We start from the raw sequence: 70,646 nt of genomic DNA on the forward strand, positions 1-70,646 counted from the left end.
TGCAATCATAAGTACGTAGTTGTCTTTCTTTCTTCTTTTTATTTTTTTAATTTTTTTAATTTGATATTCTTTCTTCTTTTTTATTTTTTTTTAATTTGATATTCAAATGTATAACGGATCTCGAATAATTCACTTCGAATCGGATCGATTCACTAAAACCTAAATATCTTTTAATTATATTTTTTTTCATTTATTAAACTCGAATTCAAAAAACACCAAATCATTTAAGTCAACCCCTATTCCTAGTCGGTAGTGGTCTTTCAATCAGGCAATCCCCTGCCTGTCCAATTGATGCATTGCGGGTTGATGTCATTGGGGAAAGTGACCTTTGCCTGAGCAACATATGTACGCAACAAGATAGACCCATGGAATCAAGTGGGCTCCACGAATAATTTTATAATTTCTTGTCCATTTATTGATTTGTAAATGATTGCACGTTTTTACATTCTAATATATAGTAGCTGGAATATCATCGATTTATTAGTCAAATTGTGGGTTATAACCGTCATGGATTATTTCACGTGGTTTGGAATCTTTTTCCTTAAATAAAATTTTAAATTTGAGTATTGTAAATCCATAAAATTAATGATGAAGAATTTTAATACTTTAGCTTGAATCTGAATTAATTAATACCCATTAGATGGAACACATCGAAAAATTAACTAAACAATGATTTCTAATTTCTATTAGCTATCCTATGGCAAGTGGGTTGAATTTTCCCACCTGCGAGAAGCTTCCCTCTTTATTTATTTTTTAATCTTATATAATTTTAACATTCTTTTTTTACTTTTTCATTTTGTACGCCTAACCGATGTCCCGACTAAATCAGGCTAGAGTCGAGTCTGTTAGCTAAAGGTTAAGAGTGTGTTTGGATTCGCAACAATTTTCAACTCAACTCAACTTAACTCCACTTATCTTCAATTCAACATCACAATCATTACTTTTTTTATTTTTTAAATATTTTTAACCATTCAATTCATTTTTTAATATTAAATTCTCTTAACTATTCATTACTTTTTCACAATTCAACAACACAATCATTACTTAATCATTATTTTCTCTCAATTATTTATTACTTTTTTACACTTTTTCTCATAATTCAACAATACAATCATTACAAACCAATTAAAATCAAAACTCAACTCAACTCAACTCTCAATCCAAACACACCCTAAATCCTTCCGAATCGTGCATTTTATTATACGTTCACAAGACCCTCCAAGTCGAGAACTTATTTAAGTGAAATATGTGTTGAACTACCTGAACTAACTCATGGTAGTAACTATTTTTATCTAAGCATAAAAAGTGTATTTCAATTGATCGCCAATTTAACTAGTCTTTTTTTATTTGTGATGCTGGATATGTACAATTTTTTCGGGTGGAAATCAAAGTCAGGCTAATATGTTGACTGAGACTAATTATCACTTGGGTATTGACTTGACTGTGATTAAGAAATACCTTTAATAAATTTTTAACACATACACTGCGATAAAAAAATTATGATTAGAAATAATTACCGGTCCCTTTAAAGTCTATTTTATTGTGATAACGGTTTTCCAATTAGAAATATTGAAAATTCAAAATAATCAATAGAAACGTTAATTTTTATTGTGGGCTTTGTCTAGTTTTAAAGTAAAAAATTTTACTCTACCCCAATTCAACTATATTTTTTTCTAAATTCAACATTGGAATCATTACTGTTTTGTCTTTTTTTTTCATTTAATAACAATTTTCACTTATACTTTTTTCTAACTGTATTTATAATTACTTTTTTAATAATAAATTCTTCACCTGCTTTCACATCTATATATACATACATATATATATATATTATTATACAATAATATATTTGTCAACACTTGCAATCATTACACAAAATCAAGTTAAATTGGATCATGATCCAACTCGAAAACCATACACAAGCTTAATTAGTATAGTTACTTAAAAATTTTGAATAATTTATTAACAATGAAGAGTACATAATTTTAACACAAATAATTTTATCATTGACTTTAACTATCCTCGAGGTTGATTTTATTAAAAGATTGAATAAAAAAAATCCAATTCGCACTTGATTTCATCCTAGCTATGGATTATAACCAGATGGGAATATATGACTCCCTCCATATATATGAGAAACGTTCAACACCAGAGGCTATAGTGATGAAAATCTCGATTAGAGTTTTGCTAAATCTATCTAAAACCTTTTTTTTTTCGGTTACTATCTAATGACCTTTCTAATAGTCCTCCTAATTATTCATAATGATTTGAATGGTAAGTTTATCAAACATTCAAGGGAATTTTCCTAAATCCGAGTATTCGAGGACCTGAAAGGCTCCTTTGTTTATTTTTAGTCACACCAGGGATCCATAATTACAGTCGAACATGTGGCAGATTTTGTTCATCAACGATGGTCGCAAATATTGAAGTCCAATTTATACGTACGTACTGCCCTCGGTTGATTTTTCTAAATGTGGGGGAATATACTGATCGATCAAATTGGAAAGAAAGATTGCACCATGTTTTTACTATAAGAAACTAAGGTGGTGTTTGATAAATTAAGTCCTTAAGAATTAAACACTTAATTAGTTAATGGATGAAATGTATAGGAGGTGGCGAGGAAGAATAATGATGATAAAAGTTTTATGATGAGAAAAGAGTACTAATAAGTGAAAAATAACTTATTTTATTAAATTAAAATTTTCTACTTATTTCATTAAGTAGTTTAGATCATCATATCTCATCTTTCTCTATTTTTACCATTCATTTTCCCATATAATTAACTTATAACTAACTTTTTAAATACTTATTTAATTAAATTGAAATAAACACACCCTACAAATTAAAGAGACCGTTAATACAGTGGCAAGCAAAGACCATTCATGTACATTCTTTCATGGGGCATCGGAGGAGAGGCTGCGTGTTGAATATGAATTTGGTCTCGTCTCCGTCACCCATTTGACCATAAAGTGTGTGAAAAATGTGAGAGCATCATTCTCTTCCTGAATGAGAAGTTTCCTGGAATTAAAAAAGAAAAAAAAAATCCTAAAAAAACAGGAAAAAAAATAAGAGGGATAAAAGTAAAAGGGTAAATTACAAAAAAAAACTCAAATTTTATAAAATGTCTCAGTTTTATCCTAAATTTTATTTTGTAACAGAAAAAATCATAAGTTTTCTAAAATGTCTAAAAACTTACCTCCGTTATAACTTCCGTCAATTTTTGCCTACGTGTGACCTACGTGGACTGTTAAAGGGACCCACCATCAGGAGCAAAAATTAACGAAAGTTATAACGAAAGTCATTTTTGAGATATTTTAAAAAACTTATGGGTTTTTTTGTTACAAAACAAAATTTAAGATAAAACTGAGACTTTTTACAAAATTTGAATTTTTTTTTGTAATTTGCCCAAATTAAAAAAGACAATTTTTTTGGGGGTTAGTTTCATTAAAAAAAACTCAAAATTTTCATATTTGATCAATTCCAATATAAACATTTTTCTTGGCCAGAAAATACATAAATTATTAATTTAATATCGATTTCAGCACGCGTCAACTTTTCTTTGATTTAAACGGGAATTACTAGTGATCGGCATCGTAATTAGTGGTAGCCAGTGACCCTACAAAGTCAATTTTTTTGTTTGTTTGAGATTGAATAGGAGTGTTATTCCACTAAATCCTTTTATCTCAAAGACCTAGTCCTAGAATTCTGGATGGATTTGCGAGTTTTGAGTCAGTACTTTTATGTTGTCAGGGATGTCATGTGTAATGTATGATTTGGGAAGACAATATTCCCTTTATTTGGACAGAGCCAAATAGAGTAAAATTGAAGGGTTAGGGAGAAGCTCATATTGATTTTCAAATATCTCTATACAAGTTTTTCTGCTTTCCATGTCTCCCATTCACACAAAGCCGAAAGAGACAATATATAGAATTAGATCGAACGACGTTGAATAATGCGGAAATGTGACAACATGCACAGTGCTTTAAAAGAAACCTCCGATGATCGATAGCATTTTTTTTTTTATTGGAAGTCACACCAAATAAGTATTATTTCTGCCAGCACACCCGTTGGCATCATAAATTCAGAAAACTTTTGCGTGCTTGATCACTTTTCTCGTATGGGCTTTCAATTCAATAGAGACGTCTGCATAATGTGACCCCGTCTCCAATCGAGACCTGAGATATGTCGATGCGAGGATCGGACGCGAGGAACCTGTTGAGATTCATTATGGCGGCCCTGCTGTCGACAAAGTACTTGGGAACTTCTTTCTTCGTCCTGGAACGTAAAAAGTCATGCACTGATTCTTCTTCAACCACGACAGTAGCGTACCACAGTGTGTTATCATATGCTACGACCCCTCCAACTCGCAGTAGCTTCAGGATTAGCTCGTGGTAGATGCGATACTTAGTCTTGTCCGCATCCACGAACACAAAGTCGAACGCTCCTATGTTATTTTCCTGCACACGAGGTAGTGATTTCAGTTTTATGCAAGTGTTTTTGGTTGTGTTGAAGTTTCTAAGGTAGAGAAGAGGGATCTTACGTCTTGTAATAGATTTTCTAGACCTGAGATGGCATCTGATTGAATGAAGCTGACCTTTTCTGCGACGCCTGCCTTCTGGATGAATGGCAATCCAATTTCATATGCTTGTAGATCCACATCGATCGCTGTTATCTGTTATAGAGAAGGCAGTCAAAGATCGATATATAATCTAATCTCGATATATGGTACATAAACTATAGACAAAAATAGAGGAGGGGAGATTCGTATATATACCTGAGCATCATCGGGCAAAGCAAGGGCGGTGGCGAGGAGTGAGTAGCCAGTGAATACGCCGATCTCAAGAGTCCTCTTAGCATTCATCAACTTCAAAAGCATTGCCAAGAACATTCCTTCATCAACCGGAATGCTGAATTCCCGTCTATATAATGCATATGCGCAATTACTTACAATAACGAATGCATAAATTGCATGAAGAAGAAAATCTAATATGGATCAGCATGTAGAAAGTAGTACTAACAAGTCCCCACACTGTTCGAAGGTGGCCTCCCTCAGTTCCTTCAGCTGTTTGTGTTCTCTGGGATACGCACTCGTCTCGAATATGTACTGTTTGCAACAAAAGATCTCAAAGGTTGAAAAACTTCAAGAATAACCGCCGTTTAAGTATCAAAGACTGTCAATTGGGAGATAGATCCATCTAATTCAAATTAAACTAATACCAGGGCCAACCCGGTCATGGTGTCATGGTTTAAAAGTCCTTCCAAACAGCGAGACAGTGTAGTCAAAGACGGACCATTAAGTAGACAACAGAATACACAATTCTACAAGTAGTACATAGGCATGGGATCGATTTACCGAAATGGCATAGAGAAGGATGCTGACAGATCACGATACAACATCTAATGAAAGGTTTTGGTGATATTGATCCATCTAACCTGCTGAAGATCAATGTTGCATAGGAGCGTTTTCGATACTGTATCCGCCATGCCCCGTATTCCTTTGGTGGCAAATGTCCCACAGACGGACTGTGGACAGCTGAAACTACCTGCAATTTAAGAGGATTTTGCCAGATATTTTTGGGGGCAATTAAAGGTTTTTATTACGTTTTGTGCAATTTAAGGTGCTGATTAATGATAAAAGCTTAGCGAGCACGACAATAACTTCAAATTTCTGAAACTGTTCCCGTTTCTTTTTATTTATGAATTTCGTATTTTGTCATCCGTTTGAATTGAGAAAAACGGGAGAAACAGAAAGGGAAGGGGATACGATACAACTTTCCCTTCCCTCCCGTCCTCGTCTCTACCCTTTTCCTCCATTTAGCTCATACCTGACCAAGCTATAAAGACTAATATTGATGCACTTGCTTTTCTATCTTTAGTGCAAAACGGAGCCGAAGTCCACATTAATGAACTTGCTTAATATATATGCTAAGGAATCACAACGTACGAATGCAAATAGATTAGCTATTTACTGATCAAATTGAAGCCAATCAATGTTGTGCAGAGGACAAAAGCCTATGAATTTCTTTTTCTTAATTAATAAATGTGACTGGCTCCTGTGGATTGCATGGATGAAAGCTTATGTTATCAAGGAAAGTCCCTAGTAATTGTTCTTACGGGTTGAGGAAAGATTTAAGAAGAGCCCGGCTCGAGCTTTTGAGTTGGAGATGAACCCAATTGCTTATAGGCCAAGTAGAATTTTACATGATATCAGAGCCTAGGTTACGCGTAGCGCGCCCACGCGCGTGTGCGCACCCACACCGTGCCAAGCCCAATATGTCCGAGTGCAGCCAAGAGTGTACCTTGTGTTAGTCCCCCCTCATCCGAGCAAGGAAGATGAGTTTGGCTCGAGGTCAATTGTTAAGGGCGGGTGTTTAAGGGCACGTGACAACGTGTAGGCAGAAATAGACTACATATTGCACGTGAGGGCGGGTGTTGAGGAGTAAAATGGGATAAATCCCACATCGGAAAAGAAAAAGAATATCCATGGGTTTATATAAGACTTGGGTACCACCACTTATTAGCTAGAGCTTTTGGGTTGGAGATGGGCTCAATCGCTTATAGGCCCAATTGATATTTTTACACGCAACCGCGGGTATCCTCTTATCAAGTATGAGATTGGGAATGGTTACAAGACATGGTTTTGGTTTGACAATCGTCATCCATTAAGCCCCCTCTAGGACTATGTGCAGGGAAGAGGAATATGGAGTAGAGGGCTGACTATCCAGTCAAGGGTTGGAGAGGTTATTGGTTAAGAGGGATGGAAGTGGAAGCAAAGGACTGCAGTGCTCTCCATCATTCAGGAGAAAGCAACCCATATTATTCCTTGTGCCAGAGGATAGGATTTTATGAGTGCACATCCAAAAGGCAATTTTACTGTTGCTTGCACTTGGAACTACATTCGAAAGAAGATGGCTCAAGTAGATTGGCATAAGCTACTATGGGCTACTCCTCTCATTCCAAGGCACTGCTTTTATCTCATGGCTTGCTATAAGAGATAGGCTATCTACTTTTGACAGAGTATCAAGGTGGAAGAGGGATATTAGCACCACTTGTGTTTTGTGTGAAGCAGCTGTAGAGAAAAGAGACCACATCTTCTTCTGTTGCCATTTTCCTGCAGATGTATGGACAAGAATTCTGTAGATGAATGGTGAAAACAGAAACTGCAGGGATTGGAGGAGTGATTTAAGCTGGGCTGCCCAGAAGTATAAAGGGAAGTCAGTCGAGAATTATAGCTAGACTTACTTTCATGGCATGCTTACATTTACAATGTTTGGAAAGCCAGGAATGACAAAATTTTCCTTGATATTGCCCCATCGAAGGAGAAGGTCCCTAGCATGTGTGAAGCAGGCAGTGAAATGCAGAATTTTTTGGGAGTTCCTGATATGCAGAATACAATCAGGACTGAGGAGCAGAGACTTTTGCTTGCTGCGTGGAGTATTGAGTTCTGAGTCTCCTCCTTTGTATTGAACGTTCATGATGATCCTGTATGCTCTGTGGATGGGTCACAGGAGAGGTTGGCATTTCATCTTTCGACTTGTGTCAGTTAGATTTGTGAGATTTCTTAGTCTAGTTTTGTTTGGGCCTGTGTGTTCTTGAGTGTTAGTGACCCATCCATGATGGACTTCCAGTATATTTGAGTTAATGAAAGGAGCAACACTCTAATGAAAAAAAAAAAAATCGTGACTGGCTTTATTAAGCAACAAAAAAAAAATACAGTACGAGGTGAGAGGAATAAAATTACATATCAAAGTGAGAAAGCTGAGTTTAGTGTAATGGTATCACTCCTGAAATCAAGAAAGCACCGGTTCAAATTTCAAATTTATCTACGGGACTTATGTGCTTTTTATTATTTTTCTTCAATGTACACCTTAATAATTCAGAAGTCCAATTAATTCGATTTGAACTGGGTTAGTTGTAAAGAAATAAAGCTCTCCTAGTCACGTCTGTACTCTTTATTTATTGTTGCCCTATCTTCAATTAGATTGTTAAACCTCTTTTATAACAAAAAGGATTACACATGAAAGCAAGTTCTAACTTCCCAGTGGCGGAAGATGTCCAGAAATTTCATACTCTCTCATAATCATGGATAATCTGTAAATGATAACAAAGTTCACCGAACTTCAGTTATTGTTTCGCAATAATAGCTTCTCACAGCAGGATTAACTGCATTTTATATATTTCGGGTCTATTTACTTACTTTTGAGAAACACTTGAACGTTCAGTTTCAAAATTATAGCGGTAAAAAAAGTAGTTCTTTCTATTCAATATCTCTATGGGGGAAAAGGAATACCAAAAAAGATTTTGAAAATTTTCGTTTATTAACTTTATTGGCAATGGATAATAATGAAAGTGCCTTTTTTTTGGAATAAGACATATCAAATTGATGGTAATGTAAAAACGATTATAAGCCCTGTTTTTACTATTATTCATTTTCGCACTAGAAACACTTTCTCTTATCCCCATGAATTGGATAATACTATGATATTTTCCATCTTTCCATTAGTCCTATTTACTTTGTTTATCGGAGCCATAAGAATTCCGTTTAATCAAGATGAAAGTGATTTAGATATATTATCTAAATTGTTAAATCCGTCTATAAATATTTTACATTAAAATTCAAATAATTCCGCGAATTGGGAGGAATTTGTGACAAATGCAAAATTTTTCCTCAATATAGCTTTTGTAGGAATTTTTTTAGCGAATTTTTTTTTATATAAGCCTATCTGTTCATCTTTACAAAATTTAAACTTACTCAGTTTCTTTTTGTGTCATCGCAATTAATGAATTTGGTTTCTCTGCTCATACCTTGCTCTACAGGCACATCCGCTAAATCGTTGGCCTCTCCAAGTGCTTGCATGGATAAACTTTTCAAGCTTGATCTGCTAAATTTGTTTTGCACATATCGAAACCCATGCATGTAGTTGGCAATGAATTTTTTCTTGAGCTAATCTAGATTATGTAGGTTTTCGATTCAAATTGGATGATCATAAAGCCCATTTTGATACATCCCAAGAAGGAACTACAATCTCAGCAGCTATTTCCAGTTTAGGCTTTAGCAGCTCTTTGATCAGCAATGCTAGGAAGATATTATCATGCCAACCGGCCGAGTACTAAAAATGGTGGACATATGCGACTATTGGTTCACACAACTTCGAGCATCTTATTGGGACCAATCCACATAATACGCTGGGAGATTGCTTCGGAGTTCTACAACATTAAAGGGAGTGAAACTATTAGCGGTGGCGGCACAAATTCACAAAACCATGAGGATTAAATTCTACTAACATGGCATAGCTTGAACGAGCGTTGAGAGTTGAGATTGGTGCATGTCATAAATTTATTGATACAAGATCGGTATAAAAAAAACAAAGCTTCTTCAATGGATTTTCGCTCATTGATCTACTTGTAGGCTTACTGAAATTTTCCGTACTTGTATGTACAAAAAATATTCTTCAAGGGCTCCTTATTTGATTCACTATTGTACGTGATTATATCAATATAACAATATGACTTTTTTTCCCCCTCAAAACTTGACATGGAGGCCCATGAGCTTGATGGGATATGAGGGTTACAAAGCATATTGAACCTCTGTTGATTGGGTGCCTCGTATTCAACCTCGAGAGACTCGAAGATAAAGGAACAGGGTTGGAATGTAGCAGAAGCTCAGGGAGTTATGAGTAGCGAGATCTCGTGACATTGAGGAACCGATGTCATGACATGAGGACGCTCCTGAAACTACAGAGAAGTGGCAATTCGTGGAGTCACTGATCTGCGAGATGTCATGACAACAAGGAACACGTCACAACCATTACCCCTTTGTTCCTAGGCGAGTTGCAGTTTGTTGGAGCAACATAAAACAGATTTCCTTACTTATTCTCAGTCTGATTTGATTTGTACCACTTTCTTTGACCGGGTTTGAGGCCCCATAAATATTTTCTTGTAAACACAACTCATTTTGAACCTCTTAAAAAGCATCGTGAGAGAGTGTAGAGAGAAAAGAGAGGAGAGCTAGTGTTATGAAATTTGGGGCTTAGGGTTCTTCGGGTCTTGATCGATCTTGTAAGCTGTAATCTTTGGTCTTCTAGTGGATTTTCTCTGTGCTCTGATGTCGTAGATGTTTCCTGCTTCGGATTTGACCACGTAAACTTGGTATGTCTTGCTTCTCCTTCCATCTCCTACTCTACTTTGCTGTTTGCTTGTGTTGAGTTTCCTCGATCTCTGTGATTGCTTCCGCAAAACAATTGGTATCAGAGCTTGAGGTTGAGGATGTTGACGAGACTTGACGTAGAGAATTTTGATGGGTCGAACGATTTCGTGTTGTGGAGGATTAAGATGAAAGCTTTGCTTGTTCGACAAGGGCTTGAGGGAGCACTTGAGGGAGAGACAAAGTAGTTGGCCACTATGGAGGAAGAGGAGAAGAAAAAGGTCACGGCGAATACCTTACGGACCATCCAATTGAGTTTGTCGAACAAGGTGCTTCTGGAGGGGTATGATATTAAATCGACTCTGGAGTTGTCGAAAAAGCTTGGATCATTGTATTTGAAGAAGAAATTGCCAAATCGACTATACTTAAAGCAACATTTGTATAGATTCCGGATGACTCTGGGCACCTCGGTTGCCGATCGCATTGACTTGTTCAACCAAATGGTCATGGACTCCGAATGTTGAAGTTGTGGTTGACGATGAAGACTAAGCTCTACTCTTGTTATGTTTTCTATTGGAGTTGTATGAGAATCTTATTGATACGATGTTATATAGTAGGACGAAGCTTACTCTTGAAGATGCGAAGTCGTCTCTACTCTCTAAGGAGTTCATGAGGAAAGTGGTTGAGAATCAATCGGGCGATAGCAATGGTCTTTTTGTATGAGGTCGGGGGATTGAGAAGAATTCTCAAGACCAACAGAAGTTGAGGAGTAAGTCAAGAGGGAATAAAGTAATGCGTTGAAATTGCAAGGAGTAAGGACACCTCAAGAAGAATTGTATGAAGATGAATGGGAAAGGTAAGAATCCTTCGGCCACCACTGAAGTAGTCGAGAGGGATTCGAATGAGGAAGAGCTTGTTCTTGCAGCAACTGAAGCCAGTAAAGCCCACGAGGAAGTGAATGGTGATATACCAGCTACTACATCGGATAGTTCGGAGACTAGTTGGATCTTGGACTCGGGATGCTCCTATCATATGTGTCCCAACCGCAAGCTTTTCACCACGTATGAGAAGATTGAAGGTGGCAAATTCTCATGGGCAATAAGAATACCTACAAGGTAGTTGGTATCGGTCAGGTGCAGATTAAGATGTTTGATGGGATTATTAGAACTTTGTATAATGTCAGACATGTCCCCGAGTTGAAAAAGAATATGATTAGTTTGGGTACTCCTGATCATTGTTATCAGAACCGGACCGGACCGGCCGGTTCGACCGGTCGGACCGGGAACCGGCACCATGTCCGGTCCGGTTCGCCTAAAAAACTGAAATGGCAGCTTTGAACCGCCAGACCCATTGAACCGGCCGGTTTTAAGCAAAATTTCATTAAACCGGCCGGTTCTATGGGTTTTTATGGGTTTCCTATTTAATGTAAAAATTGGTTGGTTGTGTAAAGATTTGAACTCATGACCTCTTGCTTCTCATATTAGCATACTACCAACCAAGCCACCACCACTTTTTTGTTTTTTTAACTCTACTTTTAAGTACTTATTAAAATAAAATATTTATTTTGAAGTAAAAAATATTAAATATAGATAGTTTCTTATACTATTATTATATTTCTTTAAAATCATCATACTTTTATCTTAATTATAATAATTTTTTTAATAATATGAATATTTATTTTATTTTAAATAAACGAGCGGTCCGACCCATCGAACCCCCGGTTGAACCCATAAACCCATGACCTCGTACCCCTTTCGGTTCATCATCCGGTCCGGTTCTGATAACACTGCTCCTGATGGCCTCAGATATGAGTACAAGGGTAAATGTGGAGTCTTGAAAGTGTCGAGGGGAGTCCTTATGGTCATGAAGAGTGTGAAGCACAATGGCTTATACATTTTACAAGGAAGCACCATTATGGGAGCTTCAGCCATAGGTTCAGTAGATCATGATACTATCACAACAAAGCTTTGGCACATGAGGCTCGGATACATGAGTGAGGGGGGCTAATGGAGCTAAGTAAATAGGGATTACTTTGTGGTCAATAGATGGGGACATTGGATCTCTCTAAGCATTGTATATTCAAGAAACAACATAGGGTAAAGTTCAGCACTAGAGTTCATCAAACCAAGGGTATTATACGTTCACTCAAACTTATGGGGTCCTTCTTATGTATCGTCTAAGAGCCGGTACAGCTATATACTAACATTTATTGATAACTATTCAAGAAATATTTGGGTATACTTTATTAAGCATAAGAGTGATGTATTTATGAAGTTTAAGTGCTGGAAGGCACTTGTTGAGCAGCAGATCGGGAAACTGGTCAAGTTGTTGAGGACTGATAATGGTTTGGAGTTTTGTAGTGATGAGTTCAACATATTCTACAGTAAGGGATCGTAAGACACTAGACAATTTCGGAAACGCCACAATAAAATGGAGTCGCGGAGTAGATGAACAGGACAATCCTTGAGGGAGCCCGAAGTATGCTCTCATGTGCAGGTCCCGGGAAGGAGTTTTGGCCGAAGCTTGCAACACAGTCGCCAACCTGATTAACAGATCTCCATCGACTGCCATTGAGTGCATGACCCCAAATGAAAAGTGGAAAAGGTTGCTTGCCAACTATCTTGACTTGAAGGTTTTAGGGTGTATGGCTTATGCTCATGTTAGAGAAAGGAAGCTTGACCCGAGAACCAAGAAGTGCATCTTCCTCAGCTATGCAATGGGGTGAAGGGTTACAGGTTATGATCCAGATGGATTCATCATTAAGCACGATGTGACCTTTGATGAATCGGCTATGTTTAAGTTGAGTTAAAGGGGCTAAAAAAGGGGAGGTGGAGCATGGAGTGTAGGTGGAGCCTAGTGGGAAGCAAGTGGAGCTTGATCTTGAACCATCGGAAAATCCACGAGAAGTTGAGGAAGTCCATCCCGAGCTTCCTTAAGAGCAGCTGCAACAATGTCTTCTCCAAGACTATATTCTCGTTAGAGATAGGGAGAATAGGTAGGTAAAACTTCCTCAGAGGTACGGTCAAGCAAATCTGGTAGCTTATGCATTGGGTGTAGCAAAAGAGATTGAGGATAACGACTTGCCGAGCTACATGGAACTATACAAAGCAAGGACTCGGTGTAGTAGGGAGCAGTCATGACCAAGAAAATGGAGTCGCTTTGGAAGAATCAAACACGGGAGCTTGTGAAGCCTCCCAAGAATCAAAAGATTGTGAGGGTGCAACTAGGTCTACAAGAAGGAGGAAATCTTGGGAGGAAGGAGTTCAAGGTATAAGGCAAGATTGATGACGAAGGGCTTTACACAGGATAAAGGGATGGACTTCATGAAGTATTTTCTCTAGTTGTGAAGCACACTTCTATTAGGGTGCTACTTGCGTTGGTGGTCTTATACGACCTCAAGCTTGAGTAACTCGATGTCAAAACCACGTTTCTTCATGGAGAGCTTGAGGAGCGGATCTACATTAAGCAACCGCAGGGATTCATTGTTCCTTGAAAGGAGGACCATGTTTGCTTGTTGAAGAAGTCCCTCTATGAGCTTAAGCAATCACCCCGACAATGGTATAAGAAGTTTGATTCGTTTATGCGCAACAATGGTTTCACTCAAGACAAGTATGATTGTTGTGTGTATGTGAAGAAGCTCTATGATGGCTCCTATATTTATCTAATGTTATGCGTTGATGATCTTGTTGATTGCTGCAAAGAGTAGGAAGGAGATAGACATGATGAAGTCTCAGTTGAATGGTGAGTTTGAGATGAAGGACTTGGGAGCTGCGATGAAGATACTTGGCATGGAGATTTGCAAGGATCGAGTTGCAAGGACATTATTCCTATCTCAAAAGGGCTACATCGAGAAGGTTCTGCAACAGTTTAATTACGCTAGTTCAAGTCGATTGGTACGCCTCCTGCTTCGCACTTTGGTCTATCTGCTACTATGTCACCATCCATTGATGAGGAGGCTCAGTGCATGTCGAGGGTTTCCTATGCTAGTGTGGTAGGAAGCTTGATGAGTGCTATGATTTGTACTAGACCTGACATAGCTCAACTGTAAGTGTGAAAAGCTGATACATAGTTAATCCCGGGAAGGATCACTGGATAGCGGTGCAGTGGATTCTTCGTTATCTTAGAGGTTCTACAGATGTGGGCTTGATGTTCAGTAAAGGCAAAAATGTCTCGTGCAGGATTTTTGAATATACAGACTCTAGGACTATGGAACGGATAGAGAAAATAGGAAGTCAATGACCGAATATGCCTTCGCTTTGTCCGATTGTACTGTGAGTTGGAAGGCGGTCTTGTAGTCCACAGTTGCTCGTCGACAACAAAGGTAGAGTACATGGCCCTAGTAGAAGCAATGAAATAGAGTATCTAGTTACAAGGACTTATTGGGGACTTTGGCGTTGATCTTGAGAAGTCGGTGGTGTACTTTGACAGTCAGAGTGCCATTTGCTTCACAAAGAACTAGGTCTACCATGGGAGGACCAAGCATATTGATGTCCGCTATCACTTTATTCGGGAGGTTACTAGTCAGGGAGTAGTGGAGATCGAGAAGGTCGGGACAACCAACAATCCAGCGGACATTTTAACAAAACTCGTGACCATGAATAAGTTCAGGCACTGCTTGGACTTGTTGAACAATTACAGAACTTGAGGTAGAGCCCCTGTGGGGGCAAGCATGGAGCCAGAGACTTGCGAATATGTTGAAGATTGGAGAGATGAGGTCGAATACGATGCAAGGTGGAGATTTATTGATTGGGTGCCTCGTATCCAACCTCGAGAGACTCGAAGATGAAGGAAGAGGGCTGGAATGCAGCAGCAGTTTGGGGAGCTCTGAGCAGTGAGATGTCATGACCGTGAGGAACATATGTCATGACATGAGGACACTCTTGAAACTACCAAGAAGTAGAAATTTGTGGAGTCACCGATGTGCGAGATGTCATGACAATTAGGAACAGATGTCATGACAATAGGGAATAGATGTCGCAATCATTACCCCTCTGATCCTGGGTGAGTTGCAACTTGTTGGAGCAACCCAAAACAGATTGTCTCACTTGTTCTCAACCCGATTTGATTTGTATCACTTTTTTTTACCTAGTTTAACGCCCTATATATATTCTCTTGTATTCTCCTGTAAACACAACTCATTTTGAACCACTTGAAAAACATCATGAGAGAGTGTAGAGAGAAAAGAGAGGAAAGCTAGGGTTTTTCAGGTCTTGATTGATCTTGTAAGTTGTAATCTCTGGTCTTCTCGTGGATTTTCTCTACACTCTGGCGTTGTGGATGTTTCCCGCTTCGGATTTTACCACGTAAATTCGGTGTGTCTTACTTCTCCTTCCATATTATAATTGATTGGGTAGAGTCAAATTACCATAGATTAGTGGAAATAGGTGCAGTGCAGCAGTGCAATTTCCTACCCAAAATTATAAGGTTTTGTGTTTGACTATCGTTAGTGCAATTTTATCTCGCCTTCTCTCTCTTTTCATCTTTCTCTTGGCTAAATCTATTGACTGATTTGACTCTTGTATTCTTATGAAATTATTGCGCCAGAGCCGTCTAAAAAGTTATTCCAGTAGAGTTCTTAATTTAAGTAGATGTTAAATATATAGAGCATAATGTTTATTATATTCCATTAGACTAATATTGATGCACTTGCTTTTTCATCTTCAGTGCAAAATGGAGCCCAAGCACGTATTAGTGCACTTGATTAATCTATATGCTAAGGAATCATAACGTCCAACTGCTAATAGATTAGCTATTTACTGATTATATTGAAGCCAATTAATGTTGCCCATTAATATTTTTCTTACCTAGTACACGTGACTGGCTTTATTAAGAAAAACACTACACTGCAAGGTGGGAGGAGTAAAATTACACATGAAAGTTCACCCAGAAAAAAAAAATATATATATATATATATATATATATATATATAATTCAGTTTGAACATGATCAACCATTAAAAAATAAAGCTCTTTCAATCTTGTTTGCACTCTATCTATTATTCTCCTAACTTCGATTAGATCCATAAAACTTTTTTATAGCAAAAAGGATTACACATGAAAGCAACTTCTAACTTCCAATCAGCGGAAAATTTCCAGAAAACTCCTACTACTATAATTATAATAGAGAATCTCAAAATGATAACAAAGTTCACCGAACTTCATATATGGGTTACCAATTAAGAATCTAAAACAATTGTAGAGAACATAAGCATGTCAAGGGAACTAAAAGAACCTGTCACCGCAATGAATTCGGTTTCTCTACTCGTACCTTTGCCCTGCAAACACATACGCTATATCGTTGGCCTCTCCAATCACGTGGATGGATAAACTCTTCAAGCCTCATATATTTAATTTGTTTTGCACATATAGAAGCCCATGTATGTAGTTGGTAATTAATTATGTGTTGAGCTAATCTAGGTAGCGTAAGTTTCGATTCGGATTGGATGATCATGAAGCCCATTAAGGTACAACACAAGAAGGAATGATAGCAGCAGGTTTTTCCAGTTTAGGCTTTAGGGGCTCTTTGGTTGGCATTGTGAGCAAGCTATTATCGAGCGAAACGGTCGAGTACCGAAAATTGTGGACATGTGCGACAATCGGTTCACAAAACATTGAAGCGATCCACAGTTTAAGCTAGAGATTGCTTCGGAGTTCTACAACATCGAAGTTTGGGCAAGTATTAAGGGCGCAAATTTATAAAACCATGAGGATTAAATTCTGCTAATATGAGGTCACTTCAACACGTTGAGAATTGAGATGGCGCATACTGTCAAATCATTAAGAGAAAACGTGGATTTATAAATTAGAGATACAATCGGATATCAAAAGACCTTCTTCAATGGGTTTTCACGCATCAATCTACTTGAAGCCCATTGAGGCCCATAAGCCCTTAGGGACATAAGAGGGGAAACCATGCATATGAAACCTCACTAACAAGAATTGAATACACAGCCTCTTAGTTCGAGATCGAGACTCAATATCAGTGTACAAAATATTATATTTGGTGAGTAGAATCAAATTACCTTATTTGAGAAAATGATAATATGCCAACATGTGAAGTACTCTGAAAACAGGTGGTGAAGTAATACAATTTCCTATTTGAAATTAAAAGATTTTGAGCTTGATTCTTGTCATTGCAACTTTGTATCTCCATTTTATCTCTTTTAATCTCTCTCTTTGCTAAACTCATTGATTAATTAACTCATGGATTCTTAAGAAATCATTGCGCCAGAATAGTCTAATAAATTATTCCATTAGAGTTCATCGTTTAGGTAGATCTTAAATTGCGCATAATATTTATTAGATCTCAATGTATTCACTGAGATTAACTCCACGGGTTATAGACTTGGCCATTATAACTATGAGTTTTTTTTAGGGATAATTGCGTCATATAACCTAACGTTTGAATGAATTTTTAGTTCTAATCCAAATTTGATTTTTTACCTGAGATATCCTAACATTGACGTGTTGATTTCACATCTATCCCTACCGTATTTTTTGGTCCAAAATTGACAGAATTGCATACGTGACACGTTAATTTTGTAACAAGTGTCGGAACATATGTGAAATTAACGTGTCACGTATGCAATTCCGTCAATTTTGGACAGAAAATTAGCGTCGGGATAAATGTGAAATCAACACGTCAACGTTGGGATATCTCATGCAAAAAAACAAGTTTGGACTAGAATTAAAAATTTCTTTAAATGTTAGGTTATATGATGCAATTAACCATAGGACGTCTATAGACCCATTATAACGAAATAGAATACCTAACAAAGTGACACAAATTGCTTTACTACAAACATTGAATCTAAGACCTTTGAATTACCGGCCAAAATGTGTTTCACCATATTACATACTCCGTTTCTCTGCTTTCTGTGGGTTTTTAACCTTGATATGCTGGAATAGTATTTATTTTTGTTTAACACGCAAGGAGGACACAAGACGGTAAAAACCCCAAAAAAAAAAACACGGTGAACGAAAAAGGGGAAAAAAGAAGAAGAAGAAGATATAAAAAAAGAGGAAAATATGAAAAGTAAAAATGTCAAATTATTCATCTCCGTCAAATGAGAGCTACCTAGGCTTTGACGACTTTAGCAATAGAGAAAGCAGCGGCGGAGGCAACGGCTCCGATAAGGACAGTTTGGAGGGCACTCTTGAAGGGCTGGTTGCCGGTGAAGTGTCCCTTCACGAACCCAAATATCAAAAGCGCCACCAGCGTTAAGACAACGGAAGCCCCCAGGGCCCGGGTTGCAATGGGTATGACCATGTAGGGCACTAGGGGCACTATCCCTCCGACAATGTAAGAGAACGCGATGGTCAGGGCGCTCCAAAGAGCCCTCCTCGGGTCGGGCTTCTCCAGGCCTAGCTCGAACCTGCACTCACGAACCATGTGTGACTTATGTAGCGGGACGTATATTTTTGATCAATGTAAGAGGAGAACATACGATAAATTGAATGAACAAATCTCGAATGTGATGGAGAACCACTATCACTAAGTAACCTATAACCAAATCTATAATCATTTGATTCTAAATGGAGAATAATATTATTGCATCAAATCCCTTTTCTCGGGAAATAAAAGTTAAAAATGCGGGTGGGGTTGCTTACTTCATCATAAAGTCGACCCAAGCGTCGGGATTCCTCTGTAAAGCGCTGACCACGGGACCATACTCATGTGGTTCGACTCCATACTGTGCTAGTATTTCTGCCACTTCCGCTGCCTCTGCAATCATATAATTTTTCACTTTCCATAGTTATGAAGACGATAATCATGAATCGGTATATAATTGAATTCCGTACATCTTTCTCGGTTACACGATGGACCTTTTTCAATTGGCACACATGGTATGAAATGCGATTCGCGGGGTCAAATATTGATAAAGTGAAGTATCAATGTGAAAGTCGTGTCCCATAATTACTCGGGCCGATGTCCTAAATTTCATCATGACACTCATTATGAGGCCCCCGTATGTCTCCGGTAATTATTCATGCCGAGCATATTCAAAATCGATCGAACACAGACGGTTATATATCTCTTTACCTATATCAGGAACGCTAACGATCTCCTCTTGCTCCCTCTTCAGCTCCCTTGCGTAATGGTCAGCTTCACTTTTAGCTGCGAGATACCTGCATCGATTACGATTACAGTTTACTTAATTAGCATGCATCGAAGAAAATTGTCTATTGAGAAATGCCCCTAATTGCTTTATGATATTCTAAATATATAGGATTTTCGGTCCATTCTGTTCCATTTTGTCAAACTACACGACATTTAACTGTCAAACATCTATTATGAATGCCTTGAATTAATTCTCAGTGTCCCGAAATGTATCTAGCTAGAGAGAGATGAATTTGATACTGTTAGAGTCGTAACATTTCAGCAACCACATTAACTATCAAGTTCCAGTGCATTTCCGGAACATGCATACCCGCCAAGCCCCATGGAGATGGCACCGGCTGCAACTTCAGCTACGCCGGCGACTAGAATGATGGACGAGGGTACATTTGCCCCCGACAAGCCTGCAGCAAGCGCGAAAGGGACCGTGAGGCCATCCGAAACACCGAGGATGATGTCCCGGACGACCTCGCTCGACATGAAATGTTTCTCCTCGTGCTCGTTGAGCAGCAGCCTCTGCTTCTCCAAGTCCGTGTAGCCATTGATCTCTCCCATTATCTCAACTACTGGAAAGAAAAACTCTTCAAGTTCAAGGAGAAGTCTAGTAATTCTTTGATCAGTTCAAAGTTGACACACGCAAAGATGTGTCGAAGGTTGGGTTTTATAGAGGGAGAGAAGATGAAAAATTTGGGGTTTTTAAATTTTCTTTTTACTATCTCGTACAAGTGGGAAAATGGATATATCAATAGTAATATTGGGAATCATTAATTGTTTTGTCTGTTTGCATATCAATTACCATGAAGATGCCTTAGGCACTTATTTTCTTAAAAAGGCACGAGCTGACCACATGGGCTATTAGGTAATATTGATTTTCCTCTTAATGGTGACTTAATTTGATCATGAAATACTTTCAATAATTTTTATATCTTTATAATATATGTAATTAAATTGGTATACTAAACACTCAATTTACCATCGAACAACGCTGCAATCACCTTCTAATAGGGCCTTTTCACCTTTGACATCTATCTATGTTGGGGATTCCACAGGGATGAAGGGTGAAAAGGTCCCCTTGTGAATTGAAAAGATAAGGACTTCGCTAAAGCTGCATTTGCTTTTCTCACCCCCCAAAAAAGCTGCATTTGCTTTAGGCTCTCTTATCGTTTTCTGTTGATTCCTACCACCTTCTTGTGATCCCCATCCACACCGAAAAGAAAATCAACACTTTTTTTTGTCAATAGTAAACTTTTGTTGAAGAGCAAACATAATCACAGGAAAGCATCCATAAATTTCTTCACCATATATTCTTTTTTTTTTTCTTATAGGCATCTTTACTATATTCTTAAATTTTGAGTTGAGACTTATCAATTAATTTGATTTTCCTAGTCTTGAATATGAGAAGATTCCTGTATATTTTTTTTAATAACAACCGGTCTAAAAATTATTCTAATTCAGAAATCCCTTTCATAATGACATGATCGTAATTATTACAATATTCATGGGTCAAATTATATGTAAGAATACAATTAGGACTATTTTTTTATAGAGAATATAACATTTTACTATTATAAAGGAAATTCAAAAGCAAGGAAACATAAAGTTAAATAAAGACGTGTAGGCCTATAAGGAAGAATTCGATATATATGATATGAAAGACACGTTATCTTGTTTTTTTTTTCCCTGAAAATAAGATATGTATGTTAGTTCTGTAAGGTTCATTGAGTCTACATTATAAATTTAATTTACCCTTAAAAGGCAGTACACTGATATTTAGTTTATAGTTTCATGAAGGAAAAAAGGACAAAAAAGGAAGAGGAAGAAAACAAAAGGTTTGGTTTGGTTTGGTTTTGAATATTCAGTGTGGATATGATCTTGAGTGGATATATGGGGCGTGTGCCAGACATAAGCCTGCCCGTTGCCTTTACAAAATACAAACTTTTTCCAAAGCCAATTTTTGTGGGTGAGATTTGAATAGGAGAGGGGAATCCATGGCAAGTGGGAACTCGGCACATAAAGGAATCACTTTTAATTATTCTAGGAAGGATTTGTGACAGGACAAATTTATACATGGGGCTCTTACAACGTGCTACAATTGGGCGCTTTGAATTCCACTTCCCGTTGAATGGTCTTATAATTCTGCCCGGGACCATGAGATACTTCCAAAGATCGTGGGTAATGCGATCGGATCGAAATCGTTCTTTTTGCACATGCAATAATCTCTCTTAATGGTGATCGGTTCATCCACCAACCGATTGCCATTGTCTCCCTTCTCAGTTTATTATTTCCTAAACTTCTCTGTTAGGGATTATGCTCTCATTAGCGGTTAATTTCGAATATATAGCTAGAGATAGATAGTAAGTATGCTGCACCGTTTATATATCAGAAGGAAAACCTTGTTCTAAGCTACTGGTTAATAATCATACCTTCGTTGCCAACGTACTCTTGTTGGAATTACATATAGCAACAACCAATAGGCATAGCAATTTGAAGCTAGATGTGCCTTAGATTGATTCGATCAATTTAGTCTTGATACTATGGTACAGTATGGTACGTTTGTGGACACTAATATATTTAAATTACAAGTAGAAAACTCATTACATATATATTTTTTGGAAATTGATAGGTTTAGAACAAGAAAAATAAAACCTAGTAAAGAAATACATTTATCTCATGATTACGAGAATCAAACTTAAAAATCTCTTATCAGTGTGTTTAATTGTACTTCACCCTCCTTAACATATTTTGTTTTGTTCTTATCATATGGAGTGCATGAAAATTATTTAGCTCTCCCTTTTTTTTTGTGTGAATTATAATATCGGAAGTCCAATTGAATTTCGACTAATCTAATCGAGTCGGATCGATTCATAAAAGGATAAAATTCTCACTGCGTGAATTTTTTTACATTAATAAGAATTCGAATTCAAAATTTTATTTAAGCGAAACATATATAACTCTTCTTTGTTCTCCCTGGTGGGATTCAATATTCCACATGCCATATTGGAAAACTAAATTAAAGTGTATACGTTTAATTAGCACATATGACATATATATCCAGCTTTTGGGAGAACATAATAATTACAATGCACAGCTTTTCTCCACACTTGCAGTTTCTGATATATAATTATTTAATCAATCTCGATGATGTTTATCATATAAATTAACACAGCACTCACATAGAGCCATACGGATTCCTTTAGTTTGCTGAAAAACTATCCTCTCCTTCTGGCAATTCCATTATGGCGCCAGCTCCATTAAGGGTGGTAAATGATTAAAGATAGCCACGTGGGTTGTCTAGGAGAACTACCAAGGTTCATACTTGTTCAAATTTGAAGGGGATTTATAATTAATTGCGCTAACCACGGATTGATTACCTTAAATAATAATAGGCATGACAAGTCCCACTGATAAAAATTATACGTGTAATTTTTTTTATTTCAGTTGGAGGAATATGTGTGTTATTATACAGTACCTTTTTATGTTCTTTCTATGTTATAATATTCTGAGGGAAAAAAATTTTGCTCCTACTTCTCATTATTCCCTTCAAAACTCACCTAGAGAAAACAAAAGCCGATCAAAGCACATTTTTGAACAAGTAGCATTTCACATAGAGCGCCCCATTTTTCCCACTAGATTATCACTATAATAATTTGAATGTGATAACTTATCCAATAACACAAAAGTAATTATCTCATAGTGTTATATGATATATATATCATCTCGGGATTGAGTAAAAAAATGCTCATATGAATTACTGTTTATTCCATGGATGTGTAAATCTGTAAAATAATCAATACAAAAAGCATAGTCGAAACGTTAGATAATTAACACTTTAGATTAATAGCCCATAAGTGTATTATTTTATTAATTGTAGGATTTCTTGAGTTTAAGATCAACCTAACTAATCCCTTCTCCACTCGGTTTCTTGTAATTGATTGGTGCATGTGTCCGTAGTTCGTTGTGGTTGGTCGATCAACTCAATGTGCTGAATTCCTAACCACATGGTGTCCAAACAATGCTTGAGACATCATCAGCAATGTCAGAAGAGATATCCCAAAAGAATTTATCTTCCCTTTTTGCTGGGCGTTGATGATTGAATCTGCTTTTCTAGCTTTTCTCGTGGTTCATATGATGTATGTATCTTTAACCAAACAATGGCCGCGTGCTGGGCACACGCACCAGGCAAAAAGGATGGGAAAAAGTTAACAAATCAATCGATCGGGTGGGTGAGTGGGGGATTTTAGCTTAGCTTCATGGGGGTCCACGACTATGATTGATCTTTGTCGAGCCACACACCCCACCGGGTCTAAAAGGACCAGATCCATGATGATGTTATACATTATCGGAATAAGAGAGCCTCGACGCATGCGTAGATCTAATTGGAATTAATACATGTGTGAGATATTAACGAGAGAGTATATTCTTTGTATAACCACGAGTACGATTGCTCTTTGTCGAGTCACACACCGCCTGGTGCAGAAGGAAACCGGATCTATGATGTTGTTACGCGTTTTTGGAATAAGCGAGTATCGATCTGTAGATACCTAATGGGAGTTAATATGTATGTGCGATCTTAACGAGACAATATAGTCTTTGTATGAAATCCGTCTATAATAAGGGATTTTGTGTGTAAGTTATTATCGAGCATTTCTGGTGATAGTATATGATCTCCATAAATCCTCTTGGGATTCTTCATTTCAATAGACATACATGTCGAGCGAGAAGCACACTGGCAGCTAATTCTAGTATTTTATGGATAGAATCATAGAAGGATTTTCTGATTTCAAGAAAAACATGGGTGAAGATATTCGTTGAAACTTTTTTTGTTCTTTTTCTATGTGAAATTACGGGGCGTAAGCTCTGTTGAGTTTTCTAATTGAATTTCACTAATGCAACAATCTCGGTTTAACCAATGTATGTAAATTGTACTGCTATTATTACGACACGATAAAAAGACTCTGCATTATCCTTCTAGCTAGGTTTGTAATGGCTTTTGACTCTCGAGAGAAAATTTTAAATGATCATGCCTCGTACTAATGTAACGTGAAAAAATCAACAAAAATTATTTAAATAAAAAATAATTATAACAATTATCCGAGTGATTAACATCAATTCCTTTTATTCCATACAATTGAATTGATGCTTTCTCATGACACGTGACGAAATAAGATTACCCAACAACTTCTTGTTGCACGGTGACTCTGTCATATAATAAAATGGAAGGTACGTAGATTTACCTATAATGCATGAGTTCGGAAATCATTGGAATAATCTTGTCATCAAATAGGTCGATTCTCAAACGGGGTTATGGGAATTAGACTCGAATGAACCGTTCTAAAACAAAGCAACTCTCGCGGGCAATTTATGTAAGGAGATACTGCGCGTCGGCTCACTTGAGATTACCATGTAATTCTTTTCTTTTTTTTTTGTCCATTTAAAATATATATTTTTTAGGATTATATATGTATTTGTTTTTGGCATTATAGGTATTCATTATTAATTATTTTTTCCAATGCACTTTAAAAAAAAAATTATCCTTTCCAACTGTTCAATTTCAACCAAAATGAATGTTATGACAGTCTCGACAACCAAAATGCCATCCTCTTGCTGACTGTAGTGGATATGATTAGTTCGATTTTATGGTTGAAAAAATAATTAGTTTGATAAACATTAGAGATAGAAACAAAAATTCATTATTTTCTTATATAATTTGCCGTTCCAAAAATGCAATCTAATCAATTTTGTACATAACATACTTTTGAAAAAAGGACCTACATCCTTTTATCTCCCTTTTTTTTTTAATTTAGAAATTTGCCCACACTTCGGCCCTCCCCTCCCCCCGAAAAGTAACTTGCAGAATTATCACAAAGTCTAAGCCATGCTAATCCCGCTTCAAAATTTCCAGTGGAGCTAACCGTATACAATCATCAGTCAAACAAATTTTTCAATTCAACTCAATTTACAGCTTCTTACAAAGTACATTGTTTAAAAAAGACAGACATGGGAAGAACCAATTAAAAGTGATTGTTAATGATATTTTAGCCTCTTCAGTTCAGGTCTCCAAAATTTTCCGCATAAAACTACTAGGAAGAACGAAAGTTTCACAATGATCATCCTCAGAGGCAATGTTGGCACAAAGTTCCACTTACGCATAAACTTGTTAACAAAACATATTGAAGACCGGACAGCTAGATTGTAATGATGCTTATGCCTAAGAACTGAAAACAAGACATTCGCACAAAAGTTTCGAGACCTTCATAAACCAGAAGAGTGCAAAATTTTCCTCAAGAAAAGGAGAGAACAGGATGAGGGATAAGGTCAGTCAAGGTCCCTTTCCTTCCATTGGATCTATCTGCCCCTCACCCTATCAGGAATAAAGCAGTAGAAGATGCAAGAAATAGAAATAAGACAATGTCCATATGATCTTAAAAAACGGTATTTGCAATTACAAAACAAGTACTGCCCTTTCATCCTACTCCCTTCCCATCGCCGATAATGCATACTCCCTTCCCGTCGCCGATAATGCAAACAATATCCCTCATCATCATGACCTCATTCAAAGAGAGGAGGGGAGCAAGGATGGGACATTCAATCACCAAATTACATAAATATGACTAAAATGCAAAGGCAATATGGGATATATTTTTCCAAAAATTTGAACGACCAAACAACATTTGAAATTGTTCATTGCTTTTTTCAGATATTTCTCCTGCCAATTTTGCAATCAAGAAATAGCAGTAATTAACAATGGAGGTGCAAAGCTCACGGCCCACTCTTCTCTTATCCCTTTGAAAACCTCCTAGGACCCCTGTCCTCTGTCCCAAGATATGATATGCTCAAAAGCAGAAAAATAATTATTCAGAAAATAATAAAAGATAAACTACTACTACTCATATAGCATATGAAGCAAATGGCCATGATCTTCAGCCTCTTCAGTTCAGGTCTCCAAAGAAATAGCAACTAATCATAAAGCATATGAAGCAAAAATATTTCAGCCTTCAGTTATAATTATTAAATCTACTGCAAATGATCAGAAGAATACGCTGCCAGCTTTACTCTACCCTGGATGCTTTCTATCACCATATTCATACTTGAACTCTCACACTCCCTGGAGGTCACATGAACCGTTCGAACGCCATCCACACTGTATATATCCTCACCATCGTGTCTCAAATGCTTTCAACTACACTATGGGATTGGGATATAGCAAGAAATAGCAAATGATTCTAATTGTAGACAAAAGTAGCTCCTGAGTTTGGCTACTTTAAAGTAATGACACAGACCCATTACTCCAACTTTGGTGTCTTCTGAAAACAAACTTTTAATACTTTGTTTGGATACAAAGGAGTGGAGAGATGGGGAAGGAAAGGATAAGAGGGGTGAGTGGTAAAGAGGATATAGAAACCCACATTTGGACTAAAACTAAAAAGCGGATGGAGGGCATAATAAAATAACCCACCGAAGCATTAGTTGTAAGATAAATAATTTTAGTGCACATACGTTCTTACCCTTATTGAGAAGGGGAAAAACAAATTTAAATATAACAAATTAGGTTTTTTTTAATACGTTAAAACATTTTACAATCTCTGACCCCATTATTTCATGCAAATGATGGAATGAAGACTTGAGGACTTTAATGGGATTTGAAGGGGCTTCCAACACCTCATAATCCCTTCGCCACCGGCTAAAAGTAACAGTCAAACATGAGATTTTGTTTCAAAACTTCCTGATTGCTCACTCCAATCTTCGACTGTGGACTTAGGAGCGTAGGAGAAGTGAATAGAACGAGATACAAAATCTCACATTCGGCGAGGTGTTAAAAACCCTTCAATCCCACGAAACCTTTCTACATTCCACTATTTCAATGGTAAAATAAAAAGAGATAGAAATTATAAAATATTTTAATGTACAAATAAAAAAAAGACTAATTTATAATATCTAAATTTATCCTTCCATTTTCCACCAAGGGCAAAAAAGTTATATACAATTAAAAAATGTCAATTTCATCCCACCATTTAAGTTTCCGACAGATCATCCTCTATCCATCCTCACACACCTTTTATTTTTCTTACCGGAACACGGATTCATTATCCTTTGCCACTCGTTCTTTCACCACCCCTCCTTATCTTTGCCTTCTCTGCCCCATCTTCTTTGTATTTAAAAAAAGTGACTTAGAAAAATAAAACATTTTCAGTATTTAAAAGGGTTTTGATACCTTTGATCCGTATGTTAAAAGGGTATAAGATTATACTCCTTAAAACTAGGGAGAGCAGAACGAGAGGTGAACATAGGTGCTACACTACTTAAAGGAATCAGAACAGAAAAGTAACTTAAGATAAATCATGTAGGGAGTTAATGGTCATGCACAAGCCCCTTCAGTTCAGGCCTCCAAAAGCTTTTCCGCATGAAACATCTCGGAAGAACGAAAGTTTTATATGGATCATCCTCAGGGGCACAACCATGACTAGAAAAGTTTAATCAAAAACGCTAATTCGAAGAATTGTATAAACATTCAATCTCAGACATTCAATCCCCAGTTCAAAACTTCTAGTGGAGCTAGATTTAGAATCATCAGTCAAACAAACTTTTTTCAGAACTTCCTCAAAGTCACAGCTTCGAATGCAAGTACAGCTCTTAAAAAACAAAGGCATGGGAAGAACCGAGTAAAAGTGATTGATCGGTCATGATATTATAGCCTCTTCAGTTCAGGTCTCCAAAATTTTCCACACGAAACAACTCGGAAGAACTTCATATTGATCATCCTCAGAGGCACTGTTGTCACAAGTTTCACAGATACATAAATTGTTGAAAGAAAAATAAATAAATTGACGGCCAGTCAGCCAGCTTGTAATGATGCTTATGTTTAAGAACTGAAATTAAGGTCCTTTTCCCTCCATTCAATCTATCTCCTCTCACTGAATCAGGAAGAAAGGAATAGAACGATGAAAGAAATAGAATAAGATAATGTCCATATGATCTTAAGAAATGCTATTTGCAATTACAAAACAAATATCACCCTTCTTTCCTGCTTCCTATAAACCGCATAGCTATGAATTCAACAGCAAAGGTAATGTCGGGTGTATTCGTGCAAAAAATTTAACAACCAAACAACACATGATTCATTTAGTTCTTTTTCCAATTTTCATATATTTCTCCTCTGCCAATTTGGGCATCAAGAAATAGCAGAAATGGAGGACAATGGAGGTGCAAAGCTCACCCCCTACTCTTTTCTTCTCCCTTTAAAAAACCTCCTACAACCCCTGTCCTCTATCCCAATATATGATATGATCAGAAACAGCAAAAAGATATTGAGAGAAGAAACAGCGAAGGAACTACAACAAATCAGAAAGCAAATGCAGCAAATGGTCATGATTTTCAGCCCCTTCAGTTCAGGTCTCCAAATGTTTTTCCGCATGGAGCATCTCAGAAGAACGAAAGTTATATGCAATGATCATCATCAGAGGCATCAATCTATGACCTTCAAATCTCAGTCCTATACACTGAACAATCCCAGTGCGCTCAAACGCAAAATCAGTCAATATAATCATATGAAAACACACCTGATACCCATATCGCAAACATTCTTAGCATTAGATCATCGACAGAGACGTCCCATTACAGCAAAAGATTCGTTTCTTTTTTCCTTTTCTGGGGGACACCCATAAGCTCAGAAAACCATCTTTCTATGAAAGTAAATGTAGAACGAAACTGCTTTGAAAGATACACGACCAACAGTCAAGAACCCAATTCACCGAGGACAGGAAAAAAAGAAGAACCGATTCGACTAAGTTAAGGCAAAACTCAGCATGTCACGAACTCAAAACAGCGCACAGAGACAACACCACACAGCGTGAGAAGGGAAGAGTCAGCAGATGACACGCACGGAGAGACTCGGAAGGCCGTGCGGCGGTGAACTAACATTGAGGTACTTGAGACGGAGGTGTATATATAGATAGACCACAGGTCGACGAAGGTGCGCGTACAGAGAGACGACTGTTGCAGCAACAGCAGAGCCCTAAAAGCCCAATATCAGTTCGGCGGGTTTCCATCAAATGAGCCAGTCAGTTTCAAAGTGGGCTGGGCTGGGCTGGGATGGTCTGGTCTGGGCTGGTTATTGGCCCAAACAGAGCCAGTTTCAAGGTGGGCTGGGCTGGGCTGGGCTGGGATGATCTGGTCTGGGCTGGTTATTGGCCCAAACGGAGAAGCAGCTGGAAATAGAGCAAAGCAACCGGAGCATATACTCATCTCCAAATTGTACTGTCTCTAATGCGGAATTCCCTCTCTAATGTCTCTCACTCTCCTCTAGTATTTTTTAGTATTTATACTTGGTAAGTTGTGTAAATTAAATAACACGATCAGATGTTATAATTAAGAATTTCAACATTGACTTGAAATTATTTGATAAATTTGATTTTTTATAACGATATAACGCAATATATATTAACTTTCTTAATATTACAGATTTTGAAGTTTTATGGTAAAAATATATTTAAGGAAAAGAAATTAGCGTCGTGAGTATAGAGGAAAAAGACTGAATAGATGTGCTACCATTGGAAAGATAGAAAAGGGAGAGCAAGAGAGAGAATTGTCGATGGAGTCAGGAATAGATGGTTAAAAAATCAGTCAAAGTTAAATATTTATTCTTAATCTATGAAAAAACAAATTACTCTTAAATTTCTCTTCGTCTAATGAATGAATATCGAATTTCCACGTATAAAATTGTAGCAGTTGGGAACAAAATCTATGATGGTTTAGGATGTTCGGGTTTTTTCGACCGGATTCCATTAGATGATCTTTCTTATGGGAACGATACGTTGAAGTTTATACATTTTGAACAAAGAAAAGTGAAAAACTATGGGCAGTCAAAACGGGACTTGAGTTGGTTGGGACTTGGGTTTGAGGCAGCTGATTCTTGAGGTGTATTTGAAGGTCGTATGTCATTTATTACATTCTAATCGAGGCCATGTTGGCGGTCATGCAACTCTAGTTAGTCATATTCAGTCCTTATGACCACGTAATTAGTTGATTTGTAACGGAGCATGTGTATAGGGAAGGCACTATGTCTGCGGATTGGTTGACAAATTGTGCGGTGCAGTTCCCTCCCGGAGTTCATAGGCTGATTAGTTGTCCTCGAGAATTTGACCTTGTTTTGTTAAGTGATGTTATAGGAGTCATCATACCCCATCTTTTATATTGTTTGATTTTATTTTGATGTAATTGGGTCAAGATCCCATATTTACCAAAAAAAAGTTTCAAGAAAAGAAAATGAAAACATAGTAAAATTCAGCCTAACGTTCTTCAACAAGCGTTACATTCTTAATATCCTCGTCAAATGCAATTGCATAGCTACACATGACTAAAAGATAGGAGATGTTCTTGGGTGGTCCTATCTCGCTACATAGTGTGAGGAATCATCAATTAAAATACATAAAATTAGAGAATTGATATTAATTATTCAGATTACTGTCATAATTATTTTTTATTAAAAAATTGGAAGGAATAAGTTTAACAAAATTGAAAGTTAGACCAATTAATTGTGTTCTCCCTTAAATGTTATAGATATAGATAGTCAAAATATAATATCAAATACGAGTTAGTCATAATAGCTTTCACTTACTTTATAAATAGTATAGCCGTGCAGGAGAAGTATAGTACAGCAAAAGTACGTATATGCTATCGCACTGTTGAATGTGTCGGGAGAGGGGATTTACAATCATTTATTTTTCGGTATATAGATTATTAAAAATTATTTTACAATCGGTATTTATAGGTACGATAAAGCATCTTAAAAAGTTACAGAATTTGATATTACAAAGATCTTCTAAGAAACAAAGTATATATCTTAAATAAATGCCAAATGAAATATTCTAATTGCCAAACAGATATCATATACCTGCCAACTTCTAGACAAAGGGAACCAATTGGTACCACAGGAGCTCCCCCTGTCACGATGGATTCGTCAATAGGACCCTGTGCCTCCTCACCGGTACCCTCCATGGTGCCGTTCGGTCCGACGACTCCAACCTGTTGGTTTTTCCCCTCATCGGCCTTCTTGAACTTCTTGCGCGTCATACTCCCCACGTCCTTGGCCGTCTTCGTCACTGCACCGATGGCACTTTAGACCCACGAGGCCCCATCAGACACGTACCGGTTACTCAGTATTGTGGAGCCCACATTGCTCACAGTCTACTCGGCGATCGCAATGGCTGACTTGATCTTCTCCGAGATGTAATAATTACTGTGTAATATGTGTTATGATGGTGATGTACATTAGAGATGGATCGGACATGAAGCGGAATCGAATTTGGAGATGGGGTCAGTGAAAAACTTCAAACAACTCGGAGCATGGTAATAAAGAAGACGAACTTCGATGGAAACGAAAGGCTCGAGGCACAGAGGAGCTCTTCCTTAGTAAACATTTTTGAAGAAGGACATAATCACATGTACAGTCTACTGCACCAGTTGATTGCCATATTGTTCTTTACCTGTGCCGTTGTATAATCAACTGCCCGCAATATTACAACCAACCGCTCATGGTGTCAACCTTAATTCCTTTCCACTGAAATCTCAATTTCATCCACAAGTAATTCATCGAAATGCAAACTCAAAGAATTTGCAATATAATTTTAACATATTATGTATAAACACATACAATTGGACATATCATTACTTACCATAGACCTCATAGAGTCATTCTTCTGTACAAAAATTGATATAAGTGTCTCCATAGCTACATGACATGGGCAAAAGGACATCTCCATCGTCTCGTAATATATAGAAATAATAGCAAGCATCATTTCTAATGACTCAATAAATACTTTATCCATTTGAAGAATACGAAGAACTAACTAAATTATCAACCTATACTATCTGCAAAAGACAGATGATAAAAGATAAATAAATAATCCAAATAATTGTCATTATATTCTCTCATAAGAATAACAAAGTCATGAATTCTCAGAGTGCGTTTGGATTTAGAGTTGAGTTTTAATTTTAATTGGTTTGTAATGATTGCATTGTTGAATTATGAGAAAAAATGTGAAAAAGTAATGAATAGTTGAGAGAAAATAATGATTAAGTAATGATTGTGTTATTGAATTGTGAAAAAGTAATGAATAGTTGAGAGAATTTAATATTAAAAATTGAATTGAATGATAAAAAAATTAAAAAAAATGATTGTGTTGTTGAATTGAAGATAAGTTGAGTTGAGTTGAAAATTTTTTAAAAAACAAACACACCCTCAATAATCCTTTTTCCCCCTTGAATTCTAGCGGTAGTATATGGTGTTATTATATAAGAGAATATTCTAATTAACAAATAAAACGAATCTCATACAAGAAATTAGGAAAAAAATACAACAATTGAATAATCAATATCCATTTTCATAATTTAGCTAATGCTAACACTGATTTATTAGAATAGAATAAATTTCGCAATGGCCCAACTAACCCCAAATCAAATCTCTTTAATTTTTTTCTTTTTATTTTTCACATCCCAACCTACAATCAATTATTAATTTTAAATTACAAAACAAGAATATCAAAATGGTGATAAAAAGAAACGAAACAAGAAATAGCACATTGTCATGACAACTTGGGGCTAATAATGAGCGATTTTTGTACAATGAGAATAGATCTAGTGACGACGAAAAGGAATCATAGAAATGGAATAAAAATCACAACAAAAAACCCAAATTTCAAAAGAAATCGAGTTGGGGACGTGCCTGATGACAAATCGAAGTGAGAGATGAGGAGTTGTCGACAAAGCCAAAAGGCAATGGAGAAATGGAGGAACTGTGGAGATGGATGAGTAATTGGGAAAGTAGGGTAGAAGATGAGAAAATGTGAGATGAGGCAAGGGGTATACTGGGGAAGAAGATGATTTTTTCGCTTTACAATGGTAGGGCCCAACTTGGTAAATGAATAATAACATGCGTTGAGGATGGAAAAAATTTTCCTTTGACCTGCGGGTTTTTTTTTTGACGTATGGAAACATATGAAGACATTTCCTCGAAAAATACTTTCCTACCAAACATTATATTTGAAATCAATCCAAACAACCCCAGGAAACTCAGCTTCGACCTTCAGCCTTCAGCCTTTGGCTTTTTAGCTTCACCTTCACCTTTAGCTTCACCCCCACTCTCACACTCTCTCTCTCTATAGCGAAAGATTGGATATTTGGGGGAAGAAGAAGATGAAAAGCTCCGGGGAGAGATCGCGAGGGTGAAAGCGATGATTTTGATAGGGTTCTGGTTTGGTTTTTTTTTTTTTTCTGTTTTGAGTTTTTACTTTTTTCCTTTTTTAAATTCTTTGGGGTCAAAATTTCATTGTCAGATCGGATGGCAACATTGTAAGAAGGAAATTTTGCATACAAAGATAAGGTATCAGATGTTCAACTGCTGCTGCAAGATTCAAGATTGCAGTTGACAACATTTCTAACTAACGCTAACATTTGACTAATTGGTATTCTATTTTCGGTATAAGGTCTTTACAAGTATTCCCCTAGGTAGAATCACAATCCCGAACTCTTCATTCCTCTTCTAACTTTTTGATATAATAGATGATGATCCCTTTCAGGTTTGCTGGTGAAACGTACAATGATCGGACCAAGTGGCCCCTCTCCAAGTTGCTGAAAGACTTGGTAGTACAGACAGAGAACTCATTGGAAGTCGTCTTTCTCGATCTCGACAACCTCGATGTAATCCTCGTGGGGGACTAATCTCAGACCTAGCAGCAGCGGCGGCGGCAGCAGATCCCCTCTGGAGATCATGCTAATTTCCTATTGAGGACTATACACTTCATCGTGGAAATCAATGGAGCCCCGAGAATTAGTCTGGGGCAAGGAATGGTAAGGGATGCTCATGAAAGAATATATATCTACTAGTATTTTTATAAGCGCCGGTAATGAAGCATAAAGCTCCGATAGGTACTGGAAGATCCAGTTTATCAGTCAGCTGCTCTCTTGGAAGCTCCACTCCAGGAGTTGTTCGGCAGCTCGTAACCGAAAACAAAATGAAGCCTCTGATTGCGACGGAACATACAATTCGAGCAAATTAGAAATTGACAGAACGGCTCGAAAAGAATAGAGCCTCATGTTCGCAATTCCCATACGAATCCACACGGGTCCATTGGCTCTTCACTTAGGCTGACTAGACGCACTTTTCTCAAACAAATACGATATATTGAGATCTTCCATGAAGCGTGATTGGCTTTGGAGTTTGACGAGGAGTGACCAGTGGAACTTCAGAAACAAACAAGATCGATAGCTTTTGGAATGGAATTCGGAAAAAAAAAAAAACTTTATAACTGGTGCAGGTGCTGTTTAAAACTATTTTTCATAGCAGAGTTCTAACCCGCAGAAGAAGACTTGAAAATGGCTCATTGTACCTTAATTTGGCTCATCGTACACACCCCTATTCTTTGTCCCCCAAAATTGCTTTTAGCGAATTTCAAACCCGGCATAGTACTTATTGTTCGTCCACTTGAAATTAGCAATGTCACTTATGGTCCATTATATATATTATGATCATGCGTGATATTCTGGTTATATATATAAAAAATTCAAATTAATGTGCACAATATTGTATCACCGTCGACATTTTCTAATTTCAAAAGCTTTCACGAGCTTTTCATATTCTTTTGGCTTGTGTCAATCTTAAAAACTTTTCGCTATTATTTCGGTAAGCTGTGAATCGCAAGATTACGTCCCCTATCAATTGAGGCTAATCATTGCTTCGGCATTGCCTTGGTTGTGATCTTTTAATGAATCTTAGGCCCTTGCACTACAAATATAGTTCGTTCACTTAAAAATAGCAATGCCACATATTATAGAGTGATCATGGTTTTTCCATTTAGAAATACTGAAAAATTCAAATTAAGATTTGTGAGTAGATATTAGCTTTTATCACTCGACATATTAATTAGTATAATTTTTTAGAAAATTTGGATCACATATAGAAACTTTTATTTCATAATATTTACATATAAATGGTTCTTTTGTGGGATAAACATGTTAATGGTTTTATTATTAGTTTCAACCATATTTTATGAGAAGTTCTTCGTTGATCTTACCTGATCACATGGTATTAGGAAGCACTAATTAAATTAAATGAAATATGGGAATTGAAACTAATCACTTATTATTTTTTCATTAAAGAAATTTTATTGGTTATTTTCTTGCCGTGTCAATATAAGAGAGGGTCATTTTAAGATTTTATTATATATTCGTTATTTTATAAACTAATATGATAAATCAAAACGTTGATGAAATATTGTTACGTCCCGCGGTGTAGCACGGGTTGTATCCTAATCTATCTCTATATTACTTCAAAAAGGAAAATGAGTTCCTTCGTCTAACTTTTCTATTTCCTATTTTACCCCTATAGTTTGTGTTATATTTATTTAAGGACCGTTAGATTAAGGGCATAATTGTAACTTACACAAAAAAAAAACTACTCACTCTTCAAAAAGGAAAGGTCAAGTATAAGAAATAGTTTGACCGATAAAATTCATCAAAAAGCGTGAAGTATTAGTTAAGATGGTATAACTTACTACGGTGGGTATAAAGTAGAGATTTTGTTTCATAGACGGTTATGTTTTTCTAATGTTCACAATTAAAATGATATTATATCATATTATTATATTAGATTCATGAGCATTTCCTATAATCGAAAAAAAATTAATATTATATCAAATTTCAAATAAAAATTCGAAGGTTGAATCGTCTCTATCAATTTTATCGCCATTTTGAATTCCAAATAGAAATATAAATGATCAAAACATATCGGAACGAGATAAAAATTTTGTATGCCACGTGAAAGAAATCTCAATTTCACATTGAGGCGTGCTCACAATGTGAAAAATCTCCATCATAGGATTAGAGAACTCCACATGAAGAGGCATGAGACATTATGGATGGCTGTCTCAATATCACCGATCGGACTGGCCGGCGTTGACACGACAATCACGCTGCCTTGATTAGGTTCCGCTGCAGCTGATCCGATCCCCACCGGAGAAACCGCCCGCACGCAATCACATCCTCAGCCCCCACAACCGGTTAAAGGGCAAAACCGCCTGTTCCCACAATCACAAACCACACTCGAAATTTACCAAAATGCCACCCCTCCAACAGCACAGTTACTCCCGCCACTCGGAGCCCATAATCGTAAATTCAACTCCTCCCCTCCACACTGCTCAGCTTCAAATCGGATCCCCGTCGCCCCGAAATCACGACAAAAATGCCTCTTTTGAAACACAAAACAGTTCTTGGCACGCTGCTTTCGACCACAAGGTCCCATCCGCCTCATCTCCATGATCAGGTTCCATGCATGCAACAAGACGAAGAAGCCCGACCCGATACTCCCCGAAGGTTGTTCTAACTTGGGTCCTTCAGCATTGACGATGATGGAGAACAGCGATGTCCCATCTGACTGCAACTGGAAGAAAAGGGCCGAACCGGAGCTTTCGGGCGGCTTCCCCCATTCGAGGAGGAGCAGCGATGGTGTCGCTGCCTACTCCGGGCCATTCAGGGACAACATCAGTCAGTTCCTAGAAGAATGCGGAGAGTGGCAGGGCAAGGATGCTTGCTCCGTCGGCGGGTACCCGACATGGCGGATGGCCGTCGCGAGCGACACCGGCAGCTTCCAATTCTCGCTCTACGCCATCCAGGAGAACGTGGAGGAGTCTCCTCGGTCCATCTGTGACAGTTGCAGATGCGTTGGTGAGAGAGCGAGACCCTTTCGGTTTGCTTGATTAACTCCCGATTCCTTATCCTTTTTTCTTGGTCGGTTTTTGTTTTTGAACCATGTTCTTGTCCTTGGTCGGTCTTCTTGATTTCCTTCTGTTCTTTAAGGATTTCTCTTGTATTTTTTACCCATTATGGTAAATTTCAACAGCATCGATTTGATTGATTTTCTCAATCTCATGCCCGGCAAAGGGTCTTGGATTTATTGGTGTTTGAGCATTCAACTGTCAGTTCTATTAAGATTTGATTTGCTGTTATGTTTGAATATGGGGCCATTGGCTGAAGGTTGGAGTCACCATTTCGTGTCCAAGAGGAGGTACCACCTGATCGTACCTCCGGAATGCGAGTGGACCGAGCCGATGGGCGACAACATGTTGGAGCTCAATACCCATCTCTTGCACGGCATGATTCACTGCAACGGGTTTGGCCACCTCCTCTGTATCAATGGGAAGGAGGAAGGCCCCAACCCCTTCTCGGCCAGTGAACTCATGGATATATGGGACCGAATCTGCACTATCCTTCGAGTGCGGTACATTCACAGTCTCTTTCAGCCACAAGTTATTCATGCTACTGACGGATTTCCACTGAATTTGCTTGTTTTGATCTGTTGAATGAATGTTTTTGTAATGTTCCTATTTTGGTTTTCATTCTATTAGGAAAGTAACAGTCCATGACATGTCAAGAAAGGAATCAATGGACCTCCGGTTGCTCTGTGGGGTGGCTTACGGGCAATCCTGGTTTGGGAAGTGGGGCTACAGATTCTGCCGGGGAAGCTTTGGTGTGACTGAGGATAAGTATGACCAGGCAATTGAAATCCTCTGCTCGATAGACCTCAACGAGATTGTTCAGGATCTTTCCGATGGGTGTCATGGCAAGGCAATTCAAAGTATAGTTAAAAGCTATAGAGAAGCCAGCGATTCCCGATTAGTGACCATAAGCGACTTGCTCCAATTCATGCTTGATTCCAAACCCAAAAGATCCCGGTGTTCCAAACAGAAAACTGATTCATTGGGATCAACAAAGGATAATGATGAGAAAAGCTTTGCTGAAGAAGATTATGAGTTAGTTGAAGTCAGTGGATTGCTCACTTCTTTTCCAGATACGGAGTCGTCTCGGCAGCGATGGCCGGTTAGGAGACTTGAGCACACTGCTAAAGTAATTGCCTCCACACTAAAGAAGCATGAGTTAGAGTTCAGGGGAGGACGGACTAGTATGTCCCGCCAAGAGCTAAGGGATGCTGTGCGCTTGTACATTGGAGACACGGGTTTGATCGACTTTGCCTTAAAGCACATAGACAACACAATTGTGGGCAATCAGGTCATACGTCGCCGGGCAAATCCAAGAACCAGGACCCTAGAATTCATGCTCCAGGATGGTCCTAGAGCAATAAGAGAAGAGAAGCTTGAAGTCGAGGATTGCTCACAGGACCTCGATGTGCATAGGGACATCCTGTGTCTTTATGAGAATGTCCTTTACGGATACCCCGAGCACCATCCGGTGAGCTTAGCAGCACAAATCATCTTCGAAAGCAAGCATTTCGTGAAGGAGTGGCCACTCTCTGACTTCTGGGATGACAACGATAAGTTAATGAACGTGTTGTGCAGAGCAGTTCCCAGTTACCGTGAACTGATTACCGAGTTCACCAGACCACCGCCGCCCGGCGAGCATATCAGAATCCATAAATGCACCGATATCACGGAGATAAAATTGGCAGCTCAGAAAGCAATGCGTGACACATACTTCGTGACAGACCAGTTCATCGTGACAGATGTTAAGGTGCGCGAAGCAGGTCCGGGAGTAATGCAGGTTTATTCTGTAAGAGGAATCAGGATGGACTCTGGCACGGCGCTGAGGTACGAGGGCGGGCCTGACAACTGGGTGGTGGACTGCGTGTGCGGGGCCCGGGATGACGATGGGGAGAAGATGGTTGCTTGCGACGTGTGCCAGGTGTGGCAGCACACCCTGTGCAACGGCATTGAGCAGGACGAGGACGTTCCCCCGACTTTCATATGCGAGAAATGCAGTGATGGGAAGAAGACCAATATAGTAGGAACCAGGTCAGGAAATGACAAGAGTTCAGTAAGAAACTAATCGCAATAGAGTTGTTAATTTGTAATGGTGAAGATGGAGATGAAGGCGACGGTAGTATTTGATAAATTAAGTGCTTATTTTAGTTAAGGAAAGAAATGGATCGGAAGAAGAAATGAATGAATAATAATGAAAAAAGTTTTGTGAGAGATAAAAAGTGCCAGTAAGTGGGGAATGATTTATTTCATTAAATCAAAATTTTCTATGTATTTCATCAAGTGGTTTTTTGCTTAGTGATTAAGTGATTTACATCCTTATGTTTCATCGTTTCCTCTTTCTTACCTTCATTTTCTTTTATAACTAATTTATAATTAATTTTTAAACACTTATTTAATTAAATTGAAACAAACACATCCTAACTCTTTGATTTTAATTAACCTTTTGTTATGTTATTCAATATTGAATGGAATGTACCATTTATTATGGCTTGAGTGCTCTTAACCTTTTATCCTATAACTTACCCCAGTTATCGTTAAGTTGTTTTGTAACTAGTTAAACATTTATCTCACCATAGAATAAAGTTTGGATTATTATTTTTATTTAATTTAACAGATTTGCTTTGTTGTTAACAAATCTATTATAATACACTAAAGTAAACAAGTACTTCTGAGACGTCTTTTGAAAACATTCAGCTCATAATTAATCGTTTTTTGAATTACTTGGAGAATTTAATTCTTCGAAAGAAATTCGTGCATTTGTCCTGAGGAAGCTCAACAGTGAATGAATATCTTCAACAGTGGATGAATATCTTTTCGTGTTGCCAAGTCCATGCAATTTGGTTCACCCAAAAAAAGTTCATGCACTTAGCAAATTATCCATATTAATATATTCATGTATCATCCAAGATCAAATGGTTCAGGAAAAGTCTCCTATATGCAAATCTAGAAGGCAGCAATACCGCGGATAAGGGGAAAAAAAATACCAAATTTAACTGGTAAATACATATTCTTGATGTCCCGCCTAAAGGGAGTCCATAGTCCTAGTGGCCCAGCTAAATGGTGATTTAACATGGATTATACATCTCCGAACCAAGCCAATTTTGGACCAGCTTTTTGATAATGGAACCAACCAGCAAAAAGGATTAATGTTGTCCTTTATATAATTGATTGAATATTTTATGAAATTTAATTGAGTTTGTATAATATATTAGTTTGCTTCTATTTTGATGTTTCTGGGAAAAAATGATAGTTGTTTTGAAAAAATTTTTAAAAATAATTTACTGAATTTAAGAAAGAAACTTCATACGACATAATTAGTATGCGAAAACTCAAACAGCGACAAGAGAGTGAAGAAAATAAAAAATAAAAAATAAAAAGTGGGTCTTTCAAAGAAATTTGACGAAGAGAAGAGATGGAGAAAAATACACAATAGGATAACAGAATTGGAAGAATACAAGATAGACTTGAACCTCTGGTCAATTATCATTTAATTATAAAATGGGAATCTCACTTATAAGTGAACGAAGATATCTGTTGATATTAAACATGGCGATATAAATATAAAACGAGATAGTATTCTAATGATTTTCTATTGCCAACAAAGCCGCATTTACAAAAGAATGAGTACAGTACTCTTGTTAAGATTGAACAAATTAGAACTAAAACTCGTATATATAAAATTAGTAGTAACAAATTTATCTATATATAAGAATGAATATAATTTTTTTCGGTTACATAGGAGATTCAATGCCTAATACAATAAAGGAGAAATCCTAAATAATTAATAAAGAGACACGGATAATCTCACTAGTAATCGAACTTACGACCTCTAAGTCAACAGGTTAGGACATTCATCATTACACTGCATCTCTTTTTTATTAAGGATAAATAGAATTTACTGTGCATGTAAAACGTGAAACTTCCATTATAATATGTTATATGTCACAATCATAAATTAATAAATATTCAAATCTATGCTCTATCCTTACCGAGGAAAAAAAAAAAGCTCTATTTCTATTACAAACCGCATGTGAGGGGCGTCACTTTTATTTTCCCCAAACGTCCATTGCCAATCACCGGGGCCTGGCAGCCTGGCGGTAAGGCTTGGGATAATTGCCTTGACCGTCTTGCGTTCAAGTCTCCTTTCGTGCAACTACAGTTCTCTTAAGGTAAGAGTCATGTATGTAGTTAGAAATGTCTATAGGAAGATGTACACGAACTTGTAGAGTTTATGTAAGTTGTCCCCTACTGTTCACTAAGCGTCTAAGTGGAGGACCGCACCATGTGCGGGTATTTATGTCGGATTAAAAATTTTGGGGTCTGGAGAAGGTGTGACTCCCACTATAATAAACTCCTTTTTTTTCACCAAAAAGAAAAAAAAAATCCATTGCCACAATAACTTAATTAATTGGAACTACTAAATAACAAATAAAACTGTAAATATAATAAATTACTAATTACTCATTCATTCGATTTCCTTTATTCATGCAATCTATAATTATTATGTTTTTTGGATGTTCATTCCTTTAAATTTCCTATCCGTACTATATATATTAAGTATATTATATATAATATATTTGTAGCGTTTTTTATTAAGTAACTCAACTATATTTGTGTTTACTCACCCTTACTCTTATGTCCTATCACATGAAATTAGAAAAATAAAACTAATTGAATAATTTTATTAGTTCTAAATTTCAAATACTTGAGTTTACTGGACGAACTCGTTAGAGCTAACTTGCATAATATTTGGTCGTATAATATATAATTCTTATATAAGAAGCATTTTTTGAAAATATTACATGGATGATTACAAAGAATTATTCTACAAGAAAGATATATAGAAGTATTGACATGTTTTTAGAAAATGCACAAGTACAAAGAAAAAGGCCATAAAGAAAAAAGGTGCTAGAAAAAAGGCCCTCAACCACTCTAAGCAATCACATCATGTTACACGGTAATAAATTAATCATCTTGCTCGATGAGGACACGTTGATACAAATATAAGTTTGAATTAAAAGTGAGAATAGAAAAAGAAAAGGGAAATAAAGCCCTAAAAATATGTACTAGATTTGTCCGAATGTTTGTTAAGTCATTTTCAAGCTATGACAGGAGAGAAATATGCATATTATTCAATTTGGAGAACATTCAGGATTTCTATCTCTATTATGTTGGATTTGCCCGTACTTCCAAATAGATGCTAAAAATTCATCTCGAACCACTGCTGTCGGCTGGAATCATCCCAGAAGGAATACCATGGCTGGGCTCTGGTGTGGTGATTGGTAAGTTGTTTTTCAATTATATTTAAACCATTACCCTCCAGAGAAACGAATTCGGATTCTTTTTTCTTTTTTTGTCCTAAATATTAATTGCTACCTTTATTTGTAGAATAGAAGTCATTATGAGTTTCCTTTAAACCATATAACTCTTTTTCCAGTAAAAATTATTTTCTTGATAGAAGATTTAAATTTTCTTGGTGGAGGATTGTATTAGCTCCCTCCAATGCAATAAATATAAGGTAAATAGATATCAGAAAATTATGAACCTTAAACCTGTGTTTTGTAACGACCTACCACCGCTAAGAGTTTTTATCAATAAAAACACTAAACTTTCACCTTGATGCTGGATCTAGTACGATGTTACATTTCTCCGGCAAATAATCATGGTGTGCCATGAGCCAATTCAACATTTGAAATTGTACAGTTTATATTTCGTTGGGCCAACCTAGAGAACTCATACGTCTGTAAGAACACAATTTTCACTTCAAAATACTTCGTTACAGTCATTAAATCTGTTCAGTCCATCTATCTCTTGATTCTCAATTGATGCTAGTACTAATTTATCGCGAACCATTATTATGGGTTGGAGTATTACTTTCTTAACCTCTTATACTATAACTTACCCCAGTAAATTGCTAAGCTGGTTTGTGCCCTAGTTAAATAATTATCTCATCTTAAAGTTTGAATTATTTTTTATTTAACCGATTTACTTTGTTGTTAGTAAATTTACTTGGTTTTAAAGGAGTGATATCGCATCATAATACCATCTCTTGTCCCAGTGTTTGCTACACTTCCCTCAGCCTAGTCTGTTTAAAGAATTTGCCCTCTTCGATCCTACCCTAAAAAAAAAAAGGAAAAAAGAAGTTGCCCTCTTTCCTTTTTATTTTTACCTTTTGTAAAATAAACTTTTATGCCCGTATTTAAAAAAAAAGGGGGGAATATATCCTTTATTATTGAGATTTGAAAGTTAAAAATTTTGAAGCTAATATATATATAAAAAAAAGAAATACATATATATATATATATGGTTGTTGAAAAAAAAAAAAAGAGGTATTTGAGAATACCTCGTTACAGATCATTCGATCTGCCTTTTAATTATAACAAATAACATGTTATTAGTCAGTCTCGTTCCCTTGTGTTAGAGATTGCGTGACTTTAAACCAGTATACCAAGGCTTGCCTTGGTGATTGCTAAGTTATTTTAAAATATACTTAAACCATTACATATAGTAGACTGGGCTGGGCCTTACCCTTACAGATAAAAGTCTAAATCCAAGTAACTTTCCCATTTCATAGCCCAAATTAGTTTCATATTTCTCTTATATCGAAAAAAACAAACCAAACCGGAAAAAAAAATATTTTTTGTTATATGCTTCTTTCAAAGAAAAAAAATTATTGGACTGGCCATGCACTGCAATCAAAGTCTTCCTCATATTCGAGTAATGATGGTTTTCCATGTGTTAACGGATATAATAATTAGTATCACTTTTTTCTCTTCATGTAACACTAGCTACGAGCTCTCATTAAATACTAGGAAGTGAAAATAGTCGATAATTTTTCAAATATTTCGTCTTTCTTATGATTAATTCTTTTTTCCGTCAAAAAGTCAATCATTTCGACTGGTCAACCAAATCAGATTCGCCGCTGCGTTTAGCAAATGATATCAATAATTGCTAGGCTGTCTAACCACGGTTTGTTCATGAAACTGCATGTGTTATATTCAATTGCGTGGTGAAATCAAACCGGGAGAGGGGCGGAGGAGCTCTCCCGAATGAGAAAGGAGCATAGTGGAATAGATTTTTTGACTCCCACACGATTGCACAGCCTCTCCAATTCCTTTCACGAAGTCAAAAGAAAGGGAATATATAGTGGAAAGATTACAGCAAAGAAGGCGCAATTCGTTCGAGTTATTAATAATAAGGACAACTTCATAGTCCAAAGGGTTGAAATAAGCCACGAACGGTCTCATTCCCATTTCCTATTCCTTTGCCTTTGGGGCGCAGAGTCCCCTTTTCAATTCCTTTCAATCTTGCCTATCTCTTTTCCCCAATCCATTGCCCCACAAATGCATCTCTCCATGTATGCCGAGGTCCATAAATAAATATTAGCTTTTTTTTTTTGGGTAGAAATAGTACCTTTATTTTAGCTATAAGGATATATATATATATAATGAATAAGTAACAGTTTGCATTCACCATGTATTATGGTTTTACTTCATCGGGCGTAGCTGCATGAATGGTCCAAGCGCTAGTTGCGTGTTCTGTTCTTGTTTTAGGCATTGGAATAAGCCAATACCGATGAGGAAAGTGGTTTTGTTCATGGTGAATGAACAAGCTCAAGCTCTTCTGATCAGTTCAATATCAAGTCGGCATTTTCCGAGCCGCAGGTTGTAAAACTTTGATAAGATATATATATGTGACGGTTGATATACTCAAAGCTATTGGTTCGCTAGCAATCTAAATTATCCTTGTAGTTCAAACTCCATGCTTGATTGGATCAGTTGCATGAGTAAAAAATTGTTTGCTAAATGGGTTAATGGCTGAAAAAATCACAAACTTTGCACTTTTTCTCAAATTTAGCACGAAATTTTTGAAATGATACGTAAAATCACCAACTCACTTTTCGTTCTCACATCTAGCATTCTATTAATCCTCCCGTTAATTTTAACGGATTTTACTTAACGGTGCCATGTGGCGCATTCGGATTGAATGAGTGGACCCACTGAATTTATTTAAAAATTAATTATTTTGAAAATTTAAAAAATAAAAAATAAGAAAAGAAAAATCTAACAAAAAGGGAGAAGGGAGATCGGTGGCCACGATAGCCTCGATCGCAGCTGCCACACCCCAATTGGGGTCGACGACGAACTCTGTCATTGCCGGCGACCCTGATCAAGGGGGAGGGGGTGTGGTGGCCACGATCGAGGCGACACCAGCCAATCAAGAGAATCTCCGAAATTGGGGGTTTCTCTTGATTGGGGCGTGTGGCGCCTCAGTCGTGGCCATCGGCCCCCTCTCCCTTTCCCTCCGATTTTCCTTTTCTTTTCTTTTTTTTTTCTTTTTTTGAAGAACTAATTATTAAATAAATCTAGTTGGATCCACTCATCCAATCCGAATGCGCCACATGGCGCCGTTAAGTAAAATCCGTTAAAATTAAAAGGAGGATCGACGGAATGTTAGATTTGAGAACGGGAGGTGAGTTGATGATTTTACGAATCATTTGCAAAAGTTCGTGCTAAATTTGAAAAAAAATGCAAAGTTGGTATTAACCCCATTAAATTGAGGATATCATCCAACAACTTTATATGTGGCGTGCTCATTCTTAATTTATATCCACCACCATGTGCTTTAATATAAGATATTTACTTATAAAATTAAATCATACATAAATAAAGTACATGCAGCAGTCTTCCTGTTCAGATTGAGGAATTTTGATCATGAGATTCTTCTGATCAGCCACCATTAAAATTGATCGGAACCCTTTTGGGCAGCCTTTTGTTTTGTCTGCCACATCTTGCATGAGGACAGAAAACCAAGACAATTAATGAAGCCTTAAAATAAGGAACCAAAGGGCCCAATTTTGCACCTAACAACGACCAAAAGAGTGGAACCTCCCCAAAATTTTGTATATATCACCGAAAGAAAGCATTGCGACAAATAGACTTCCCGCATACTTTTTTTATTTTTCCCCCCCTTTTCTCATTGTATACAGTACAATCAGATAATAGATTGATCTCCATGCAAATAATCACTTTTCGTCAACAATCTCCCCCGCAAATTTTCTCCATTCCCGACTCTCTAATGAGATTACCTCGTAACAGAATCAATCTTCTAAATGTTATTCACAAAGGGAGTCCAATCCCCTCAATAACACCAATACTTGCTCCCAATGAGATGTATGTAGAGAGGTACATATGAGAGTATAGAAAAAGAAGAGGGACCATAATGCAATAACACCAAAGCTAAAAACCCATGCCAGCATCAACAGAAACATTCCATCAGAGTAAGACCAGGCCCCATTCAGCAATGATTATAATAAAAGAAAAAGAAAAAAACCAGACCCCAGCCAGACTCATCAGAGGGCCTATCAAATCAGCAAAACAGCAGCCAATAGAAAAATTATTAAAGCAGCTCATCATGTTATTATAGCCCATGAACAATTATATATCCCAATCCAATACAAAATTCCACTTGGATTCAAAAGAAAAAAAAGGAAAAATTAATATATAGTAAAATATAAAAATAAAAATAAAATAGAAAATCCATACCTCCATTTTCCATCCATTAGCACTTCCCTTTTCCCATTCAGCAAAGAAAAAAAAAAAGCACTTCCTTTTTCCCTTCCCTTTCTGCTGTACAACTCCAAGAAAATTTTGCTCCATTCTTCTTCAATGCTCTCAGGACTCAATCAATCAACTTTTTCCAACTAATCCAACTAATGAATTCACAAGGTGATCGATAGCCGAGATTGAGAGTGACCCGATTCCTCCACGGCGCTTTATTATCATTATCATTATCATCATCATTATTATTATAGTTTAACAGCGTATTTCCGCAACATAACCCGTTACTATATTCCGAGATGAGAATAGCTCAAAGCAGGGGAGCCCTGCAGGGGAGGCCCTTCCTCTTGTGCAGCCGCCTTCTCGGCTTCAATGCCGAGCTGACCAACAACTGGACATCATCCGATGACTCTGCCAATGAGCTAGTCGACTCCTTGTCATCGGTGCTGTTTATGGAATCGCCACTCTCCTTCAGGGAGAGATCGGTGAATTCCTCAATCGGGATTGTGATGAAACTGCTGCGGCTGATCGTGTCTTCAGGCTTTAGTGCTGGTTCAACTGAGACCTGGGATGTATTTTCCGAATGAAATTGAACCGTTAACAACTGCAGAAAATTAATGAAACTAATAACGGGTTTAATTGGGGTATCATTTAAGAGTTTTACTTTGCAAGCAATTGAGCAGAAGCGATTCGGAGGATCCTGCAAGTATCTTCTGCAGGCTTCGCAGGTGCCTCCGTTCTTCGATTTTGTGGACGGTTTTGTGTCCTTCGATTGTGGCCGAGGATTTAGATGCACTGCTTTTTCACCGTTGATCTTGTACGTCTGCCATGATGAGAATCATTAACGTCTTCAATGAATCATCAAATTCGGAAAGGGCAAATTATCAACTGAATTCGACCAAAACTAATCACCAACAGAGTAAGCGACGAATCAAACCTGAATTTTGGAGCAGTCGAGGTATTTCTGCATCTCTTGGAGACGGACAACGTCCTGATAGACGTACTTGCAGATCTGAAGGCGGCGGTGGAGGCTGTGAACATTCAAGCAGTGCCTGCATAGGCCAAGCTTACAGTCGATGCAGAACAGATTCTGCTCATTCTTCCTCAAGTACTTGTGAACGAAGCACGAACTGAAGAACTCTCGATGGAGCAGCGTGCTAAGCCAATCCGAGGTCGACCTATTCTTGATGATGATCCGACAGCCTACCTGTCAAGCATTCCAGTAGTCACCATCGGTAAATTATACGAGTAATCGAATTCGATCAATTAACTGCATGATCTGACTACAAGCTCATCGCAACCCAAAAGATCAAAACTCGAAAACCATATCCAGCACTCAATGGGAATAGAAACAAAGCAGTAGAAATCCAACACCAGCTCCGAGACAACAATATCTCGGCGAAGAAATTGTCGGGAAGTTCCCCCGGAAAAGGTACAACAACACATCACTCTTTCTAATTCAAATGCATAATTCATCTTACCCTAAAGTTTATCATAAAAAAGCTAAAAGAAATTCAAGAAAAACACGACAAATTTCAATGGAGACCGAAACACAATACATCAGTGGCTGCTGCATCAAATTCAATGATCTAACTCACCATTTGCTTGGCTCTTGAGGGACAACTGAACTCTCCTTTTCTTTCAGAAATGAAGATGAACTGATTGAAAATAACCCACCAAAAAAAAAAAGAATTGAAAAAGGAAATCAGTGGGAAAGAAGAAGGAGATGACCAAAGATACGATTCTGGGATTATATACAGTTAGAATTTTTTAGATTGGAAATTTTTGGATATCAAAATCTTTTTTTTTCTTTTTTTTCTTTTTTTTGTGGGAGAGAGCTGTGTCCGGGTATGTGACTATGTGTATATAATTTGGTTGCTTCCCTTATTAAAGCAAAGCTGCTACAGGCGGGAAGGTGGGGGAGGATCAGATCGTACGGCCCGCAGATGGGGTGGGCCTCACTTGAGATCGCCGTTGCTTGAGCACCGTCGGATAACCATGGTGAGCCACCGTCGTGCCGGTTCCGGCACGTGGCAGGATCATAACGGGTTAAACGTTTCCCGCCAATGTAACCGAGATTTCCGGCGTCCGCTTTTGGCGATTTTGGTGGCGCCGCTCCGATACAATCCTTTTTCTTTATATTTCACATTTTATTCTTTTTTTAACCTTAACTAACATGGTTGTTTTTTTCCCTTCTTTTTCCCCCCTTTCCAGTGACACTTAGTTAGTGGTCAATGTGTTTTTGTCTCTATTAGGCTCAATAATCATATTATTTGTATATATTTATATTTACGTTTATATCATATAAACATGAAAAAGTTGGTTTGAATTTTTACCCAGCAACAACAGCAGCTGCACAGTGCAAGTACAGAAATTAGATATTGTTTTTTCCTTTAGTTGATACAGTCAAATTTATTTTGGTAAATTCCATAATACTTAATAGTATGCTGATTTGTGTACCATGACAGTGCGCCAGTTTTCTTACTCATAAACACATTTACTTCGAAGAGGCAAACCAGTTCCATCAAAACTATACACACTGACACTGGAAGAGTAAATATACCCCCTGCAGTGGAAACGACCGGGCACGGGATGCTCGCGACCACATCTTTCCCAGAAATGGGTGATGTTGCCTCCAAGGATGCCTTCGAATGGCTGTTAAGTGACCCCAAGATCCTGTGTGGTTCAAAGCTTGTGTGCCGATGCATGGACGACATCGTCACTCGCAAGGTGCAGTTCCATATGATCAACTGCGCTACCACGGGGAATCGAATTACAGAACCGGATAATTTTATTTGATCCATCAATACTTGTTTTCCTGGCACCCCAAAATCGACTAATTTCTTACTTGACTGAAAGATCAGGCCATCAATAAAAGTAGCCATGCGGAAGAAAATTAATCATCTACGTTCATGACATTAGCAGAAGAGAGGACGCGTGGATGGATGGAAGGACATCAACGAGGAGTGCTTCCGCCCTACCCCAGTCCCAGTGCCACTTCCCCCGTGAATCGTCAACCTTACGTGTGCGATCGAGGTGCTCTATAAAGATAAAAGATCGATTGTAGGCTGACTTTGAAGGACTATGTGATTGCTTTACTCGTCATCCAATTCCGCTATGAATTACGATCACCCAAAGAATTGGCTTGATCTGGAAATGGGACGACCTATCTATAGCTACATGAATTTGATTATAATTTCTTAATTAAGTAAATGGTCCAGCCAATTGAACCGGCTAGCAAAGTCAAAAAAGACAAAAAAAAAAAAAACCCAAATATAGGGGGGAAAAAATAAAGACAGAGGTCGCTGGTAGGGAAGGGCAAGGGCGTGGGCCCTACCCACCCAGGAGTTCACCAGCGTGGCGCCCGCAGAGGACGTCGGCTAGCAACCTCAAAGGTAGATTTAGGGCCGTTGTTCGATGCCCCTAGTCCCTCCCTCCCTCCCTCTCTAGCAGTTGCCTTCTCGTCCTCTTAATCTTTTTTAATTTTAAAATTTTAAAATTCAGTTCTTATTTAGAAAAAATGTTGAATATTTATTTCATGATAAATATCATTTAATTTTTATTTCATCGTATATAAAAAAAAGCAATATTTACTTTTGCAATATGTATTTTACACTATTTATTTTGTAATAAATAAATATATGTATTTTTTATTTAGCAATATTTTATTTTACAATATTTATTTTACACATATAATAAAAAGTATTTACAATATTTATAATTATTTTATAATACTTGATTTATTTATTTTACAATTATTTTACATTTTTAGTGTATTATAACTAACCATCGTGACAATTCGTTTGGGCGAATATGGTACAACGAAAATAGTCCTTTTTAAAATAGAAGTTATATGTGACTTCATTTATTTGCTACAAAAATCCACATCGGCTATTTTTTAATAAATAATTAACAATTCTTTTGTTTTCAATTCTATTTACAATTATTTTTATGAGAGACATTATTCTTGTAATTTCGGGAAATCGAACATTAAGGTTATTCTTCCTCCTAACAAGTCTGATTTTATGGCTCGAACTTGTGTTTTCCTCTTTATGGGAGTTGGAGTTGCTTATCACTCAACCAACAGTTTATTGGTTACGTTCATTATATTTTAACTTTACTGCACAATTTTTTATTATATATATTTTATTATTAATTTTATAGACTTATTAATTTTATGTTATAAAAAAAATCAGCTTCATTGTACAATTATTTAGCTGTTTCGTTTCAACTTCATTTACAATTTTTTTTTATTTTCCTCTTTATTTTAGATATTTATTTCCAATCATGAGTCATTTAATCAAGAAAATCAATTATATAAAATTTTTAATAAAAATCTTGCTCAGGAGATTGACGAACATCCACATTAATTTATATAGAACATATGAGTTATAACGAGAGTTACTGTTGACCTGCACTTAATGTATAACCGGTAGATCAGTTTACGCAAAACAAGTTAGTTTGAGCAAATAACTATAATATGCATCAATTTATTTAAAAAAAAACAAAGAAAAATTATACAAACATATGGTACACCGGTCACCACCACTCCCTCAAACTTGGTGCCTGCGCCATCAAAGGCCGACGGCAATTTCGTCTAGGCGGCGGCGGCGGCCGGTGCAAAAAATTGATAAAATCAGGTTCGATTTGATTAATAAATCGATTTATTAATTTAGTTTTGCATTGGGTGACGTGGCACATTATTATTGATACACGTGTTAAGATGAATCACAAACAACTCTATAATATTATGGGTGAAATATGCAAAAGCAAAATTTAAAGGACTATAAGTATAATGGGCAAAATATATAAATTATAAACCGAAATGTTGAAAATTCAATTATGGAGATTAGCTAGGGTACTACCATAGCATATAAATCAGCACACTATTGTAAAATCTACCATTTATTAGGTATGTCTAAGTTAATAAAATTAGAAAACTATCAGACACCCACATCAGATGTGTAAGAAAAAACCCCTGCATACATTTGTCAAGCTCAACCATAACTTTCTTTACTACAACCGGAAGACGATCTTCTGGTATCGCTTCAAGATCAGCAGTTCTTGCTCTCAGATTAGTTTTTATATAAGTGATCGACGGATCATGTTACCTTGCACATCATACATTATAGATCAAAGTAATGAAAGAACCAATAATTAATTGCGATATAACGTCCAACAACCCTGATGCAGGATAGATAGATTCTTCCACACCTGCGAAATGTAAAGGATGATTGCAGGAATTTAGTTTATCCTCTGTCCGAGTGTTTTTCTGAATATGTACATCATCAAAATAGGGCAGCAAGGCAAACGAGGTGAAGGTCCAAATAGACATATCTGATGAGCCCAAAACTGTTTATACTAAAGAACATCTTTGCGAAACGGCATTCTGTGTGGGTCATAAAACAAGTAACGCTTCCATGCCGATTCCCCAAGATGGGATGTAGTCCGATCAAGTTCACTCTCACAAGAATGCCCATGCGGACTCCGAGGCTGTCCAATCCAACCTCCTTCCACATAACAATGCCCCCTCATCAAATTTCCACATTGAGAATGGATAGTCCGCTGGAAACTCAATCTGCTACCAGGCTTTGCACTATAATCACTGATGAGGGCATGGAAAATATCCAGGAAAGGCTACTCATGGATGGCGATTTCCCGAGAAAAGGGTGCCCAGATGCTTGTCAAATTCTAGATTTAAATCTCTCTGAGCTGCTCAGGGCTTAGTCGGAGTGGAGCTTCCTCTTTTCACACCGCTTCACATACCAAGCAGCATGTTTCTGAAGGCCCATATGGACCATTACCTTAAGGCTGGCGAGCATAACATATGTGATCGCAAACAGGACGAGGATCCAGAAGAGCCTCCACGGGAGGGGACTGTAGGGAAGGTGAGCGGCATACACTGGAGTCAAAACTCTTATTACCTGAAACCCATAAATTTGGAACAACCTATGAGAGTCTTACCCGAAGCAGATAAAAACAGTTTTTCTAGCCAAGAGCGGTTCCTTTCTCGCTTTGAAACAAAGTGACTTTGTCTTTCTTAGACTTTATATGATTTATTTATGCTATTTCTATGTATCTAGTGAGTCCCATGGGCCATATCAGGTCCAATTACTAAACTATGAGGGAATAGAGCTATTTAGTAGTAAGAAACAGTCCAGACTTGTTACAAGCTTCAGGAGCTTACCACACAAGCTGGTGCAAGTGGGACGAAAGTGAGATTATTCTTTGTATTAGTTTGAATATTCAAGGTCTGCATAAAAAAACAGCACATGTTACTCGGGAAAATTATAATAAAATTGATTAAACAAATGCTCTGGGAGGTACAAAAAGCCAATCAAAGGTTATAAGGCAATACCTGCTTGCAGAGGTCTTCAAGAAACTCAGAGTATGCGATTGGTTTTATGTCATTGAACTTTGCAATGAATGAATGCTTTATTATATCTATGGCTATCTCACATACATAAACCAACATAGCATTCTGCAAATCCGAAATTGAGAAAAATGAGAGAGCCCAAGAAAAAATGAAAAAAAATAAAATAAATCATCTCATGTATGAAAGTCACCAGGATATTTGCAAATAACTTACGAAAAGAAAACTTTCAAACCAAGGATCCTCAGCCTCCAGGATATTCTGAGCTAACACAAATAAGACGAATGCCGTAATGTGGAACCTCTCAACAGAATCTGCTTAACATAAAGGGAAAATTATTAAAAGAACACTCAGAAAAAGTATTGGATCAACATGCTAAGACACGAACTGGAACTGGATAGAACACTCAAGAAACCTTAGAAGAGGTTAATTGATTCATGGTTCCAACTACTTATTCGTATTATACGTGAGAATATAGAGAAGAAAAAGAAAAATATTAAAAGTATGAAATATTGGCAACTATTTAGTATAGATGCTATTTGCCAAGTTTTGTAGCCATACTGGATGGAAGACATGGCTGGTCCAGACTTACCATAATAGACAATACTGTGAATGTTGTCTTTGCTAAAACGCTTGAAGACGTTGCTCTTTATCTCTGCAAAATTGTTGGAAACCAGCAATGCAAGCAAAGCATTATTGTGCGCAACGATGCACGCTGATAAGGTAACCGCCTGAATTAACAGAATGGATGAGTGAACAAGTAAGGATAGTTAAGGAAGTGGCATACTCTTTTTCTCTTTTCTAAGATTGCAGAATAGAAAGAGAGGCAGGAAAAAAAAAGAAAAAGAAAGAGAGCAATTGAAAAGTGCAGAGTCTATAAAAGTAAAGGATATTTGATGAAGCCACAGCTAATGCTAAGTCGGAACCAAATCTCCGCTTCCAATAGTCCAGGTTCTCAGGCAGACAACTTGCAAGTCCATCCGCTGAATTAAATAGAGTTTGCAATACATCTCCACCAAAATTTTGACATAATTTATCAAATATCTGCACAACATCAAAGAAAATACAAATTACGCTAGACAGTCGAGGCATGAAAAAATTATAAAGGCAAAAGTATAACCATGATTGTTGCATATTTGATCCCAACTTTTGCCTAAAGTGGAAGATGATGCAACAGAGCTAACATCAAATCAATATGTACACTTCCAAGGAAAAGAACAAGCAACTCCATAAGTTTTCCCGCTAACCTGGTTTATACTACAAAGACATGAACAATCAGCATGAAGTCTGCAAGATCACAACGTACATGTTTTGACAAATGTGAATGACTGAAGTGCATTTGGCCACAGAGTCTTTTTCTTACCTCTAGCACATTATACACAACGTACAGTTTTATTGTTCCTTGGCCGCGGATCATGTGATATATTAAGCTGATATCTGCAAGATCATTGTCAAAAGTCATTGAGTCAACACATTATATAACCTTAAGAGAATCTTAAAAAACAACTAGCGAGTAAATTTTAAAGCGTTTCAGGGTGGCATTTCAATTAGTACAGAAAGTAAATATAACAATGGTATTTTTTCTAACCTATCTGCTGCAGGAGAGTCACTCCACAGATGAGCACAATGAAACAGCCTAAATCAGATAACTCTGCAGCAGAAGGCTTCTTCAACTGCCTGGCAAAACCATGGTTAGGTTATTTCGTTTCATACATAGTTGCCCATGTCTACATCTCAGATTAAATTGCATGGAAAAAGGAAAGTGAGGAACAAATTACCTCATATTTACAGACTTCCAAATAACTGTCAAAATCCTTGCTGGCATGATAGTCAACAAGGAAAGAAACGAATCAAAACAGACAAAGACGCCAACATCAATAAGCTGCAGAGATAGTTTTCGTTGATAAGAATCAATGAAACTGTATTAAGGTTGTACATAAGAAGTGGAAATATGAACTCAAAAGATAACTGCAGGTATTCCACATGATAGCTTATGATGGATGTGCTTCATCCTAAATTGAAAGTAATCAAATAACAAGAACTTCACACACCAAAAGCTCACTAGTTGAAGATGATATCTACTTCTAATTTTTCTTTTTCTTTTTCCGGTGGCATATCCATGATTAATTCCATAAGAAGTACATGGAGTACAGGTTGCTCATTTTCAAAAATTAAACAGGTTTTGGAGTATGTTTTGCCAGAATAATATGTATCTGTAAAGACTTTCCTTCTATTAAGATCAAAACCAGGAGAGACAAAATTACCAGCTCACATCTCCAAGGTAAACGGAAGATAGTATCGTAGACTCTCTCTCTTTCTTTCTCATTTCCAGGAGTGGTTGTACCCCGCAATGAATTCCCAATTCTCATTTCTTCCATGAAGTACTTCAATGGCGATCTCTCCACTTGAAATAGACCTTGGATAAAGAAATCAATGAGGACGATCTTTACTTGTAACAATAAGGCAAAAAAGGAAGGAAAAGCTTCTGAAAATATCTTACTAAAGCTTAGCCTGAAGTAGGCCCAGTGGCTTCATTGTTAAAATAAAATTGAGAAACAAAAGTTTGATATTTAGCCTAACACAAATCCTCTGCCACGGGGTAGGTGCATCTTGTTGAACAGGTCATAGTGTCCATCTGTTTAAGAGAGAGGCTTCTGCAAGGGCTACAGTTTTTCCGACAATTAGTCTTGTGAGATTGAGAGGCTTAAGCTCGATTGCCCAAAAGACCAAAGTTTCATATTCTTTTAGCATAGAATTGAGCAGAAGAAAAGAATTTTGAAGGGGCTTCTTAGTATTGGATCTTCGGATATATTTACCAATCCTTTTGATTGTATGTAAATAGGCATGCTTCAAAGTGAATAAGGTGTTGGAGGCAATGCTGGTGCAGAATATGCATCAGCTCATGGAAATAAGTGCAATCACAGGTCGGGGATTCCTGACTTTATACAAGAGGTGCATAAGAAATGAAACCATCATATGGAGTGAACCACTTTATTTGAAAATTCTGTTCCATTTCATTGGTAGGAAATGCAGTCTTGGTGACAGTAAACCAATCGGAGGGGGCACAGCGACTCTTGGACACACTTATAAATGACCTCCCAACTATTATGTTCAAACCATCTTCAGCATTGTACTGTCTCTTCCGGACAGCCAATACAATTTTACACCAAACACAGTAGTGTTAATCAACTGAAGCATCAACATATCTATCCCGTGTTCCAAACATAAATGTCCCAAAGGGGTTGTGCTACCGTCAGGATAACTATCATCTGTTCTACATTGTTCAAGCAAATGCCAATTCAGTGATTCCCCGGATGGTGTCATGATTCCAAGAAGCATACACCACTTAGTGACTAAAACAAGCATACACCACTCAGTAACTACTTTGTCGAGTTCCATCTAAACCAAGGATAGCGTGACGGAAAACCTTGCATCACATGTGAAACCTAGCACTCGAACAAGTTCTGCTTAAATCCATCGATTTTGGCTCGCAAGCTCAAGCACACTTGCTCACCAATTCTTAAAATCCCGGGTCCCTCATGACCACAAGCAATCCCCACCACCACCATTTACAGAACAACGGGAAAGCACAATTAAACAGCACAAACAATCACATGGAATAGAGACCAATGCGTTGACTCACAATGGGGATCCTCAGACATGACGCGCTTCCAATCCAAGGACTCGATAGTCTCCAACTTCACCCGACCGCCACCGCTGGGCGTCCCGCTGTTGTGTTGCTTCCCCGCTACCTCGAACCCGACATCCTTATCCTCCAGCCTGCTCTGCACAGCTACCGACGAAACCGCCGCATCAGCCTCCTCAGTCCCTATGTTCCCCACAGACCTCTGCCTCAACTCCCCAAAGCCGTACAAGTTATTGCTCTGACACTCCGCCGCCGGCTGCTCCAGCACCACCACTTGACTCAACCCAGAGCTGCAACTCCTGCAGTCGAACTTCACCCCGTTCGGAACATGCCCGTTCCCGTTCTCGGAAAACGCCGTCTTCCCGTGATCCGAGTCGGGACTCTCCGGGATGATTGAGCAGGGGGCCTGCTTCTTGTTCTTGTTCTTGTTCTTGTTCTTCCTCCTGTGCTTTCGCTTCCCGCGGAGGCTATCCGATTCATGGCCGGGAAGTGGATCTGAATTCGATCGGGGGAAAAACGGACCATTGCCCAGCGATTCCTCGTCATCGTATTCCTCCCCCAAGTGGGTGCTGCTCAGGACCTCAAAGGATAGCTTCCTGCCTCCCGATCTCAAATCCATGGAATTGGGTGACCGGAAATGGAGTGAAGAGAGAGGAAGGAAGATGATCAATGGACTGAAGCGGTGCTGGCGGGCATGTCGTCGACAACTTTTTCCGGTGGAAGGGCGTCGTTCTTAATCAAGACTGCGTCGGACGAACTCTTCTTTCGCGTTCTCGGTTTCCGGTTTTCCTGATCGTATAGAAAATGGAGATCGGTTTTCCAATTGGGTGTAGTGTGAAGACGAGCTGTCAGTTGATATTACAGTAATATTTGATTTTGCTCCCTCAAGTTTTACACTTTCACAGTATGCACCCTGAAGTTTGACTTTTTTTACCCCCAGTTTGTGTCTTGAATTCTTAATCTATTTTGTTACATTTGTGATTTTTAAGAGCTCTCAAGAATTCTTAAGGCAAAATAATCATTTTAGAGAGATAGATGGTATAAAATTCCAATTTTATCATATATATATATATATAAAGTTGTATTCCCATATAATTTTATATTTAGTATAACGTCATAAAGATAAATATTTAAATAAAAATTAAAAATATAATTACTATTAAGATTAAATTAATAAATGCATATAAATCATTAAATACTTAATAATTTTAATATACAAGCACATTCTTGATTTAAAAAATGTAATCTCAAAATTTATATAGAAAAAATAAAAAATAACATATCTATAAAAGCCCGTCCGATGTAATGAGTAATTAAAAGAAAAATCTAATGATATGCACTAAGCATGTTCAACATTGAACACTTTTGTAAAAGTGGAAGATATATCTATTTAATTTTTTTTTAAAAAAAAATTTACAAGAAGAATTTATGACAATAGATGATATGCATTTCCTTTTTTTTACAAAATATATGGAAGTCATCTATTACAATATTTTTTAAATTTGACATTTAAGAAAATGTAATGTTTGTTACAAGTAATATCATTTTCTTCATCCATGTTTGGCGTTAGAATTCATTTTTATTTATTCTTAATTTGTTATTATATGCACTAATATTTGAATGGTGTCAATTTAAAATATATATAATTTAATGAACATTTCAATTGTGAAGTCAAAATTTTAAAAATCCATTTAAAAATAACTACTTTAATCAATAACACGTGCATTGCATGAGAAAAAATAGTTAAAAACTATTGTGAAATAACCCAGGAATATTTCTTATTAAAGTTTTGAGAGATGTATCATCACTATATGAAGTACAAATAGAAAAATGGGTAAATGAAATGTAAAATTATGAATTGTTACCTTTTTTTTTAGATTTTTCACGAAATAAATATTTACTATAAAATTATTCGTTATTATTTTATGTTTCAAATCTATAACATTATTATTATTTCTATATATCTTCTAATTGACATGGCATTTTTTCCCATCTTTTACCTAAAGTGGTATTGCCACATCATTAAAATATTAAAAATGTAAGAAAATAAATCCCCCGACAAAAAAAAAACCAAAACTTAAAATATAATAATAATAATAATAATAATAATAATAATAAAGTTGTATATATATAAAGTTGTACCCCATAATAAATAAGGTTAGAAAAGTAATTTTATGTTTAGTATAACATCATAAAGATAAATATTTAAATAAACAATTGTAAATGTAATTACTATTAGGATTAAATTAATAAATGCATATAAATCATTAAATACTTAATAATTTTAATATACAAGCACATTCTTCATTTAAAAAATGTAATCTCAAAATTTATTTAGAAAAAAATACAAAAATAACATATCTATAAAAGACCGTCCGACGTAATGAGTAATTAAAAGAAAAATCTACTGATATGCACTAAACATGTTCATACATTGAACACTTTCGTAAAAGTGGAAGATATATCTATTTAATTTTTTTAAAAAAATAGGGTTTTTATCTTATATAGTCTGTGGTTTACCCAATTTGTCAAATCTATCATATGTTTTTAAAATTATCAAATATATCTCATAGTTTATATTTTGTTTCAAATCTATCCCGACTTTATATGTTCCGTTAATAAAACATTAGCAAGCTCTAAATCTATCTCATGGTTTTAAAATTTTTTTCTCAAATCTATCATATGATTTTAAATTTTTTCTCAAATCTATCATATAGTTTAACCACTTTAATCAATAATACGTGCATCACATGAGAAAAAATAGTTAAAAACTATTGTGGAATAAACCAGGCATATTTCTTATTAAAGTTTTGGGAGATGTATCATCACTATATGAAGTACAAATAGAAAAATGGGTCAGTGAAATGTAAAATTATAAATTGTTACCTTTTTTTAGATTCTTAACGAAATATATATTTACAGTAAAATTCCATACTATCATTTTATGTTTCAAATCTATAATATTATTATTTTTCCTATATATCTTCTAATTGACATGGCATTTTTTTCCATCTTTTACCTAAAGTAGTATTGCCACATCACTAAAATATTAAAAATGTAAGAAAATAAATCCCCCCAACAAAAAAAAAACCAAAACCAAAACTTAAAATATAATAATAATGATGATAATGATGATGATAATAATAATAATAATAACTATAGAGGGTGGGTAATGGTTAGGGACCTTTCTAGTCTAAAAGGAAGCTCGAGACACTTCCTCGCTTTAGCACTATCTATCATGACGACATCCCTCGTCGCGTGTCTTGAGTTGCTCGGAGCAGTGGTTTCAGTTGGTTGAGGGCTTCAAGGGATCTCATTGCCTTCAGGGTCAACCACCTCATCGTTTGTGTGCGACTCAGGGGCTGCAGGGGTAGTCACTCCACTTGGGGCGGTTGCAGCCACCTCACCCCTAGTTTGAAGGTTGGGCTCCTCAACCAAAGGGGGGAAATTGGTTTCCTCAACGCCAGCATCTTCTCCCCGACCTCGTCAAAAGCATCATCGAGTTGTCGCTTTCTCTTCCACGACTCCTTTATCAGGTACCCTTAGTCAAGGGAAAATGTCACCTTGCAATAATCATCATCGTCATCAAAATCATACATTAAGTACCTGAATCCATAATTGTCGAGATGCTTTGAAATTAAAAACTTGAAAGTGTTAGCACATACCCAATCAACATCGTCATGACTACCATGTAATGAGTTGAACCGCATTTAAGTTAGCTTCATTGACCTAAGTCGCTGGATTCAGAGGGTCGAATCCTTCAGGGAAATGCTTTTCCCATTCTGCGACTTCGTGAGTTGGAAGACGCTGTGGTTCATCGGTAAATGACCTTCTTCTCCAGGGCTAGTCATTTCGCGAGATAAAGAAGTAACTCTTCTTATAGTCGGAATTTGACTTCTTATCCGTCACAATAATGGGAGAGCCTAGCACATTTGTACACGCCTTGAAGAAGTACATAATGTCGTCGTGGGCCCCTATGTTGGTTAGCCTAAAGTAGTATCTTGACGCGACTAATGAATACTCATAACCGCACGCTTACAGTAGATAAAGAATGTAAACCAGACTTTGAGAGCATGAGAGGTCAACTGAGCAGGGGCAATCCTATAGTGCCTTGTAATCACAAAGATAGATTCGTGGAGGGGCCACCGCAGCCCCACCTTGATTTAATCAGGATAAACGACGATCTGTTCATCTCGAGCACTGGTGGAGGCTGCATATTGGCTAGGAAATTCAAGGTCGTCATCGTGTTGGAGCATTCCCTTCGCCACAATATCGAAGAATGACAACCTTCGGAGGTGATTTACCGGAACTTAAAGCTCAGACGAAGCGGTAACCTTACCCTTGGCTTGGGAAGAAGACCCTTCGACCATGGTGGTTGCAATGGGAATGATGGAGAAGAGATTAGAGAAGCACTTCACGACTAAGAGGGGGAGGAGTTCTAGAGAGAGTGAGAGGAAACTTGAAGTTGCAGAGGAGAAATCAGCTTAAAAAGGAAGGAAGGAGCAAATGAAGTGATGGAGCACGCTAGGCGCAATAATGACATCTACGACCCCACGTGGACGGCTTCGAAAGACGAAGTGGCTGCTGACAATTGCTGATGTCACACGTCAGAAGTCGAGACAACGCAACTTATTTGACGGTCAAGGGGCACGTCCACTATGCTTCTTGTGGGGTCGATTTATGTGCTAGAATGCGCTACGTCAATATCCCCATTTATGATCCGTGTGCTCGCGTTTGAACCAATTGCATGTTGATGCGTGTCAATGTGTTTTCCTAAAGGACAAATCATGAATCAAACAAGGGGCAAATGATGGACTATGGGCCTAGCAACCCTAGTCAAGGCTCATCAAGCAAGTCCTCTCCATTGGCCCATCAGGCCAAGAGTAAGCAACGCGGCTCAACAGGCCTAAGCCCGCGACTAAGTCAAGCCACAACACTTGTTGTAAAGCCCAAACACCTAGCGAAGTCCCGGAGCTAGTCACCATGCGCAGTTCCTGACAACACCACCAGCTTCAGCATTTCTGACATCCCAAGGACCAATATTTTCTCCTGGTTCTTCCCCCCGCCCTTTTCACATGCAGAAATTTTCAATTTTCCATTAATAAAAGCGCATGTGCGTGTGTACACACTGCTGTTCTCATGCTTCTGCAGTAGCCTTGCGTTCGTTTCTCCAATTGAAGAAGAAAGAGAGGGCTTTGTTACAAGATTACAAAATAAAAAAGTATTGCCGTTAGAAGAAAATACGTTTTACTATTGTATTAAACTTATTAATAGAAGTACGAAATACCTGAAATAAAATACTAATGATTTTTAGCATTTGAATTATCTTTTGAGTAAAAATAAACGATCTTGCTGTGTGACTGCACTTAGAACAACAGAATATTACATTTTCCGTTACCTAAAAGATTTTTAAAAAAAGAGTATTTTAGACTTGGAACATGAATAAACTTCCTGATTATATAGTAAAAATTACAACTCATGATAGGTTTGACAGAAAAGTAACAGCACATGATTTTAAGGTGTCAATTACCTCCAATTTGCGAACATTAAGGTGCAAAATGAGACAATATAAACTCTAGGGCACAAAATAGGCCAAATATAATCTTTAGCGAGCAAATATTATATTTCCAATCTATATATAATATATAATTGTAAAACGAAAATGAAGGATTAATATCGTAGCTCCAAACTTCAAACCCTCAACTCCTCATGAGTGATCTTCACATACTCCACAACATTAATTAAATACTTTCATTTATTACAGGGTTGACATTTATCGAACCACCATATTAATTAATCCACCACATAAATAGAAAAATATTATAATGTTAATTAATTCATCATATTAATTTATTCCATGTAAAATATAATAAAATTATTATCTGATGACTCATATATAGTCGAGTAATAATTTTGCGCAACACGGGTGAAACGACTAGTAAGTCTTTCTCTATTGGTGTTAAGGATAACATGCGGGTGAAACAACTAGTAAGTGTTTTACTATTGGTGTTAAGGATAATATGCAAGCGATAATCATTCATTTAAGATAATATTTTCCTACTTTTTAAAAATTTTCGATTTGTGTTTACTTTTTGCTTGGTAGATAATTTGTATTTATTTGGTGTGTTCTCTGATATCTAGAAATCCAATAAGCCCAGATTAATCAAATTTGAGTTGGAGCGCGCTTAGGAGACAAATCTCTCTCATTCATGGATTTTTGCTATTTAGAATACTCAAACTTGATACCTTACTTATAGAGAACAAGCGTCGAACCGTTTAAATCAATCCGTATTGATAATTTGTAATTTATTTAGCAAATATATCTTCATTTGATCATTGTGAAAGAAAATGAAACAAAAGAAGAGGAAAGTTTCAATCTAATCCTGTAATAGAACAACATAAAACTTTTTTTCCCCTACGGATCAAAAGGAAGGTAAACGAATAAGATAAACAAAAATGCTAAGCTAAACTATAGGAATAGAAAATTTCATTGATGAGACTCAAACAGTATCAAATCTTTTTTTAACCACAAATTTAAATTTAAAAAAGAGCTCAATATTTAATCCTTGAAAAGAAAATTGATTTGTGAAATGGATTAAAATATATATATGAAAGCAAGAACGAGGTGGACCCGGTCACATGGTCTTAGAATACTCGGTCTTCGAATGTAATTTTCTCAATTTTTTTGAGTTTTTTAAATTTTAAATTATTTTCGGTCATAAAATTATTAACAAAATCTTCTGAAATTATATTCAGTTACAATATACCATTTTAGAAAAAATTGAAAATAGCGAAAAATTCTTTTGGATACTATGACAATTTCCAATTGAAGGCAATATGATCAAATTAATTTGTTATAAAATCTTCGAAAATTATCAAAAAATTAGATTTTTTTTTATAGATTCTTTATGGAACATTATAAATAGCACAACCTGAGACATAACCTCAAGGGGTTTGGCTTAATGGTTAATGTGCATTCAAGTTTGCACCGAGACCCGGGTTCAAATCCCCTTGGGGCCACCGGAGCGCCTTTGGCGTAATTACCAGTTCTGTGAGCCGTCGGGGGTTCACGGAACTCCGGGGATTAATCGGGTGAAGCCTGGACATCCCGGGTTTGCAAAAAAAAAGAAAAAGAAAAAAAAAGCACAACCTGAGACATTCAGTCAACTAAGCTATTATTTGAATTTAGCTTGAAAAAGTTCAAGAATTTCTTGTCGAGTATCCTTTTTTTTATCGTTTTTTCTATTTTTTTTCTGATAGATGCGGTATCCACGCAATAAATGTAATTTTTCTTTAATTGTAATTATTTATTTTAACTTTTTTAATACGAATTTTGTTTAATGTTGTTCAATTATTAATGTCGATGCAATCGACAAAATATAATTCTTTACATAACAAAATGTTAAGCAATGCAATTTTTCTTTCAAATTTTTATTCATAATTTCTTTTCAAACTAGTTGAACTATCTCGTGCAACGTACGGAGTCCAGAACTAGTGTGTGTATATATATATATATATTTCAATTTCAATGTGGATTATGATATTTGGAAATTCATTGGGCGTCGACTAACCTAGTTGGAGCAAGGTTGGCCTATTACTCTCGTAGCATGAACTTTTTCTATTTACAAGACTTAAATTTGAAAGTTTGGTTAAGAGAAATTAAGGTCGAATCACTAACTCTTGTTAGTGAGAGTGTAATTTCATTTAGATAGGAAAATTGAGCACTGAACATATCTAGAAATACCAAAGAAATTTTATGATGCAATCAATTTTTAACCGTTTAATTACAATTATTGATAAATACAAAAATAATTTATTAATCATCAAATGGTCAAGATGGTAATTGCACGATACAAACTGATCATAAACCTTCCCAAAATACATAAGCAATTTTCATTAATTACTAAAGAAGAAACCTCATTTATTAATCAAGTAATCAGGTTGTCACACTTGTGCTTTACATAACATACACCACTACGACGAAGGTGAAAAATCATAGATATACAGTAATTACTTCATTATTATTCAGAGGAAAAAAAAATAAAGAAAGAAAAGATATACAGCAATTATCTACTCGTCTCCTAAGTAGAAGATTGTGGGCTTCTTCGGTTCCATGATCTCAACCGTGCCTTCGATCATCTTAGCAACCTTCCCCATAGAAGGCCTGAGCTCGGGCCGGTCCTGGAGGCACCACATCGCTGTCTTCACCATCCGGTCGACGAGTTTGAAGTGCACCTTATCATCGTATGCGTGCTTTATCTGGCAGTCCAGTATGTCCTCCACCTTCATCTCTTTGAACACCTTGTCAAAGGCCCACCCCGGGAAGTACCAATCCGCGCTCTCGACAAGCGAGCCCTGCATCTCGAAGTTCCGGACCCCACTCACGATCTCCAGCAACACCATCCCAAAGCTGTACACATCGGCCTTTGGAGTGATCTGGTCGGTCTTGGCCCATTCAGGGGCCATGTACCCACGGGTCCCCCGGATCCGGGACATGCTAACCATGTCCTCCTTCTTCCTGAGCTTTGCGAGCCCAAAGTCCGATATCTTGGGGCAGAAGTCGTCCCCTAGGAGTATGTTCTCGGGCTTGATATCACAGTGCAGGACCCACTCCAGGCACTCCTCGTGGAGGTACGCAATGGCTCTAGCCACGCCCAGGGCGATTCGGTACCGAATGCTCCAGTCAAGCACGGGCTTTCTCTGGCCAACAACTTCACCCATCTCCTCCTCGTCCACAGACCGACGGGACTGGAACAAGTACTTATCGAGCGACCCATTGGGCACATACTCATAGACAAGAATCCTCTGACCCTTCTCAGCACAAAATCCCCACAATCTCACCAGATTGAGATGGTGCATTCTAGCAATTATAGTAACCTCTGCCCAGAACTCGGCATCCCCACCAGCAACGCTCTTCAGGCACTTGACAGCGACAACTCTCTTGTCACTGAGTTCTCCCTTGTACACATCCCCAAAGCCACCCTTCCCTATCAAGTCCGCGAACCCGTTCGTGGCAGCCTTGATCTCTGCATAGGTGAACCGCTTGGGCCCACCAGCAGGAAGCAACTCAAGCCCGAGAGTCTGGGCCATGTTCCGGTACTTGATGTACTTCTTCAGGAATGCCCAGAAGAAGGCGATGCCTGATATCAACTCGGCCGCAAAGAGGGTGCATATTATGGCTATCATCCGGGTCGTGGTGCTTGACTCTTGGGGCGGCTGAGGCAGGGAAATGGTCACCGGGCACGTGGTCTCGAGCACACTCGTCAACCCTGTAAAGGTCGTCTTATCAGTTTCTGCATTATCCACCCGGAGAAACATGGCATTGGCTGTTGCCGTTCCCGGGGACCAGTATCCATAGAGCAACCGATCGAGTTGCAGCACGCAATACCCAGTTCCATCGTAGTTGAACATGAAACCGAGACAGTTGGACTTCGTTAGGCACTGAGCCTGGCAATCTGAGAAGTTCCTGGCCACAAGATCAGTCTGATTTGATCCGCCACTAAAGTTCACGTAATCAAGCTGTATGAACTTTGTCTTGGCCAGGTCTGTGAATGGGATCTTCCTCTTGCATTCGTAATTTTCTGTGGATGCCGCCTGGAATCCAGGCGGGCAGACACAGTGAGTCGAGTTCCCACCATCGCTCATGCAGATTGAGTTGGATCCGCATGTTCCATGGATCTTGCAAAGCTCTGGAATCGACTGCCACACCATGGTCCACTTGCCAAGGCCGGGGCGGTAACTGTACAGTCGGAGGTTCCCATCATTGCCGAGACTAACCCGCCGAAGCCAGGACTCACCAAAATCAGCGGAATAAATAGCACCTCCACTTTCCTGGACGATCAAGCCAGTTTCATTTAGCTTCTCAAACGCGTTGCCATTGGGAGCAGTCCAATAGGATTCAGTATTGTTGAAAAGAAGCTGGTTGGATTTGAAGGAAAACCGCCCTGCAAGTTCAAAGGAAAGAACACCCAGTATTCAATATATCATTCATTATATAATCCTACTGGATTCACATAAAATAATTTCTCTCAGTTCCTCGATTCCACCGAGCTGTGCCATTCTTAGCAAGTATATGGTAAGAAAAGCGCAGGCCGGAAAAAGTTTCCGACCGGCATGAAGTTAAGAGAGGATTGTGAGACTTCACCATTGGGGGAGGTGAGATTAGTCCCATTCATGATCTGGTTTGGGAGGAAAGTGTCGGTGGGGAAATTGAAGCTCTCCCAGACATCAGCGAAGATCAAGTTTCCATCATCACTCAGGACGAGCCTGGCAGAGCTAGCTTGGCTGGCGTTGGCATTCGACGGCCACAGGTTCCTGCTGCTGGAACCATTAGTGAGGACGAGCTGGCCGGCAGCTGTGATGGACAGGGTGGCGGAGCTGCCCAGCTGAGCCCTGACGGACCATACTACTGCCGTCTGGGATATGTTGTAGTACCTGCCGCTCGGAAATTTTACTTTTTAAGATTAGATATATTTTTCTATACCAAATATTAGTAGAAAAGTAATATTACCCATTCAGGAAAAAAAAAACAGTCAAGGAATTTTGGAATAAATAGAAAATCCAAAAAAAATTAATATCTCGCTGTCAAAGAATTAACAAAAAAATCAATGCAGGGAGAGATTTATTGAATCGATCAAGTTCGAACCGAATTAATCGACTCGTTGGGCTTTCCAATACCAGGATACAAACTGAAAAAGAATAACAAAAAAATAAGCAAATAACTTTTTATTGAGTTTTCATTAAAAAATATAATCCGTTTTACAAATGAAAATATCTTGTTTCCATCATTTTCTTACTACTGGGAAAGGGATTGTACCTCATATTATAAGTTAATCAAATATCAAATAAATTACATCTCACCCAAAAGAGAAATAAAATAAATTACGTATATTTTGAGTCAATCGATACAAATTACACTAATATAGAAGAATATTACCTTAACGCAAAGAATTTTACTTAGACTTTTAAGAGTTATACCACTTTTGAAGATTTTTAATTATATTTTTAGTAAATTATGTGGATCCAATTGCATAATAGGATTACTTTTTTTTTTTTTTACAGTCATAAAGAAGATCCATAAGTTTAATATGAAAAAATAAAAAGTTTAACAAAAGTAGTCAAGCTATAAGAATCAAACATGAAACATTTTAACTACTTCGCAGGGCTCTTTCTCAATATGAAAGTTTCATTCACCGCCTTAGCTATTCAGTCAAATATTTGGGCTGAGTAGAAGTTTGACCGAGCGTAAAATCTGAGAATAACCGGAAGAAAGGGGAGCGAAACGAGGCGAAAGGCAAACCATAAGGGCCAAAATGAAACTAATCAGGCAGCGAACGCAGCATGATCATTAAGACAGACGGAAAGGTAAGACGAGATCCAACAAAAGAATGGATTTTTTTTTCTTTTTCTTTTTTAAGCTTACCAGACGGAGAAGGTGTAGGCGTCCGAGGGGGAGGGGCGGAAGCCGGCGGCGAAGACAGAGTTTAGGGAGAGGAGGAGCCGGTCCTGTGTGGGCAGCCACGGGGAGTTGGAGGCAGTGAGGGAGGAGAAGTTCTGGGACTGGGCGGAGGACGGCGGAGCTGCCGAGAGGAGGAGGAGGAGGAGGAGGAAGAGGGAGAAGGGGAGGATGAGGGAGAGAGACATTATTGGATTGAATTGCAGAGAGGGCCGCAGAATAAGAAGAAGGGGATGATGGGGAAGGGATTTATTTTATGTAATGGTCGATTTGGGGAGACTTTTCTAAGCTCGGGAGTGGGGTGGACCCCCTGACGGCTTGACCACGGCGAGTTGACCAGAGGAACAGTACAGTGAGTGATTAGCTCCAGGAGGACTAAGTCCGCCTTCAACGACAATTTCCCGTCAAAGTTTTCGGACGTACCCTCTCATATCTTGAAATCCGATACGTCCTAACTAACTCTGTTGGAATCGCATTCAGTCCGATAAAGAGTAAAATCTTTTAATCATATATTTTTTCTATTCATAAAAATTTGAATCTGGAGCTTTATTTGATCTTGTGGCCATTCTAAAATGGCGAAATTTATTTTATGAATAAAAAGAAATGAGAGAAGACAAGACAGACCTGGACCACAGCTACTTGTCTACTGATTCCCGTGTTCACAGGGATCTTTGTAAGATTTTGAACTCTTTGAAAGAATTTTGTGTAGTCATATGAATTTGATTATATATATATAGGGGTGTGCACGGATACCGGGTATACCCGGAACCGGTCAGAACCTACCCGGTAGGATAGGGTCCGGGTAACTCGTATTGAAAATAGGGTAGAGTCCGGGTATCAAAATAAGGAACCGGTGAAATCCGGTTCCGATTCCGGTTCCAGCCTATGGGGTATCCAAAATCGGAACCGGAATCGGAATCCGGAACCGGATGGTAATTACTTAAAAAAAAAAGAAAAAGAAGGTAAAGTTACCCTCATCAGTATCAGTCGGGATTGGGAAGATCTGTTCTCACCACCTCAGTATCACCTCACCACCTGTTCTCTCTCTCTCTCTACTCTCTCTGTGGGCGGCGCTCGTCTGCCGTCGGGGTTGGGGTTTCCCTTTCCCGGGGCTCTTGCTCTGATCGAGGTCGGAAACTCCCGATTTGTGAGTGGGAAGCGTCAATTTCATCGATTACTCACCTCCCATGCCTTTTTGCAGACTGTGAGTCCGTGAGGATCACCGGGCAAAGGAGGTGCGATTCACAGTGAAAAGCAGGACTTCGTCAGGAGTTATTGGCGGAAATAGTGTCTTCTGTCACTCGAGGTCAGAGATTCTCGACTTCAAAAATAGTAGGGGCCCCTTCCAGTGCTTTGTTCTCGGCTCAATTTGAGGCTTTTTGGGAGAGGCAATGGCAGTAGAGGTATGTTCGTCGGCCCTCTCTCTCCATTACTGCTTCTCGGTTGAATATGTCTTTTTGATTTGCTTCCTTGGCTGCTCACTGAATGCTCACCTGCTGATAATCATTACTCCAGTCTTAAAAGCCCTGCTGATTTGTTCCTTGTTTGCTCAGTGACTTTGAATGCTTCGTATCTGATGTTGTCTGTCTGTGTACAAGGCATGGTCGTGTGGTATTGTTTGGCATCGTGGCGTTGGCACCATCCTGTCAGTTCTGCTGACTTTGCATTTTCTTTGGCTGTCTGCACAATAGACAATGGCTACCATAGTGTGATACTAACCCGCCATACTTCAGATCTTTGTTTCCTGACTTCCTTACTACAGTTATAATGAAATTGTGCTTATGATCCCCATATATTTTCTTGAGGAACTTGAATTTGTTCCTATAGGATTGATTCTTAGTCTAGAATTATCTGCCCTTATATGATAACTTATAATATTGATAATTTTCAATGTGATACTATATGCACGAATGCATGATTCCAATTATGATGATTGCAAAAAATCCCAAGAGACTTCAACCAGTAAACTTGCTTCAATGTTTTTTTTTTAACCGTATTGAGTTCATAATATTGATTTGCATGATTGAAGACATTATAAGTCAACACATGCTTCAACTTCTGGTTTTCATTCTTTGATTTGTAAATCTAAGCTACAGATTTTGTACTTCCTATCACTTCCATGTAAAGATGGGACTCAGTTATGTTTGTTGGGGGTTTAGGTTCCGTGATGATTCTTGAAGACACATTACCAGTCATTACTGTTGTAAAGAAATGATCAGGGGCACATTATTAAGGAATTTGGCGACTATTGTGCCTGTAATAGCAGGTCCACAAGGATTGAAACTAGCATTTTCAAAGTTTGTATTAGTGGATTGAAAAAATTTACAGGTTCTAACAGGGTATCTGGAACCTGTGGTATAATACAGGTTCCGGGTAGGTTCCGGTTCCAGGATTCAACAGGGTAGGGTCCGGTTCCAAAATCTTGGAACCGGTCCCTTACAGGGTAGGGTTCGGGTATCGTGAAAAAAACAGGGTACCCGGAACCGATCACCCCTATATATATACACATACTCATCTTAGTTTTCCATGTTCTGTTAAAATCGCGAATACTATAACATGTTTGTCTGCGCGTAATAAGACATTGGT

At 37.6% G+C, this 70,646-nt stretch overlaps 6 protein-coding genes and 4 non-coding genes across 10 annotated transcripts; 1 reads left to right on the top strand and 9 right to left on the bottom strand.

Moving 5' to 3' along the window:
- Positions 1-3,911: 3,911 nt before the first annotated feature.
- Positions 3,912-5,773, bottom strand: LOC116195207 (caffeoyl-CoA O-methyltransferase-like). The gene is made up of 5 exons (XM_031524202.1): positions 5,434-5,773; positions 5,019-5,104; positions 4,775-4,919; positions 4,541-4,672; positions 3,912-4,457 (listed from the first exon to the last, which is right to left on the bottom strand). Exons 1-5 carry the CDS (start codon positions 5,482-5,484, stop codon positions 4,131-4,133), a joined length of 741 nt encoding a protein of 246 aa, XP_031380062.1. The 5' UTR covers positions 5,485-5,773; the 3' UTR covers positions 3,912-4,130.
- A 12,161-nt stretch (positions 5,774-17,934) lies between these two features.
- On the bottom strand, positions 17,935-19,903 carry LOC116194456 (vacuolar iron transporter 1). The gene is made up of 4 exons (XM_031523263.1): positions 19,575-19,903; positions 19,187-19,272; positions 18,754-18,868; positions 17,935-18,518 (listed from the first exon to the last, which is right to left on the bottom strand). The coding sequence occupies exons 1-4, from the start codon at positions 19,814-19,816 to the stop codon at positions 18,221-18,223; spliced, it is 741 nt and encodes a 246-aa protein (XP_031379123.1). The 5' UTR covers positions 19,817-19,903; the 3' UTR covers positions 17,935-18,220.
- A 5,396-nt stretch (positions 19,904-25,299) lies between these two features.
- Positions 25,300-25,382, bottom strand: LOC116198318. Its single transcript, XR_004155255.1, has one exon. It is a non-coding gene; the product is annotated as a small nucleolar RNA Z159/U59 (small nucleolar RNA).
- A 2,245-nt stretch (positions 25,383-27,627) lies between these two features.
- On the bottom strand, positions 27,628-27,712 carry LOC116198319. The gene has a single exon (XR_004155256.1). It is a non-coding gene; the product is annotated as a small nucleolar RNA Z159/U59 (small nucleolar RNA).
- Positions 27,713-27,952: 240 nt separating this feature from the next.
- LOC116198320 lies at positions 27,953-28,029 on the bottom strand. The gene has a single exon (XR_004155257.1). It is a non-coding gene; the product is annotated as a small nucleolar RNA Z159/U59 (small nucleolar RNA).
- A 607-nt stretch (positions 28,030-28,636) lies between these two features.
- LOC116198316 lies at positions 28,637-28,723 on the bottom strand. Its single transcript, XR_004155254.1, has one exon. It is a non-coding gene; the product is annotated as a small nucleolar RNA Z159/U59 (small nucleolar RNA).
- Positions 28,724-36,479: 7,756 nt separating this feature from the next.
- On the top strand, positions 36,480-39,306 carry LOC116194449 (PHD finger protein MALE MEIOCYTE DEATH 1). Its single transcript, XM_031523254.1, has 3 exons — positions 36,480-36,976; positions 37,286-37,529; positions 37,657-39,306. The coding sequence occupies exons 1-3, from the start codon at positions 36,568-36,570 to the stop codon at positions 39,089-39,091; spliced, it is 2,088 nt and encodes a 695-aa protein (XP_031379114.1). The 5' UTR covers positions 36,480-36,567; the 3' UTR covers positions 39,092-39,306.
- A 7,108-nt stretch (positions 39,307-46,414) lies between these two features.
- On the bottom strand, positions 46,415-48,466 carry LOC116193562. The gene is made up of 4 exons (XM_031522307.1): positions 48,185-48,466; positions 47,524-47,793; positions 47,251-47,409; positions 46,415-47,151 (listed from the first exon to the last, which is right to left on the bottom strand). Exons 1-4 carry the CDS (start codon positions 48,185-48,187, stop codon positions 46,897-46,899), a joined length of 687 nt encoding a protein of 228 aa, XP_031378167.1. The 5' UTR covers positions 48,188-48,466; the 3' UTR covers positions 46,415-46,896.
- Positions 48,467-51,725: 3,259 nt separating this feature from the next.
- On the bottom strand, positions 51,726-57,425 carry LOC116196320 (protein POLLEN DEFECTIVE IN GUIDANCE 1). Its single transcript, XM_031525985.1, has 11 exons — positions 56,603-57,425; positions 55,224-55,375; positions 54,738-54,841; positions 54,548-54,636; positions 54,323-54,396; positions 53,853-54,003; positions 53,552-53,719; positions 53,176-53,273; positions 52,945-53,067; positions 52,774-52,839; positions 51,726-52,510 (listed from the first exon to the last, which is right to left on the bottom strand). The coding sequence occupies exons 1-11, from the start codon at positions 57,222-57,224 to the stop codon at positions 52,310-52,312; spliced, it is 1,848 nt and encodes a 615-aa protein (XP_031381845.1). The 5' UTR covers positions 57,225-57,425; the 3' UTR covers positions 51,726-52,309.
- Positions 57,426-64,484: 7,059 nt separating this feature from the next.
- Positions 64,485-68,323, bottom strand: LOC116196183 (G-type lectin S-receptor-like serine/threonine-protein kinase At1g34300). The gene is made up of 3 exons (XM_031525777.1): positions 68,028-68,323; positions 66,750-67,039; positions 64,485-66,549 (listed from the first exon to the last, which is right to left on the bottom strand). Exons 1-3 carry the CDS (start codon positions 68,246-68,248, stop codon positions 64,676-64,678), a joined length of 2,385 nt encoding a protein of 794 aa, XP_031381637.1. The 5' UTR covers positions 68,249-68,323; the 3' UTR covers positions 64,485-64,675.
- Between the last annotated feature and the right edge of the window lie 2,323 nt (positions 68,324-70,646).

This window comes from Punica granatum, chromosome 2 (assembly GCF_007655135.1).
Source record: "Punica granatum isolate Tunisia-2019 chromosome 2, ASM765513v2, whole genome shotgun sequence".
NCBI lineage: Eukaryota > Viridiplantae > Streptophyta > Magnoliopsida > Myrtales > Lythraceae > Punica > Punica granatum.

What these genes read in the sequence shown, in the direction of transcription:
- LOC116195207 (XM_031524202.1), bottom strand. Translation starts at nt 5,484, where the DNA reads ATGGCGGATACAGTATCGAAAACGCTCCTATGCAACATTGATCTTCAG. An exon ending in TTCGAACAGTGTGGGGACTT is followed by an intron (nt 4,920 to 5,018) that starts GTTAGTACTACT and finishes TGCATTATATAG; the next exon opens with ACGGGAATTCAGCATTCCGG. An exon ending in TAGAAAATCTATTACAAGAC is followed by an intron (nt 4,458 to 4,540) that starts GTAAGATCCCTC and finishes CCTCGTGTGCAG; the next exon opens with GAAAATAACATAGGAGCGTT.
- LOC116196183 (XM_031525777.1), bottom strand. Translation starts at nt 68,248, where the DNA reads ATGTCTCTCTCCCTCATCCTCCCCTTCTCCCTCTTCCTCCTCCTCCTC. An exon ending in GCCTACACCTTCTCCGTCTG is followed by an intron (nt 67,040 to 68,027) that starts GTAAGCTTAAAA and finishes TCCGAGCGGCAG; the next exon opens with GTACTACAACATATCCCAGA. An exon ending in TAATCTCACCTCCCCCAATG is followed by an intron (nt 66,550 to 66,749) that starts GTGAAGTCTCAC and finishes TTGAACTTGCAG; the next exon opens with GGCGGTTTTCCTTCAAATCC.
- LOC116196320 (XM_031525985.1), bottom strand. Translation starts at nt 57,224, where the DNA reads ATGGATTTGAGATCGGGAGGCAGGAAGCTATCCTTTGAGGTCCTGAGC. An exon ending in TGGAAGTCTGTAAATATGAG is followed by an intron (nt 54,637 to 54,737) that starts GTAATTTGTTCC and finishes TGGTTTTGCCAG; the next exon opens with GCAGTTGAAGAAGCCTTCTG. An exon ending in TCACAGTATTGTCTATTATG is followed by an intron (nt 53,274 to 53,551) that starts GTAAGTCTGGAC and finishes TATGTTAAGCAG; the next exon opens with ATTCTGTTGAGAGGTTCCAC.
- LOC116193562 (XM_031522307.1), bottom strand. An exon ending in TCGACTGCTCCAAAATTCAG is followed by an intron (nt 47,410 to 47,523) that starts GTTTGATTCGTC and finishes TCATCATGGCAG; the next exon opens with ACGTACAAGATCAACGGTGA. An exon ending in TCTGCTCAATTGCTTGCAAA is followed by an intron (nt 47,152 to 47,250) that starts GTAAAACTCTTA and finishes AATACATCCCAG; the next exon opens with GTCTCAGTTGAACCAGCACT.
- LOC116194449 (XM_031523254.1), top strand. Translation starts at nt 36,568, where the DNA reads ATGATCAGGTTCCATGCATGCAACAAGACGAAGAAGCCCGACCCGATA. An exon ending in TGACAGTTGCAGATGCGTTG is followed by an intron (nt 36,977 to 37,285) that starts GTGAGAGAGCGA and finishes CATTGGCTGAAG; the next exon opens with GTTGGAGTCACCATTTCGTG. An exon ending in TGCACTATCCTTCGAGTGCG is followed by an intron (nt 37,530 to 37,656) that starts GTACATTCACAG and finishes TCATTCTATTAG; the next exon opens with GAAAGTAACAGTCCATGACA.
- LOC116194456 (XM_031523263.1), bottom strand. Translation starts at nt 19,816, where the DNA reads ATGGGAGAGATCAATGGCTACACGGACTTGGAGAAGCAGAGGCTGCTG. An exon ending in CGTTAGCGTTCCTGATATAG is followed by an intron (nt 18,869 to 19,186) that starts GTAAAGAGATAT and finishes ATATGATTGCAG; the next exon opens with AGGCAGCGGAAGTGGCAGAA. An exon ending in TGGGTCGACTTTATGATGAA is followed by an intron (nt 18,519 to 18,753) that starts GTAAGCAACCCC and finishes TCGTGAGTGCAG; the next exon opens with GTTCGAGCTAGGCCTGGAGA.